Genomic DNA, 72089 nt, shown 5'->3' with positions numbered 1-72089 from the left:
ACCTACCGCTTTGGGATGCTGCAACAAGTCTCGTAAATTCATCGGCATAAATTTGCATTCTATTACTCGGTCTCGCCATTGCATTGTACACAAGCACTACATACGGGTGTTTATTGGATGAAGTAAACTTTTGTCTTTTATCTGTAGAACATTGGTTTTTTTATTGAGCAGGTGTTTGCGGCAGCTCGACCACCTAATAACAATGTAACAGTGCAGCTCGGTATCGGTAGTTTAGTTGTGCCGTATGGATTGAACTAAATCAAGTTACAGTTTTGCAAACGAATGTTTCAATTACGTAGCGAAATTTACACACATATGTTGTTGAGTATGTGGATTTATACTAGTTATATAGGGTCAGTAGCCTATTTTCGCCATGTTTCTATTATAACCCATTTGATGCCGTTGGTTAGAGTAGTGTATGCCATCTTTGTTGAACACATTGAGTCAGTTTCACGGCTGTTCGGCCATCTATGCAAGCTGTCCTTCAATGTCAGCTTCTTTCACCGAACAGCCTAGATAAGCCGTGTAGTGTCGGTAGTGGTTGTTTCAACCGGCTAAGAATTAGGGTGATGAGCCCATTATCGCTATGTTTCTATTATCACGCTACCCATTTGAAGTCGTTGGTTAGAGCAGTGTCTGCCATCTTTGTTTAACGCATTGAGTCAAATGGTAGCGCAACAATAGGGGCACTCGATTCGAGTTTTCGTTGCGCTCAAACACGAGAATTTCACTGTTTTCAGCGCATGTATGTTATTATCTTGGTACTTAACAACGAAGCTAAGCTATTGATGCCAATTTGTACGCATTCCATTGTTTGTAGGCCGAGTAATTAATGAATCAGCGAAGCGCCCTCCTTAGTATGGTGAAAATAGGCACTTCACCCTACACTACGGACTACCTGTTCCAGTGGTAAAAATCCACCAAACAGGGAACCCCAATTCCATAGTGTCATGAGACCCGTGCTATGGGTAAAATTGTTGAGGGGGTTTAAAACATTCTCAATGGCGAACGGAGCCTGAAAAGAGTTGGGCGAACTCCCCAGTATGCTGCATTACGCAGCGGAACGTTCACTCTACGCACCGAAGTTTTTTTAACCGATGATCCGCTTAATTTTGCCGAATTTTGTTGGCTGGGGGTTTGCTGAGACTCTAGGCTGATGGTAGTTCGGTGAAGTTTTGTTGATATAAGATTTTATGGTCACCGCAACATATTTATTTCATGGACTTGTTGACTTTTCTCGGTGAAAATGAACTTCATTTTCACCGAGAAAAGTCAACAAGTCCATGAAATAGAAGTTTTGTTGAGTTTCGAATACCAAATTTTGATGTGTGCAGATGAACTTGCCCAGAGGTCGTGTGGTATCCGGCCAAGAATTGAACCACTGGGGTCCTCCTCCCATGTCGTAGGAGGCGACTGAAAGTAGGAGACCCTAAGTCAAGGTGTAGTTCCCTGCCGAGGACTTGATGACTGGAGGGTCTAAAATATGCCAGTCGCGCACGGAGCATTTTGGGTTTTGCCCTTACTGTGTTATGCGAATCTCTGACACAGTGGACCATTATTTTCTTCGCAAATCGTGGGAATCAAATGATCGTGTCCCATTTCAACCTGATTTGGCTCGCTATATGCGTTAACATCCCAACTCGCTTGGTGTCCTCTAGTTGTTGTGCAATTTATGTTGGAAATGAAATGTACAGTTCTCCAATCAACAATGGTTTGAATAGCACAAATCAATCTCCAGCATAAACGTACAACAACTATGAACTTATCTCGACTCATGTAGGAAGGTAAAGTTTCCATAGCATTGGTTCCAGAACCGTATTTCCATAAAGGAAACTTCTATTTTGGAAAGTTACTTAACACTGCCTTCATTGCTTACAACAAGACAGGTATGACTAACCCACGTGAAATGCCTCGTGCTTGCATTCTTGCAAATAAGGCTATTGACGCGTGTCTCATATCGGAGCTCACAACTCGCGATATCTGTGTTGTTACAGTTACACTGATTGTCGGAAACGTAGACAATATATATATATATATATATATATATATATATATATATATATATATATATATATATATATATATATATATATATATATATATATATATATATATATATATATATATATATATATATATATATATATATATATATATATATATATATATATATATATATATATATATATATATATATATATATATATATATATATATATATATATATATATATATATATATATATATATATATATATATATATATATATATATATATATATATATATATATATATATATATATATATATATATATATATATATATATATATATACGCATATATATATTGTTCAGTATATCTACCGCATAACGAATCATCTCCTTCTGATGATTTCAAAAGCGTTGTATCATATTGTAGCAGAAATGGGCTTCCGCTCATTATCGGCAGTGATGCGAATGCTCATCACATCATTTGGGGCAGCTCAGACATCAATCTGAGAGACTCTGAACTGATGGAGTACATAAGTAGTACAAATCTCCATATTGTATGAGCTGGGAAATTGGCAGGTTCCAAATGAAACTGAACCGTCTCTATCCGATCATAAATATATATTTTTCGATCATTTTGATATCGCCTTCAATGTGGTAACATATCGTAATCCTAAATCTACAAACTGGGATCTCTTTTTGGAAAACTTGGCGACCAAATTTCATGGAGATTTTCCAACAATTAGTCAACTAGACGACTTAGACGCCGTGAATACGACAAACTCATTCATATTAGCATCCTACGAAGAAGCTTCTCCACTTCGTATTGTTAAATCGACTAGGGGAACCCCTTGGTGGAGGGCTGAGCTTGAAAGAATGAAGAAAGTTATGAGAAGAGCATGGAACCGGCGTCAGCGTGATGACTCCAGGGCTTTCAGGTCAGCTCGTAGTGCATATAAGAAATGTCTTCAATCTGCAGAACGGGCTGCCTGGCAAAACCTATACACTAATGTCTCTAGTCTGAACGAGGCTAGCATGTTAAATAACATTCTCTCCAAATCGAATGATTTTTAGATGAACTCCTTAAAAACCAGAAATGGTGTTTATGTGACGGACGAAAACGATGTTCTTAATTGTCTCTTCGACACACATTTTCCAGGTTTCCGGAGTTGAACAATGTTCACAGATCTCATTCTGGTGATTCGGACTCGTGGACGTTAGCACGCTCATTGGTTTCCACTGAATCGGTTAAGTGGGCAGTTGACAGCTTTTCTCCATACAAATCACCCGGAAAAGATGGAATACTTCCCGTGCTACTGCAAAAGGGATTTGATATTCTCAAACATGTCTTGAAAAAGATTTTGCTTTCCAGTCTTGCTACCGGGTACATCCCGAAAGCATGGCGAGAAATAACTGTTAGATTTATTCCCAAAGGAGGGCGCTCAAGCTATGAAGAAGCCAAGAGTTTTAGGCCTATCAGCTTAAGTTCTTTTCTTCTGGAAGCTTTGGAACGGATAATCGATCATCACATCAGGAACGTTAGTTTAATTGAATATCTACTGCACAAAATGCAACATGCATATCAGTGTGGAAAATCCACGATCACTCTGCTTCACGATGTTGTTTACAACATTGACAAAGCCTTCTCGCTCAAGCTATCTAGCTTGGGTGTATTCCTAGATATTGAGGGTGCTTTTGACAATGTGTCCTTCCAGTCTATTCTGGAAGCGACGCGCGGTCATGGGATACCTGTATGTATCTCGGGTTGGATAAACGCAATGCTTAGTAACCGCATACTTTGCTCGTCACTGCGACAGACTGAGATACGGAAGTTGATCATTTGCGGTTGTCCTCAGGGCGGCGTTCTGTCACCTTTGTTATGGAACTTGGTAGCTGACGGCTTGTTGAAGAAACTCAATGAGCTTGGATTTCCAACCTACGGATTTGCTGACGATTACCAAATACTAATTGCTGGATTTTGGAGCATCGGAACAATCTTTGACTTAGAGTTCGGATCGGAGAGCCGAAGGCGTCGGACGTAGTTGTGCATAGCTCTTCGCACGGTTTTTTCATTTATGTTGTGGTGTTGCTGCTGTTCGGTGTGTGCATTGAAACGGTTAATTATGTGTTTATCAACCTTGAGATGCTGCTGTTGTGCCAGTGGTCATTGAATGACACAAGGAAAAAAGAGTGTTTGCTTGCGGAGGAGCAAGCAAATGGACGCAGCGTTTTGGTTTGCGGCAACAGAGTTGCAACCCGACTCGAGCGGCTGCGGGCGTGAAAGAGACAGCGCTATATGGATGACTTCTCTTATCTGGTGAGCACGTTCCATGGTTGTCTGTGTTTTTACTTTTTATTGGAGCAATACATTGGATGTGTTGTCGTGTGAGGCTCAAATTTTTCATTAAATTATGGGTTTCCAGACGGATGGCGCGGGACGTGTATCATGCGAGTTTTAGGCAGGGTGGTGTGCGGTGATGAGTGGGTTTCTCTCGTTTAGTCTGGCATACTTGCTTTTTCTTTTTCGGTGTTCTAGTGTTTGACTTTGCAGGTCTGTTTCAAATGAATATCGAGATCCGCGTTCTTTACAGGGTGTCTCAAAATAGGCGTCAATACACGGTAAAAAAACTTTACCCATTTTATGTATTCAAATTGCCCATTTTCGGAAGTTATTCGAGCTGTCAAAAAATGGGTACTTTTTTGTTTTTAACAATGAGTAGTTTTTATCCATACCACAACTACTCGATGAGGTAATGTCAATGGGTATATTGATCTTGATAATGGGTGAAAAATCCTTAAGCATTATTTCAAGCGAGTTAACCTGCAAACTAAGGATCGTAGTGGAACCTGCAAATTATCGCCCTGCATCGGAGTCCGTGGCGGAAACGGAACATTTCGGCAATGCTCAGAAAACAACGTCTGTTTAGACTACTGACGATGTTGAGAATATGCGCCAGTTCGGCATTTTTAGAGCAGCCAAAAGATCCAGCCATCAACAATATATCCGGTTGGCAGTTTTATTTTGTTAAGTAGTTTTAGAATAGGATTTCTATCTAGATTCCTATACTTTTATAAGGAAACAATAATGTGAAATGAATGTTATTTTATGTTTTTTTAATTCAGAAATAATTCTATTGACAGTATTTTTCATTCTGGCGTGAATTTCATGAATGGGTATTTTTTACGCATTTTGTTGTAACAGTTCTGCGAAACTTGATTTTATCAGTGTAAGGCAAAATCGAAAATTTGCTAATGAATCAAGCGAATTTAATTATTACCTTTCTTTAATCATTTAAATACTTGATATCAATTCAGTAATTCAACTTTAGGCAAACCATTTTTAGAACTATTGTTGCACGATTATCTCCCGGACTATTTAGATCGCTATCTTTGACAGTGACGAACATTTATTACGTAATTTTCTTATATTAAAAGTTTCCGTGGGACGAAGTATAGTACCGAAATTAAAGCATTTACCTTACGTCTCACTAGAAAATCAAACAAGGTTTAAACTATTGAAATCAGCAATGTGGTGTCAAAATAATACGCTCAAAAATGATTCGGTTTGATTTCCCCATGATAACCACCCTGCTGAAAAAATGGAAAATTAAATATAAAACTTGTAACATCCATTCTGAGTCACCCTGTTTAAATACAAACAAGCCGATTAGTACGAAAGCTTAGTTAGACAGCATAATCGCGTTGATACAGGTTCGTGCCACTAGTTTTCTCTTTCTCTCCACTCGCCGTCATCTGAGTTGACACGTTTTAGTTGGTACGTATGGATATTCCATCGGTGTACACACAAGCAGAAGTGCACTGAGAGACAGATGTATGCAGAGTTTACATGTTCTGGATTCTCATCTCTTTTATTCTGAAGTGATTTTGTTAATTTTCTGTGGTATGTTTTGGTATGCGTTCGATGGGAAGACGGAAAGCGTGTGTTTGACGTACGGTATTCGTTGCGGCGTGGGAGGGGGAGGTATATGAGGGCGATGCCTGGGCGAAGTTCTCCGTAAGGAGCGTGAGCGATGCGTTGAGCGCGGTTCACACGATGCATCGGGCTTCCGTCACGGGTGCGGGGCGTCAGAATTGGTTGCGTGCAGTCGGCGTTGGATAGAAGCGTTCACAAACAACATCAACGGCACGGGACTTTTTGACGTGCGGCACGTGTGAGCGGGCGCAGGGAAAGGATATTAAACTTTTCTTGACGGAACGGTGAAGTTCCGTTGACGTTAACTGACGTTGAGGCTGATGTGTCGTCTGAATCGTCCTTTATACGCTTGCTCATTCTCCGCTGCCCATATGTTCGCGGACTCTGTTGTTTAGGCCGATGGCATGCGGATGCGTGAATGTGAATGCTCCCGAACTGTCTCCATGGAGTGTGCGTGTAGAATGCGTAATCTTGTCATAATAAAGCGGAGCGATGCGTCGGCGAACGCAGCAAAACACTAAGTAAAATGTTCTGCCGCCTTCGCACAGTCTTCAAGATTCACTTCAGTGTGTCATCGGCTTTAGAGAGGTGGTGCGATCGATATGTTCGTGTTATGCAGGTTAGCCAGATCAAATTTCTCAGTCATGGCAGCCAAAAGGTTATCGATTTTATATCCATTTTTATTGGTTTATTTTCCGTGCAATAAATCATGTTTATTGCGTTAATTGCTTTCATTATGTAGATAACTTTCATATACTTAGTAATACAGCGAAGACCCCTTTAATGTACTTTAGGTTGACAAAATGAGGACAATAATAAAAGGAAAAGTCGATACGTGATCCTATTTGAAAGTTAAGCGGCCGTTGTGCGTCTAACATTTTGTCGATATTCGAAAAAATTAACAAGGGTATTTAACTTTTAATGAAAAAAAGTTGGATTGACGATGTGAATTCAAGTGAAATTGATGGGAGATCCATCAATTCATCAAGCCGTCAATATAAAGAAAGCTTTACGGAATCAATATTTTCATGCGACCCTCAGGCTGTTAGTGTGTGTATGTGATGATGGGTAGGTTGATTATTGTCAGTATTTCTGGTCGTTCATGGCTTGCTTCAGACTGAATATTACTAGCAACTAATTAAGTGTATTCGCACGAGGCGTTTGTCATTACTGAACAGAAACGGCAGGTGTGAAGCGATTAATGATATAAATGCATTACAATACTAGTGATGTAGGAGCTCGTTTCAATTAACATAATCAAATATTTTAGTTTTCTTTCAAATACAACTGCACAAAATCGTGTTTCGAAGTTAGTTTTTCATATTTTTCGATAAATATTTTAGTTTTTGTATTGTTGTATTGTCTATCTCGAGATAATTCAGCATTTCGTCAAGTTATTGATATAGGGAAACATTGGAGTGAGACCGAAACAAAAACAAACGTCTAAACGTTTTTTCACTATATGCTGTCGCTTGTACACAAACTTCTAATTTTTATATATCCATATCATAATATAACTTATTTTATTTTAATATACAGTAATGTTTCGATTATATTAAAACTACCAACGGAAACTTCGCTTCGCGTACGCTAATTTTGCTTTGGTCTAGCAAACTCGTGACTCGTGATTCGCGACGTTTGTGCATAATCTACTGATAACCCTCTTTTAATAACATTGAGATCGACAGAGTTTTACCCGCTACCAAAGAATACACCCCGCGTCAGGTGAAAGTGATTATAAACGCTTTGCTGCGATCTCTTCGAGTATAGTATTTTGATTAGATCCCCAGGGGACCGTTCATAAATTACGTAACGCGTTTGGGGGGGGGGGGCGACTGGCGGCACGAGAAGTTGTGACATGTTGTGACATACGGGGGAGGGGGAGTAAGCTAGATCGGTACGTAACATGTTTTGCTGAACAAAAAAAATTTTTTTCGAAGAATTGTTACGTAATAGGAAATTCACTTGACTTCACTTGCTCGGAAAGATGTGCAACTCGACAAGGTTAAAATGCAGCTTCAGTGCACCTTTTAGCTCGTTCACAGTCCTGATATCATCCTGGTCTATACACATAATCACTGTCTACGGGCTTAAGGCTTTAACTTCTGCCCTTTCACCCAGTGATGTGATAATAATCTCTTGTATAGTTGAGCTGTTAATCGTGGGGTCCTCCTTCAACTCGAGTATATGTATATAATTGTGTAATACACAATGTGTATATGTGGGTATGTATGTATACATGTATGGACAATGCGTATATGTATGTAGGTATTTGTATATGTATGTGTGTATGAATGCATGTGTATATTTTTTATGTGTGCATGTGTGTATTTATGTATGTATATATGTGTATGTGTATATGTGTGTATATGTACATATAAATGTTCAAAAAATGGTTGCATTATACACGGGATTGTTTTGTAGTGCACACATATAATCTATTAATGTGAAAAACTGGGTAGAAGTCAGATCTTCCTCCAATTACAGCTCCTTGGAGATCTCCAATGAAACAACTTACACAAGTCCAACAGGCAGTGACACCAGACTAAAAGAAACGGAAACGCTGAGGAAAACACGGAGTCTATCGGTTCTTTTTTATTATTTCCCCTTTTCTTTCTTAAATAAGCAGGAATTCAAGAAATATGGATGAGAGTCAAAGGAGACATAAAGGGGAGGTAGGAATGAAGGTAGAAAACTGCAAAAATGGTAAGTTTTCTAGTACACATGTGTTATGTTATATATATACAAATTGAACCAATATACTAAATACGCGTCGATTTCCTGCTTAAATGGAATCGAAAGTTTTACTGTAATGTTGTAATCCAATTGATACAAACATTACAGTAAGGCGGGGCTAGTTGATGGAACGATGACCTCGGAACATGTCTGGCACTGTACACGAAATGGGTCATCGGAAAGTCAATTGAGCTAACACCTTCCTAAATCCGTGAACCAAGTTATTTGCATGAATGTTTAAAGACATGCAAACATCTTTTTTCTGTAAATCACTACCAGCTAGTGGGAGATAGGAAGGTTAACACACACACACACACACACACATCGGAACAATCTTTGACTTAATGCAACAGGCATTAAAAGCTGCCGAACAGTGGTGTCGACAAGTGAAATTATCAGTCAACCCAAGCAGAACTTCAATGGTTCTTTTCACGAAGAAGCGAACAACAACCCGCGTTCGTCCCTTGCAGTTCTTTGATTTTGAGCTACTGTGTGCAGATCAAGTCAAATACGTTGGAGTTATATTGGATTCCAAACTGAATTGGTCTGCTCTCGTTGAGTTCAGAGTCAAGAAAGCGTGCATGGCCTTCGGGCAGTGCAGACGAACTTTTGGAAAGACCTGGGGTATCAAACCTAAATACATCTATTGGATTTACACGACAATTGTACGTCCAATACTGTCATACGGATGCCTTGTGTGATGGCAGAAGGGAGAGGTGGTGACAGTCCAGTAAAAGCTAAACCATCTGCAAAGAATGGCGCTCATGGCGTTGACTGGTGCTTTCAGCACGACTCCGACTGCTGCTCTTGAGGCACTTCTAAATACAAACCATTACACATGCACCTCAAACAAGAAGCACTATCATGTGCATACAGACTGCAGGTTACTGGGCTTTGGAACAGTAATCATGTTGATCTTGCTACCAGTCATACACGATTGTGTCACAAATGGTTACATAAGGTGAAGATATTCTTGCTCCTAGCGATATTACACTCACATGTAGTTTTCCTTACAGGACATTCCAGAGGTTATCTGGCTTTATGGAAAGACAACAACAAACGCAAGTGGTCTGTTACACTGACGGTTCTCTGATGGAGGGACGTGCTGGTGCTGGTGTCTACTGTCGCGAAATGAGATTGGAACAATCTCACTCACTAGGTAGATACTGCACTGTATCCCAAGCAGAAATGTTTGCAATTATGTGCGGGGTACAATCGGCCCTTCAACTGAGTTTGTCCGGCAGAGTTATAAACTTCTGCTTCGATAGTCAGGCTGCAATCAAGGCCCTTAGCTCAGACAAATCCCGGTCCAAGCTAGTGATCGCGTGCCGAACCCAAATCTTCAGTGGAATATTAGAGGAATTAATGTTTATGAAAAGTTTGATGAGTTGATTTACTTCGTAAATGAATGTAAACTAGGTATTGATGTTATTGTTATCGGTGAGACTTGGGTTAAGAAGGATAACTGTTGTGTTTATAATATCCCTGGCTATCGTCCCTTTTTCTCTTGCCGTAGTAACTCGACAGGAGGTTTAGAAGTGTGTGTAAGAAGTTAGTAAGTAGAAAATTGGTTATCTAATGCTACCCCGGCTAAACCATACTTCATAGCGGGTGATGTGAACGTTCCAATCAATCTTCACAATAATAACATAATAGTTAGATACAAACAGTTATTAGAATCATATAATTATGTTTGCACAAATACTTTCGCAACACGGCCAACTAGAAATAATATTTTAGAATTTAGAATTTCATTTGCCTCATAGATTTTGCTTCACAATTGCATAATTACACGGTTTTTAGCGATATTAGCGATCATCTTCCTATTATTTCGTCTCTCCCTATTTGTAAAGGAAAGAAACAACAAGAGTTAAGAATGATCATTGTCGATCGTGCTAGGCTGCAAAACCAATTCTCCAGATTCTTGAACAATTTTCAAACTACTGATGATGTTGAAGCTACCTTAAATACTCTCATTACAACCTATAACAACCTACTGGTTGACTGCACCCAAAACTGTTAAAATGTTAATGTTAAAAAAGAAAATTGTCCATGGTGGTGGTTGATACAAATAAAAAATAATTACCTTGATAAAGTTAAACGTAATCCTAATGATGCGCAAGCTGCTGAAATGTTGAAACACGTTTCAAATAAAGTTAAAACCGCCAAAAAGCGATGCAAATGTGAATATTATGAGAATATACTAAAAACTTCTAGTCATTTAAACGTGTGGAAAAAATGAATGAAGTTTTTGGTCGTAAAAAAACAAGTGAACCAATAAAATTAAAAAATGATGGTTGCATTATCGACTCTGATCTACATGTTGCTGAAGTATTTAATAGCTTTTTCGCCACGATCGGGAACAATCTAGCTGAAAAACTTCCAAAAAGCAAATTTGATTTTCTGAAGCCAGTTAAGTCTGTTGGCAGTTCTATTTTTCTGAAGCCTGCTATTGTTAGTGAAGTTGGAATCCTCATTAGTCAGCTTGATGTTAAAAAAAGTAGGGGTCATGATAACATATCAGCAGATCTAATGAAAGCCAATATAGGACCGCTCTCTGTGATTATTACTAAACTCTTCAATCGCATAATAGTTACGGGGTCATATCATAAAGTTTTGAAAATTGCTAAAGTTACGCCCATATTCAAATCCGGTGATTCTTACAACCCTTCAAATTATCACCCAATTTCAACATTGTCGATGGTGAATAAAATTTTAGAAAAGCTTTTAACATATCGGCTTGTTAGCTTTTTGCGTGCGAACGATGTTCTTTATAAATTCCAATATGGTTTCCGGGAAGGTTGTGGAACGGCGACTGCTATTACTGAACTCACTGATGAGCTAATCCGTGAAATTGATCAAAAAAAGGTCGTGGGGGCTTATTTATCGACCTTAAGAAAGCATTCGATACAATAAACCACAGAATCTTATTAAAAAAGCTCGACCGATATGGGATAAGAGGTGTTGCCAATAAATTGATTAGAAGTTATCTAGCAGATCGAAAGCAATTTGTGGTAATAAATGGTGCCCGCAGCACTCTACGACCGATTGACATAGGAGTTCCACAAGGGAGTAACATAGGTCCTCTGCTGTTCTTGATTTTCATCAATGACTTAGGTAATTTGAAACTGCATGGGACTTCTAGACTTTTTGTTGATGACACAGCATTATTCTATCCCCATTCCAATGTTCAGCCAATCATCAAATACATTGAATCCGATCTAGCGAGCCTCATCGAATATTTTAACGGCAATAACCTCTCACTGAATCTGACAAAAACAAAATATATGATATTCCACTGGCCACGGGAAAAAATTTGCCGCATTCCGATCCATTCGTCGGAACACTACTGATTGAAAAAGTTCCATCATTCCAATACTTAGGACTTCGTTTAGACTCATGCCTTTTATGGGACATACACATTCAACATGTTGCCAACAAAATCTCATCACTATGTGGTCTTATGAAAAGAGTACGTTGTTTTGTTCCCAAAGATGCACTATTGCAATTCTATTATGCATGCATTCACTCAATCATTCAATATTTGATTGTCGTCTGGGGTCACGCTGCCAAATCGAAACTGAAAAGGATTCAAATATTGCAAAATAGATGTATCAAAGTAATCTTTAATTTGCCTCCCTTATTTTCAACGGTTTTGTTATATACCAGTTTACGCCACAGAATTATCCCCGTTGTTGGTTTACGAGATACTCAAACTATTATTTATGTACATAATATTTTAAACAACCCAAAATTTCATCACAACATTGTATTCTCAGCTAGAGAAACCCTTCGGAATACTAGAAGCGCAAACGAGCTACTGAGAAGCAGTGCATGCACAAACTTAGGTTTAACGCGCATCTCAATCCACGGAGCTTCCAAATTTAACACACTTCCTATTGCCTTGAAAACCGTAACAAATTACATCCTCTTTAAAAGCAAGTTTAAGCAACATATGATACGAAACGTAAACGAATATATCTTGTAAGTGTGTCAACCATCTAAGTGTGTAGGTTTTTCGGGCTCCTGCTAGTTTTTTCCTACTTTTTATTCTTTTAATATTATTTAGCCTATTCTAATTTTCGTATTTGCTCGTAACCACAAACGTTATAACTTAGTTATAAATTTAGCATTTAGAATTCAAATAAGCTTTGTGAATCCCTTCAATGGAACTTGATTCCACTGGGATTTCACTTTGTTCATTTTTGCTCTAGTTTATATCTCCGCGTTTTTCTGTTTTGTTTTTATTATTGTTGTGTCCATTACCACGGGACTCTCTGTGCGAGTTTCTTTGTATGTGGGATAGTGGAGGGTATAATAAAAAAAATCGAAGAACTAAGCATTGTCAATACTATCTACCTTGTCTGGGTGCTCGGACATTCTGGTATTACTGGAAATGAATGGGCTGACGAATTGGCCAGTGCAGGTTCAGCGATCGACTTCGTTGGTCCTGAGCCCGCGCAGCCAATTTCGACAAGTTGGATAAGGGAAAAAATACGGTCCTGAGCTTTGTCCGAGCATCGCAATTATTGGAGAAATCTACAAACGTGTCGCCAAACAAAGGCGTTTCCAGAACAACCGTGCCCAGTGATTTCGAAAAATCTCCTACATTTTTCGAAGCTCCACTGCGGCATGCTGACCAGGGCTTTGCGATTTCGAGTTTTCGGCTGTCCTTATATAGACGAAACCATGTTTGGACGACTGAAACTCAGAGACATACTAAAGTTTCTTATCCAATGTGGTAAAGAGTTTTAGGCTTATTCGCAGGCAAGTTGAACTACTTGTAAGTTTAACTTACCTGTTGTTTATTTTTGTTTTTGTGCTGTTATCTTTCCCACCCTTCCAATTCTACTTCCCCACACCTCCTTATCCTTTCCTTCCGCTCAGGAAATGATGAAAACACACGGCAAGGCACAAATTCCCGACTATGTACTGGGAACGTGCCATTTAAGCCAATATATTCTGATTCCTGATTCCGGAAGTTAAATTTACATAATTTTGAACTTTTAGTTGAAATAACCTATTCTGTAGTTTGCCTTATTTTTCTGTGTATCACCTTTTTTTACTAGGACAATAGCCGAATTAGTTCAACGTGCTGCATCGCTTGTTTCTGTTGCTCGTTGGCGCGTTTTAGGTTGCGATTCTAGTCCTGATACAGGAATTAACTAGCCGCAACACGGATCAAGATAAAAAGTTTTATTACAGTAATTCTGCTCAACATGTTCACATTGTATCTTTTCCGTTGAAAAGTTAGTGCTGGCGTCCTCTATCCGATGGAATGTTTAACGGAAGTTTCTCAGCCAAATATGTCGTACTTATACACACAAATGTTTCCGAATATACTGTTCAGAATAACAACCAGTTTTTAGCAAAATAAAAAGATGGGTGGGTAATGTCTGCGACATAACCGGAGAGATGTAGAATACATAAGGAACACGTTCTTCAAATATGTTGATACTCATTAGAATTTTCGGACAAAAGGTGATTTGGGCGAGGAATATTTCAAATTATTCTTTACAAAAATGATGGTGGTCCTGAAAAGGACCAGTTTTGTTGGCGTTGTTGGCCTTGGTGAGGGAGATGGCTAACGATGAAATTAATTGTTAGCATGAGGAAGTCGCGTAGTACTGGCCAATGGAAGAACAGATAATAATTGATTCCTGAAAATCAATTTTTCTTTATTCATGTAAATTATACATACTTACAAATCTAACAGAAGATTCCTGATCATATTTCTGAATCATTAGTGCGAACATTGTGTAATTTGGTTAAGTACAATGAAAGTTACAAACTTTCCAAACTCGACCTTCTGTTCCTTCAGAAATATTGAAATGGGGTGTCTATATTAAACCGTTAGTCGTGGTCACAATAAAAAAAGATGGGTGGGTAATGTCTGTCACATAACCGGAGCGTCGTGATTTCAATTCGAGACGTTAATTTAAATCTAATAATATTCAACAGAATCACGTTTGAATGGGAAATTTCCAAATAATTCTCTATGGTAATAATGGTGGTTCTGAAAAGAACCTTTGGTATCGGCGTTGGTGTTGATGGTGATGCGCTGGATCGTTGGATATTTTTGGCATGATAGTTACGTGCCTGGCGAACTGTTTTGTAGCCTCGAACAAAACGACAAGACTGGCTTCTTCGGGTCCCATTACGGCTGAACTTTATAAGCTTAGCTCGACTTTGAAATCTTGCACAATCTCACGAATCAGACACTAGTAGGGCCATTTTGTTTGCTACTAGCACGGAGCTGCACAAAAAACCATTTAATGCAGTTAGTTCACGGGGGCTGCCAAAAAGCTTGAATATAAGCATGCGACTTCAACGTTTCTCTTAAACACATGCAACAACACATTCGTTTTGGTAATACTGATAATAACAGTAGAAAGGAATGGAAAAGCAGTGCACGAAACGAGCGAGAGGATAATTTAAATTTTTGTTCCATGTGCAAGCTACTTCTTTCCACACAACGTATTATGTTGCTTGTTGAAAATTTGCTACACACCTTAAAATGAAAGTTTCAGTTTAACTCTCAGTAGAACACAATTGATTGGTCCTGAAAAGAACCGTTGCTTTTATTGTAATTTACGCCCACTCCCACAAACCGACCAAGTAGGCATCACTGGCTTCATTACGGCTGAGTTTTGTAAGCGTAGCTCGACTTTGAAGTAATACACAACCTTACGAACCAGACGCTGGAATGTTAGCCAGCGGATTAGTTGCTCCGTTGCCCTTTAGTTGGGGCGAAATACTAGCACGGCGACAGTTCCTGATCGGTAGTTGGTTGCGATGGGCCACCAGTAGCTGGGGCACTTTTGCGGACCGTCATCATCGCCAACTTCTTTCCTCCGGTGGACTGGCTGCTTGCTAGTGCTTGAACAAATACGAATGATGAGAAAAACCGACCGACCAATATTCATATATGAAAACACGAGAAAGCGCTACTATCGCTCGTTTTCGTGCCATTCCTGTGCCTTTCCTTTCCGTTCGGCTACCAATACTAGCATAACCAAAACGAATATTCTGTCTTTCCATCGCCTTTAATCTAGTGGCCAGTGCTAGCAAACTTGCATGTTCAGTTTTTCAATAACAACATTTTCAATATTTTCAAAGAATGTTGCAGATTTGAAAAGAAGGAAGGAGAAGATTTTCACAAATTTAAATTCTTTTGTCTTATTTGTTAGCGCTGATAAAGGCTATTTAGTTTGCTACTAGCAAGGAGCTGCACAAACAAATCGATTTATGCAGTTAATCAACGGAGGCTGCCAAAAAGTTCGAATAAAAGCATGCGACTAGTGTACTTTGCATATTCTATATTTTATCAATACTAGAGAGGATCAATAAAATAATTCAAATTGTTATAGCAACATGCAATTGTGGCAACACTGGCCATGAGATGGTGGGAGAACGCGCACATTCGTTTTAGTTATGATTGTAGTAGCAGCAGAAAGGAATGGAAAAGCAGTGCACGAAAACGAGCGAGAGAGGATAATTTAAATTCTCTTTCTTTCTTTCCACACATCGTATTTCTTATATAGCTTTCTGAAAATTATTTGTTATACACCATAAAATGTAAATTTCAGTTTAACTCTTATTAGAACACAATTAATTGGTCCTGTAAAGAACCGTTTATTGTTTTATTGCGGGAGCATAATTCAGACGCACTCCCCGCGGACACGGTGAGCCCGTTTAACTCTTATTAGAACACAGATTAGTTTCTCTGTTGCCCTTTAGTTGGGGCGAAATTCTTGCAGGGCGACAGTTCCTGATCGGGTTGCGATGAGTCACCAGTAGCTGGGGCACTTTTTCCGACCGTCGTCATCGCCAACTTCTTTCCTTCGGTGGACTGGCTGCTTGCTAGTGCTTGAACGAATACGAATGATGAGAAAAACCGACCGACCAATATTCATATATGAACACACGAGAAAGCGCTACTATCGCTCTCGCTCGTTTTCGTGCCATTCCTGTGCCTTTCCTTTCCGTTCGGCTACTAATACTAGCATAACCAAAACGAATATTCTGTCTTTCCATCGCCTTCAATCTAGTGGCCAGTGCTAGCAAACTTGCATGTTCAGTTTTTCAATAACAACATTCAAACAATATTTTCAAAGAATGCTGCAGATTTGAAAAGAAGGAAAAGATTTTCACAAATTTAAATTCTTTCGTGTTATTTGTTAGCGCTGATAAAGGCTATTTAGTTTGCTACTAGCAAGGAGCTGCCCAAACAAATCGATTTATGCAGTTAATCAACGGAGGCTGCCAAAAAGTTCGAATAAAAGCATGCGACTAGTGTACTTTGCACGTTCTATATTTTATCAATACTATAGAGGATCAATAAAATAATTCAAATTGTAATAGCTACATGCAATTGTGGCAACACTGGCCAATTGCTGGCTGGAGGAACACGCACATTCGTTTTAGTTATGATGGTAGTAGCAGCAGAAAGGAAAGGAAAAGCAGTGCACGAAAACGAGCGAGAGAGGATAATTTAAATTCTCTTTCTTTCTTTCCACACATCGTATTTTTTATATAGCTTTCTGAAAATTATTTGTTATACACCATAAAATGTAAATTTCAGTTTAACTCTTATTACAACACAATTAATTGGTCCTGTAAAGAACCGTTTATTGTTTTATTGCGGGAGCATAATTCAGACGCACTCCCCGCGGACACGGTGAGCCACAAAGCACTATTTTGCATCCTCGAACAAACCGACCAAGTAGGCATCGTTGGCTTCTCGGGGCATCATTACGACTGAGCTTTGTAAGCGTGGCTCGATTTTGCAGTCCTGCACAATCTCACGACCCAGACGCTGGAACGATAGCCTACTCTGTTGCCCTTTAGTTGGGGCGAAATTCTAGCAGGTCGACAGTTCCTGATCGGGTTGCGATGAGTCACCAGTAGCTGGGGCACTTTTTCCGCCGTCGTCATTGCCAACTGCTTTCCTTCGGTGGACTGGCTGCTTGCTAGTGCTTGAACGAATACGAATGATGAGAAAAACCGACCGACAGATATTTATATAATCGCGCTAATATGCACTACTATCGCTTTCTCCCTCGTTCTCGTGCCGTGCATGAGCCTTTCCTTTCCGTCCGGCTTCTAATGGCCTAACCAAAGGAATATGCCGTCTTTCCCCCACCAAGTGCTCTCGTCAAGCAACCCAATGCGAATAACCATACGAACAAACATGTAATGGACCTATATATAAACTTTTCATTATTTTATTGTTCGGTTGGTCTACCATAACGACGGCTCTGTGCGGGATGGGCTGAAAATTTTCACTTTTCCGAGTCGTTTTCGAAAGATTTTTCAAAACACATTTTTTTGTTATTAGTACATGTTATACATACTTCAAATTTTAATACAGCATAGAGGAACATATTTGCAACAAATTGGCCTAAAAATCAAATCATTCTGTTAAGTATGATAAAAGTTATTAACGTTCAAAATCTGACGCGGCGCCGCAGCCGATATTTTGAAACGGGACCCCTATATTGAAAGCTTAAATGTATTCTACATTAAAATCTCGTACAAACTTCGGTGATCCGGTAGCTAAACTTGATCGAATTTGCTCAAAATGAGACCTGATTCTTTTGGTGGGACCAGAGTTAAAAATAATCGAAGCTCTTTTTTGACGCCTGAAAATGAACCTGATGCGACTCGCGGTGAATAGAAAAAAAAATCATTCAAATGTCCATGTTATTCAGGGCAGGAAATATTCGAACCGAACCTATGTTCGAATAAAAGAGATTATAACTACTAGAGGTCGCATGTCGCTGTTAACACTGAAAATTTATCATCTCGCTCTTACATATGCTAGGCCTATTAGTTTGACACATATTGCCCCGGGTATACATCTGTCAAAGTAATGGGATACAATATGCTAGAGCGAGACCCCATGTTTCAGTTCGTCTCCATAGACAGTAGCGCTTTGCTCCCTCTAGTAGTTATAATCTCTTTTGTTCGAATACTTTCAAAGCGCGAAGCTTTGCGTTACTGGTTCGTATACACAAGCTTCGCATCACAATCGCTACCATCGTCATTGCGGACATTTGGGCGATACTTCTGCATGCGGCGAGGACAAATGAAGCTTCTTGGTCATTTCATTGATGTTCGGAAAGATATGTAAAAGCTTTTGCGTAGTTTTTGACGAACACGAGCTAAGCTCTTGGTTCGTGTGATCGATATTTTTGAAACATTTACATGGAGCTTCGAAACGATGTTCGCGAACACAGAAAAAAAGATTACCTCGAAGTATTTCAGAATCACGAACACCGAAAGATTATATCAATTTAGCATCGCGAGGGCCATCGCTAACATGTTCGCCGGCCGATATTAGCTTTGTTTATTCAAATACCTACCTACTAGTTATGCAAAAAAAAAAGTATATTCTAGACAGAGGCCTTGTATTAAGGGTGGAATAGGTGAAAAATAATTGTGACAATGTGTAGCTTATGGATGCTGGGGTTAACTGAACAGTGACGTAACAAGTTTATTTAAGATACCCTACTGATATATTACCAGTAGGGTTAAAATCAAGATTTCGTGACAGGGCGGGGATAAATTTTCAAATGAAATAAATTAGGGCTAGAAAATGAAGCTAAACACAATGTACACGTCGTATTGAGTGGGTCGCTTATCTTAGTCATGTTCCTATAGTCACCCACCAGTTATGTCAGTTTCTTGAGGATAAAGATATCGATATCCATTCAAAGGAAAAAATCGATTATGATAAGAGCAGCTAGGCGCAGTTGCCCTTGAAGATGGCTGGAGAGATATCCGATCCGCCATAGGTAGCACCGCAGCCACTGCACTAGGCACGGTGGGCCCGGACCGAAGAAGCGACTGGTACGACGGCGAATGCGAGCAGTTAGTCGAAGAGAAGAATGCACCATGGGCGAGAATGCTGCAACACCGCACGAGGACGAACGAGGCGCGATATAAACAGGCACGGAACAGGCAGAACTCGGTTTTCCGGACCAAAAAGCGCCAGCAGGAAGACCGAGATCGCGAAGCGATGGAGCAGCTGTACCGCGCTAAAGACACACGGAAATTCTACGAGAAGTTGAACCGCTCGCACAGGGACCACGTACCACAGGCCGACATGTGCAGAGATACAAACTGGAATCTTCTCACGGACCAGTGTGAGGTGATCCAGCGGTGGCGGCAGCACTACGAAGAACACCTGAACGGCGATGCAGCAGACGATGGCACGGTAACGCAAACCAAATACCAAGCGAGCTACTAAAACACGGTGGCGAGCCACTGGCTAAAGCGCAGCTCTGGGTGATTACCAAGATTTGGGAGGAGGAGATTTTACCGGAGGAGTGGCTGGAAGGTGTCGTGTGTTCTAATGTTCAAAAAGCTGGATTGCTGTAATTACCGAGCAATCACCCTGCTGAACGCCACCTAAAAGGTACTCTCCCAAATGCTATGCCGTCGACTATCACCAATTGCAAGAGAGTTCGTGGGGCAGCACCAGGCGGGTTTCATGAGCGAACGATCTACCACGGACCAGGTGTTCGCTCTTCGTCAAGTACTGCAGAAATGCCGCGAGTACAATGTGCCCACACATCATTTGTTCATCGACTTCAAAGCCGCATACGACACTATCGATCGAGATCAGCTATGGCAGATTATGCACGAGTACGGATTCCCGGACAAACTGACGCGATTAGTGAAGGCGACGATGGATCGGGTGATGTGCGTAGTACGTGTCTCAGGGACGCTCTCGAGTCCCTTCGAATTACGCAGAGGGTTACGGCAAGGTGATGGTCTCTCGTGTCTGTTATTCAACATCGCGCTGGAAGGTGTAATAAGAAGAGCAGGGATCGACATGAGTGGTACGATTTTCACAAAGTCCGTTCAGCTACTTGGCTTCGCCGATGACGTTGATATTATTGCACGACACTTTGAGAAGATGGAGGAAGCCTACATCAGACTGAAAAGAGAAGCCAAGCGCGTCGGACTTGCCATCAACACGTTGAAGACAAAGTACATGATAGGAAGAGGTTCACGAGAAGAGAATGAGAACCGCCCGCTTCGAGTTTGCATCGGTGGCGACGAAATCGAGGTGGTTGAAGAGTTCGTGTACTTGGGCTCACTGGTGACCGCCGACAATGATACCAGCAGAGAGATTCGTAGACGCATCGTGGCAGGAAATCGTGCTTACTTTGGCCTCCGCAAGACACTTCGGTCGAACAGTGTTCGCCGTCGTACGAAGTTGACCATCTACAAGACGCTGATTAGACCGGTAGTTCTCTACGGGCACGAGACCTGGACCATGCTCGTGGAGGACCAACGCGCACTTGGTGTCTTCGAACGGAAAGTGCTGCGTACCATCTACGGTGGAGTGCAGATGGAAGACGGCACATGGAGACGGCGAATGAACCATGAGTTGCATCAGCTGTTGGGGAGCCGCCCATCTGTCATACCGCGAAAATCGGACGACTACGGTGGGCCGGGCACGTAGCCAGAATGTCGGACAATAGCCCGGTGAAAACGGTTCTCAATTGCAATCCGACCGGTACAAGAAGACGTGGCGCGCAGCGAGCACGATGGATCGACCAGGTGGAAGACGATTTGCGGACCCTTCGCAGACTGCGTGGCTGGCGACGCGCGGCCATGGACCGAGTGGAATGGAGGAATCTTTTGTATACGGCACAGGCCACTTCGGACTTAATCTGTTAATAAATAAAAATAAATTATGTGTATGATGAATCCTACAAATAAATAGGGAATGTCAATAAACTCGACTATTTCCGATTCATATTTGGCAGTTCTGGTCGTTTTGTAAATCTTGTTTTCGACTAACAGTAAAACCATTTTGATTCAGAAGTATGTTTTAGAAGGGCGCATGTTTTTTCGTGCACTTATTTAAAAAAAAAGTCATTTCACCAAAAAAAAAATTTTCACGCCGAAACCCTTACCCCCTTAAACATACTTTATACATCTTCACCTAAACTGCTTGGCAGGGAAAATATACTCCATTGAAGAAGAAAAGACGAGTTTGCAATTAAAGTAGCTAGTAAACATAATTGTATTCCGAAAAAAAAGAATTTGAATTTCACTACCACTATGCTCATTCAAACTCGTGGCTCATAAATTGGAAAGGTATGCGACACACCTAATCCCCAAATCTTAAATCATAATCTTAAAATAATCCATTTTATTTATACTCAAAATAAGATTTACAGTTTATGATTTTAAGACAGATAGTCACGTAGCGAACATGTTCGCGGTGGCCTCATGATGCTGATGCTTGAAGCGATATAAAACTTCGATGTTCGCGATTCTCAAATAAACGAGGCATTCGCTTTATATGTGTTCACCGAATATCGCTTCGAAACTCTGTGCAATGTTCCAAAAACGCAAAAACCAAGAGCCAAGAGCTTACCTCGTTTTCAACGATTTGTGCTTCTAAGGCAGGGATGCCACTATTTTTCGAAGAAAATCTGGCACTTCAACTAAAAATGTCTGGCAAAATCTGTCACTTGCCAGCGACCTCAAAGTCATCGAAATTTGGCATACATTTTTTACATCCATAGAACGTGTATTAATGGAATATTACCACGATTTCCAAAATTTGTGTGTTACATCTTCTATAATTTAAAATCTGATAGAATAAGAGATTTGACTGTTTGCTGGAAGCCTAAAAAACTCTGGCTGTTCCAGATAAATCTGGCATAATGGTAACCTCACTGTAGTGTAACGTGAAATTCAGAATATCTGGAAAAATCTGGCAAAATTTAAAAAATCTGGCGAAATGTCTGGCTTAAACGCATATCTGTTCAGTTAAGAAAAATCTGGAAGATTCCAGATAAATCTGGAACATTGGCAACGCTGTTCTAAGGTTAATATGAACTTTTTCGAACATTGTAAAAAGCGAACTAGTTGCGAAGATCGCTTCGTCGATGCAGCGATAAGTTTTACCCCTAAATGTTCGCAGCGATTGTGTGAAACTCATCGATTGCATGTGGTATGCTTGAGAGGGTGCTTCGTGAAGCTTCGAACAGCAATCAATTCATTTTGCGAACTTTTCCTGCCCTGATGTTATTCATTCAGTTGAATATCGTCGCTTCGTGTAAGGGATGATCCATAAATGACGTAGCATTTTTTGAGTGATTTTTAACACCCCCCTCCCCCATCGTAGCATTTCGTCACAAAATCCTACATACCCCCCTGATAATTACGTAGCTTGACGGTAACCCTCACCCCCTCGTTGTCCCCGTAAAAAATTAAAAAAAATCAAAAACGATGTTAGTTAGATGAAACGGGTAAGATTGTCATGACATGAGGTCAACCCCTATTCCCCTTTAGAAAAGCTACGTAGCATGACATGACCCCCTACCCCCCTGTCGTCACACATCATCACAAAATACAAAACTCCCCCCTGCTACATAATGCTACGTCATTTATGGATGGTCCCTAATAATTCTTAACGAACGAGACGAATGAAAATCTGCATGGATGAATGGGCGGTTTGTTCGTTTGACGTTTTCAGCTGCGTCACAGAATATTGAAAATGAATGCGGCTGAAATTGATCAATTTTCATTCAATGAATTTGAATATTTTTAATTCTGTGTGGAACCAGAAATCGATGCACAGGGGTGGGATGATTAGAGTTGTAAAAATTCATCTTGTTTCTCTGAGCAGGTTTGTGTGCAATCCCTTATTTTCTCATTAACGTTACACAATACCGGAAAGTAATTTTATGACTTTTGTTAAACTTCAATTTGTATAGGAAATTATTTTATTTGATTATATGCTTAGTTAATATTACATGAATGTCTAACATAACCAAAAAGTATAGTTTAATAATCAATGTGGTTGTTTATACAGTTGTTTATACACAACAAAAGCAGGACAAAATGTAATAACTTGGATTGCCTTTTAATAAACAAACAAACAATCATCCTACATAGCTCATGTGACTGCATATACAGGCATCTCCCCACAAGCTTGCCAATGGATGCCAAACAAATCGATATCGCAAGCTTTTGCAATCCCTTCCTGAAGCTTTCATCCAAAACTATCAAGCATCTTCGCTACTGAAAGCTAGGTGTCACCATCCAGCAACCGGAACTTCTATCCTTTTATCCTTGGTCCCACTCAGCATCCGCTCCCTCTCACAGATTTACATGTTTGAGAAGAGAACACAGGAGAAAGTGCCTTTTAAACTCCCAGCTTACTCATCCAGGACCAGAATTAATCTCTCCAGCTGCTGCTGCTGCTGATGCTACTATTTCCACCCATTTCCCACCGATACCGTTTTGCCCCGGTGGGGGGTGGGTTGGCATTCTTCGGAAACTCGGCTTTGCTGGCGTTCGATGCTGAATAAAGGGGTAAAAATGCAGTTGCTTCCGGGATTAAAAGAGATGGTTCCTTATCACCGTACCGTGAAAGCGCTGCATTGCAAAACCTGATGATTTTTTTTCTTCTTCTATCAATACGGAGAAGTTTTTTATTCCACCAGTCGGAAAATTAATTTTATCTTGCGTTGGATTCAAATTTAAATTGGATGTTGGAAGTAGGGTTCGTCGCGGTGCGGATGTGGGCGGTAAATGGATAGTCCGCACCGCAACCGCAAAAAAATAATAAAACCGCACCGCTTACCGCAACCGCACTGCATTTACCGCACCGCACCGCGCGGTAATGCGGTAAATGCGGTAAAATTCTGTATTTTTGAAAAATGCGTTGAAAAAAAAATTATTTTTTTGAATAACCAAATATAATAAAATATTACTCTTATTTACACGTACATTGACTTTGACGGACTCCTCAGAATGTAACATTTATTAAAAAATTAAAAAAGTTGACACTTTGCAAGTTTTATTAATAAAATTCCGTACATTTTGAGATAAATACTTTCGAAACCAGGTAAATCTTAGCATAGCACTGAAGTCATATGAAATGTAGCTGTACTTAGGGTTGTGGTACCGGTAATACCAGTACCGAAAATCCCGGGAATACCGACCCATTTTTGGTACCGTAATACCGGTACTGAAGAAAAGCCAGTACTGGTATTTTCGGTACCATACAATTTTTTTATGAAAAATATGTGGATTCTCTAGGGGGACATGTTTCAAAATATCGGTCTGCAAGATGACTTTTAATTATATTAATTACCTTCTATAAGTTAAACATTACTAGCTCCCGTTATACTGAACGGAATGTTTAAATTCTTTATATTGTTATTATTAAATTTTAACGATCTTGTACTAAATTTCATAATATTCACATCTAGCGTAAGAGACGTAAAAATTTGCTATGATTTTTTTTTATTAGCGACATTCTGATTGGTTTCCATTTTTTACTGGGTGGCACGTAATAAGACTATGGTCTAAATCATGTCTTTGGTTTTCTCTTAAACCTTTATTTATAAAATAATGAACAGCGATTTAGCAGCTAACAATTTTGGACTTGGTGAGCTACTCCAAATGGCGCGATTTGTGATTATTAGTGATAGGAAAATTCAGCAAAACTCCATAGTTTACAGGAAAGCAAAGAGCCTTGGTATGCAGGTCGAAACCAATTTACAGCAAATCAAGAGAGGAAAAGCGAGCAACCTGCTCGGATTTACTGCCATTCTCGCTTTGATTTACTGTTATTAATAGTGTTTCTTACTTTTACCATCTGTTAAAGTCGATAAAAGTCGCACCGCTTAGCAGTTATTGATTTCATAGTGGCCTAGATTTCGAAATAAAAGAAGGTGCCGCATACGAAAAATATTTTCTGCTGAAATGAGTCATGACATTCCGAATCAATTAAAAACAATAAACATGTTTTTTGATCAGCACAAATCAATCATCTGAGAATAAGGTCATCAGTTTCAGCATTCAATTTCATTTTGAAGCTCTTTTCGAATTTAAAAAATGGCTTCAGTACCGTAGTACCGGTTCTCGACAAAAAGGGTCGGTACTGCGAACCCTACATGTACTTCATCATTATACATACAAAAACGTTCTTCCGCAGCAATCAATAGGAAAACTTTTAAGTTCTCCAAATTAGTCAAAAGTTCTCCAATTTAATCAAAATTCACAGTTGAGAAAATGTCATCGTAAACGATTCATAATTCCACGATTGTCAAGAGGAATCGGGAGAAATGATACATTTTTAAATTGGATTTGATAGTGCAATTCAATTGTTTTTCAATGATTGTATTGTGCATTTTATATATTTGAAAAGGTTCGCTTGTAAATTTTTAAAAGTGTTCAAAATATAACGTAAAAATACTGATGCCAAATTATATTGGGCACAGCTTATAGATTTTATTTCTTAGTAACAGATTGTTTTATCATATTAGAATAAACAAAATGTAAAAAATCAAGTAGCGATAGGTCGAATACAGATTATATTCGGATTTATTTTCCAATCATTGTCAAGTCTATGGAAATTAGAGCAATCAAATGTTTATTATGTTTCCCTATTGTAAGGTAATAAGTTTCGTCGTTCTTAAATGGTAAAAGTCAAAGTTTTAATTCACTTTTTAATGCAGACTGCAGACTTATCAATTATTTTTTTAAGTGCGGTTGCGGTAATACCGCGCGGTAAATGCTCATTTCCCGCACCGCATCCGCAAGAAAAAGTGTCTTACCGCACCGCAGATTTTGCGGTGCGGGTGCGGTAAATACCGCGCGGTTGCGGTAAATACCGCAACCGCGACGAACCCTAGTTGGAAGCGTGTGTTTGATTCCTCACGTGGAAGTTTCGTTGGGGCATGGTGTGTCGCTCCTTCACATTTCTTCTGAAACAGCTCATTATCGAATCCAGGTTTCCTAATTGGGTTTAAGGAAAATATCCTATCACAATGAAATTTAAATCATGTTCAGTAAAAATGCCCCAGTGGCGGATCCAGGGACAGGTTGCAGTAAGGTTTTTTTTATAGTATCGTATAAAAGAAATTTGTTAATAATATTTTAGGATTTAAGGGTCAAACAGAACTCTCCGTCACTGATGCAGCGTTAGGTCTAAGTTTCTAAGCTATCGTGACTGCATCCCCTATCTCGCTACAGAAAGCAATCCACAGGACATTTACATGGTACCTGACAACAAAAATCTGTCATGCAGTTTTCGAACCCATACTAGGAGGGTTCTTGGTACTCGTAAGATCGATGCACTTGCCCTGTAATAACAATAGTTACGAGTTTTTATAGTGTACTACAAAAGTTCTAAGAATATTTTTAAGTGAAACGACTGCCAAAAATCCTATTTCGCGAATCAGTGACTACAACAATGTTTTTGAAAAACCGCATTCGAGACGACCTGTTTCGATGGGGTTTGCTTTTCAATCGATTACGAATTCTAGTTATGTCACTATTGATTGCACAATTACCATGCCATTTCAGTAAAATAATTCCCAAGACAACTAATTAAATTAAGAATTATTGTGACTACAATCGATTTTCAACTATGTACCATGTGCCAACAGATATTAACTATTTCCATCTATCTATACATCTAATCAAAGTGCATTGAAATCAAATGGATGACCGTCCCTTCATTGCTTCACACTATGGCAAGGACTGTCCGTTGCACAATCGGTCTCACCACCCATGGGATGTTTAGCACATGGTTGGGGGCATTTCCTACACGCAATGGAATGAAACGAGATAATAATGCAAACATTCATAAGTACCCAGTCCTGCATCGGTCTTGTCACATCGGTGCGTGGCAGGACGCCAGGACGACTTTGTGCGAAAAGTCCAACATTATGGACATTGCTCGGGGGTTATCGAAGTAAGATGAATACAAGATGAACACATATTTGACTTTGAGGGGTAGGCAGCAGCAAGCCGCCGGAAGTAGTATTTTCCCTTGTGCTCGTTCTTCTTTGACGCTTATTGAGTCCGGAGTGGGGAGAGGGGGGGGGCGGTCTGTTTTAGCATGCCGATGATAGTGCTTGGAATGTTATAAGCATATCTCAAATATTAGACATTTCTATGTAATTTTCCGCTCGTCGCCTGCTTTCGGTGCTATTTAGATGTTTAAGGGGGAAAGCAGAAAATGTGCGAACTCATAGTCGGAACGTAGTGACAGTAGGTTAACGATGACTCAAGGATACGGAATACAATTAAAATGCTTCAATACGTGTGTTATTAGCGCCGCCTGAGCAGATCAAAGATTTCAGATATAGGATATCAAGAACGACTGGACAGATACGAAATAGACTCACTGCCAAAGGTTACTCTGACAATGACTTTTTTCAGGCAATTACGCAAAATCCCTTAATTCGCCCTTTTAATGTTTAAAATTTTTCATTCATTATCCGGTAAAAAGCAAATAGTACAAAAGAGCGTACTATCGAGTTATTTTATTGAGATGCTTGTAAATGATGGTTTTAATATAACCCAACTCAATGAAAATAATTTTATTGACTTGACTTTTATTTCTCGAAAACCAATATTAAAATTTATTTAATAAACAATGTTCTCTTTCTTTTCAGATTCCATCTACACGAAACACAACCCGAGGGTACTCCAACCAAGAAAAGTCGAGCGCTAAAAAGTTCACCTAGGAACTCACCAGCAGTACCACCACCATCACCAACAACAACAACAGCAACAGTAGTGGGGCTATGAAACCCTACACCACCCACTTGACGGGCTATTAGCCCCACCGAATGCAACCGTTTCCATTCGGATCCCCCATGTCAGCTGCCAGCAGGACTCCCGTAATCGCTCGCGTTCCAGCAGCGCCTGCAGCGTGGAATCGAAACCATGATGATTATCAAAAAGCTAGAATTTATGCGAAAATTAATGAGCATTAAAGCAAAATTGAAGCATCAATAGCATAGTGAAACACAGTGTGTTGTTTTTGAACGGAGTCACAGTGAGGTATTCGGCAATAGGCAGCTTAGCCGGAGCTCTGCGGTTCAGCTGAAAGTTCAAAGTAATGAGAGTAATTAAACATAATCATCCATTGCACGTTGCTGGCGATGAAGGATGAGGAATGAACCCGGTTCCCTGTCGTCTGCGCCAACACGAGTGGGTGTACGTTAGAAATCAGTGTCGATTCGGATTAAGAAGAACAAAAACTCAGCACAAGAGTAGAGTGTAATCTGTAATTGGAAAGTGGTGGTTGTGAATTTTAGAATAAGTTTATGTGAGAGTGTGCAGTTTGTCGCTGATAAGTCCAGCTGATCGGATTAGAAATTGTGTAAAATAATTGTGAGCCGGTTTGTGTGCTCTACGTTTTCGTGTGACTCCGTGCAGTGTATGATGAATCCTTCCAACGATGACCTACCGAAATATATGTACTCAGCAGCAGCAGCATCATCATCATCAGCATCACTATTCTCACTGTCCGAGCCAGCGTCGAGGTCTTCCTTTGCCCAGGATGGTGGTAGCAGCATTGGACTGTTCTCTAATGGCAGCAGTTCGGCGCTGGCATCAGCGGCGGCTAAGGCGGCCTCAACGGCTGCGACCGGATCTGCCCCGACGAAGATTTTCGACATCGATTCAACCGGTGCCCTCGGTACCGCTGCCGGCCGGGGGATTGGTGTCCCGGGTGACCCATCGGGGGATCACATGATTTTCCGTGGGTATAGCACCGGAATGCCATCGCTCAATCCGCTAGACATTGCCGGAACGGAGGCCGTCCTAGGTGATGGCGTGGCCGCCAGCGGAGAATGGATGGACGTCGTGCTGCTGGTGCTGAAGGCATCGTTGATGATGTTCATTATCGTGGCTGCCATATTTGGTAACTTACTCGTAATTATATCAGTTAAGCGACATAGGAAGTTAAGGTAAGTTTTGACTGTTGGCTTTCAGATTGGTCTGTGGCATGCTTGAATTGGGTGTTTTTTTATTAGAGTGTGTCTCATAAAAATGCATTGAGAATTTATTAGTCCATCCCAGCTTCAACAGAAAATTAAAGCTTCTATAACATTAGTTGGGGGCTGTCGAGAGTCGCGCCAGATCCCAGGCTAAAATTACTGAATAGGGTTTTGTTACACCCAAAATATTACAGCCAAATTTCTATTACTTTTTTTTGGTAAAGATTCTATTATATTTCGATAATAGACCGTGCAATTGCACATTTTAGTAACAAACCGCTATTACTGAAAGATAAGAAACAGTGCAATGACGAATTTAGGAAGCTGTATAGGTATGTGCTTCCCCTCTAACCAGTTTTTCAGTATGCGTCGTATTCGGCTCTGTTCGAATATCAGGAAAGTTGCTTGTTTCCCGTACCTGATTATCCATATTTTTATAACTCATAGAACCAGTTCTCGTAATATCGATTAACCGGTTCCGATTCAGATCCAAACCAAATACAAAGCACAAGCCCTGACCAGACCCTGAATTTGCAAGCTTAAATTAGAACAAACAGTGTTCATCACAATCCAATCCCACTTATCCAATTGGTATTGGTAACCAAAAAATCATACGCGGTTTAACTGTGTGTATTAGGGTGGGGCAAAATGATCGTTTTTTCAGCACAGCACTTTTTTGGTTCCTTTTGGGGTCCCAAACAACTGTGCAAAATTTGGGGTCGATTGGTGTTGACCCGGCGTAGCGCATTGCGTTTGAAATTTGTATGGAGATTAGTATGGGAAAACCTGTATTTTTGCATTTTTAATTCTACAGACTACAATTCTTCCTTTAGTATACAAACAAATAAATAAAAGTGTAGTCCAGGATATGCTGAACAACTTTGCCGAAGAAAGTATGGTGTTAGAATGTCTCTAAGCCATGTTATAGCTGTTCAAAGTTCGATACATCGAATTAAATGCCAAAAATCATTTTTATTGCCAACACTGCCGGTGTACCAATGGTATTTCATATAGCATTCCAAAATAACATTATATATTTTAGTTTTACCACATTGATATGTTTGGATGAATTATTCAAAAGTCTTAGCTCAATTTCATGAGCGTAGGTAGTTGAGCAATGGGGTGTAGTGAGGGGGGATGGGGGGAGAGGCTTTAATATGTAGAAATTCGAACTGAAATGTTGTCGAGTTGGAATGTTCAGATGAATTATTTCAAAACAATTACACAATGTCCTACGCATAATAGTAACGATGAAATAAAACATACTGTATCTCTTTGCCTTGCCTTTTATCAATAGAAGTTACGTTACAGACTGAATCAACTGATGTCGAGTTGATATGTCAGAGGATTGCATTGATTATATTTCAGTTTAATAGGCACTATGATTTGATGGGATGCTCATTTCGATGCTGTTCGATCACCTGAAACAAAAATTGTTGTAGGGATCTGGTGGATTTCATGTTGAAATCCAGAAATTAGCTTCACGCCTCGTGATCGAACAGCATAGAAATGAGCATGCTATCAAATCATAATGCGTATTAAACTGAAATATAATCCTCTGACATATCAAATCGGCATCAGTTGATTCAGTCTGCAACGTAACTTCTATTCATAAAAGTCAAGGCAAAGGGATACAGTATGTTTTATTTCATCGTTACTATTATGCGTAGTACATTGGGTAATTGTTTTGAAATAATTCATCTGAACATTCCAACTCGACAACATTTCAGTTCGAATTTCTACATATTAAAGTCCCCCCCCCACCTCACTACGCCCCATTGCTCAACTACCTACACTCATGAAATTGAGCTAAGGCTTTTGAATAATTCATCCAAACATATCAATGTGGTAAAACTAAAATATATAATGTTATTTTGATATGCTATATTAAAAACCATTGGTACACCGGCAGTGTTGGCAATAAAAATGATTTTTGGCATTTAATTCGATGTATCGAACTTTGAACAGCTATAACTTGGCTTAAAGACATTCTAACACCATACATCCTTTGACTAAGTTGTTCAGCATATTCTGGACTATACTTCTATCTATTTTTTGGCACACTACAGGAAGAATTGTAGTCTGTAGAATGCAAAAATGTAGGTTTTCCCATACTAATCTCCATACAAATTTCAATCGCAATGCGCTACGCCGGGTCAACACCAATCGACCCCAAATTTTGCACAGTTGTTTGGGACCCCAAAAGGAACCAAAAAAAATTATAGGGTTGTGTACAGGACACGACCACGGTGACATTAAAAATGTAGCTTTTTTCAAGAGCGTGCAAATGAATTTTATCTATCACACATATCGACTCACGTTCTTGTTCACTCGCCTGGTTTCATATGTTACAATTTGCTATATACCCTCCCCATCAAAACATAATTTATTGAAGGTCTTTTAACGGTAATCTATTAATTAATCAAGTATCTCACTAGGTGATTGGTATTATTTGGCTGATCCATCTAGTAAAAATAGGCTGGTATGTCCAGAAAATATATTCAAAAGAAAAGTTCCATATTGATAGCTGTGATGATGATTTCCAATTAAATTTTCAATAATGTACTAATGAACTTAAGTAAACAATCTTAAGTTTAAGTATTTCTTGATCGATTAGTGGTGGAAAAAATGAAATTATTTGATAAATTACATTGCCATGCAACGTTCGCACTACCAGTTAAAACGGGTTTTATGCTATCTTGGTGACATTTTTCTTGTTGCCAACTATTAAAACGTGTTATAACTCTGTAGTGTAAACATTGTATTATTAAACCAATTCTGCATCGTTTTATGTTATATAGGTGTTTTATGTGGTAATAGGACTGACATAATTATATCTTCAGTACAGCGGTTTGTTTCATAATTTAAAACAGATTTATTTTAAAATTTAAATTAGTATACCTAACCGTTCTATTTGTTGTATACTTTAAAACGCAATTAGAACTGTGTTTTAAATACATAGGGTAGGACAGATATTCTGACTGGATAAACTGGGAAAACAATTTTAAGTCCAGTAACGCTTAAGACATGGCTTGAATTTGAATCGAAAAAGAACACCCGCTTAAACTGCTGCTGGGACGGTAAGTTCTGTTTTAAAATTTTCCGTTGTGTGCAGTACGAAACAAAAGTGTTTGAAACCAGAAAACAAAAAGTTCTGCTGGGAATGTGATTGTTTCCGATGCAATTACACTCAGATTTTTCACGCGGGGGATACAGGCCGTGTAAATGAAAACCGCGTAAATTTAAAAAAAAACGCGTTAATGAAAACCGCGTAAATTTCAAAATCCGTGTAAAAAAACCTGAGTGTACTCTCCTATATAAAATACTACGCTGCTGAACAGTGCAATAACTACAGAAGCACGTTGTCAGATGCCTTACTGATAAAAAACATATAACCGAAATATGAAACATGAAAACCAATAGGCTTTTTACCCTACGCAGCTACAAAGCGCCGTAAACATGGATAGTTACAACGCACACGCATGCATAAAAATAAATATATTTTTTCCAAACGCAACACTCTTAAGCAGCCTAAGCAGCACACACCGTATTGAATTAAATCCAAACCACCCCGCCCACCCGCTTTGCAAATCATTCTGTGACACTGTGCTGGTACCCGAAAAATCCGCACACGGCTCCCGCTGCCGAAAATGCATAGCGTCTACCGCTTATTGTAGTGCCCAGACGCTGCAGCCATGATCTTACCCGTTCGACATAAGAACAAAAACTAATTCAAACGGGTACGCGTCACCTCTATTTATAAACTAACCGTATATGGTTTAGTCACTTAGGTGCGAGTGTGTGCAAATGCCAACGTTACCGAAAATCGATAGCGCTTATTGCATCGCCCGGAGACGATGTTGCTCGTCTGGGATAAGAGCAACAACTGATTTGAACGGACATGCGTTGCTTCTATTTATGACTTTTCGTGTTTCATTGAGCAACTAAGCTGCCCTCTCTTGACGGCTGTGTCTGAGAAATCTGCCTCACAAATGGTAATTTTCCCGTTTTTCGTGAACTTTGTAATTTTACCAATTTCCAAAAGTCTACTTTTATTGGAGAGATATTAAATTATGACCAATGTTTAAGTTAGGTGTTTCTGAATCGGTTGGTGTATGAATGATTAAAATCCATCTATTAATATCGGAGTTATAAGCGTGCAAACCTTACATAGTTTCGTTACATGGGAGATAGTTTAGATTTTAGAATGACACCTAGTCCCAGATAGTGGAGTAAGACATTTTTAATGTCAAAAGTGCTGTGCTCGGTTGATGTGGCTATGATTACATTTTTCCATATAACAATGCCCCACCCTAGTGTGTATGCTAATGCCATCACTGTCGAAAATCCATAGCCTACCACACATTGTATCGTCCGGACGTTTTTGCCATGATGTTGCTCGCTTAGCATGCGAGCAACTAATGATTGAAACGAACACGCGGTATCTCTATTTATAACCTCACTGTGTTTGCTTGAGTCGCTTAGCTAGCTCCCTATTGACGGCTCTGTCAGGTAAAGACTGACTCATATGTGGGAGTTTTCGCGTTTTCCGAAATCCATTCATTTTTACGGGTTTTGTACTATTGATACGATATCTCAATAAGAGATTCGACAAAAGTTTACAGAAAACATTTTCTTCGAATTTGGATATAAAGTGACATCAATTCTGCAACATTCTTTATTTCCTGACTAGCGCTTATATTTGTGGAGAAAATTATTTTTTTTTGTGAATATAAACTACGGTTTCTGCTATGTTACCAGCAAACCGTTTTTCTATCGATTCAACATTCATTTATTCATAGATTTAGAAACATTGTTTGCAGTCCAACGAGAACCGATTCATGATGTACTACTTCTTGATCCTGATATGATTATCGTAATTTTAAATGAGCTCACAAAATCCAAACAGCCTTAAAAGTTTCTCTTGGACTCAGGCCCGATGAGAGGGGGGGGTTAACAAGGGCAATTGCCCTGGGGCCCGGGTCCTAATTGGGGGCCCGCATTTTTATCTGAAAATAAAATTGGATGGACTTACGATGGGCTACAAATTCTGGTACTCACAGAATAACAATAAAAATAGTAATTGTATTTTTTTGTTTTCACTAACCTTATTAAATGGTTAAACTATGAAAACGGAAAAAATTCAAATTTTGACGTTTGGCAAAACTAACGTGCTTATGAAAATTGTCTACTTTATGTACATGGTAAAAAAGCGAGTTTTTATTGCTTGAATCGAGGGAATACACTAAAAATATTAAAAAGCCAACCAAAAGTGTTTTCGATGAAAGCAATAGAGCATCAAACAGGAATGCAAGTGCACGAACGAGCATATCTGTCCTCTTCTGCAATCACTTCTTTGCTGATGGTTGTTGGCTTGGAGACACTGGGCGCAATTGCTGTTGAGTGAATTGTTGTTCCTGTCAATTACGCAGATATTGGTTTTGTAGCCGTTTGTGTTTCGCTGCTTATAATTACAGTAGTAGGCACTGCTTTTACACAAGGTTTTCCGTGGTGCAATGTTTTTTGCAGAATTTGTACATTGAAATCTGGCCTGGGTGCGTGATCAGAGTTGTCTGATTAAATGTCCCATTTTCGATTGATCTGCATAAAATGGTTATGTTTGAAGGAATTGCTTAGTTTGTAAACATTCCCAGCATAGGAAATGAGCTAGAAACACCTCGGAAAATGTTCCTCGAAGCTATGAAATCCTCTTCTCCGTAGCTTGTCATAAATTTTGTAATCACATGGCAGGAGTGCGCGGAGAGAAATCATGTACGCGCACCTCTCTAGAGTCGTTGTCTATATATACAGGGTGTTTGGTTCATGGTTAAGAACCTCTCGGGGGGTGATAGACTGTCATATTTAGAGAAAAAAATTGTTCTACACATACCATCAAATCTCAACCGTTACAGAGTTATTGAACTTTATGTGTAAAAAACTTATTTGTCTTAAAATTCCTTTAACTCAAAAAGTATACTTTGTATTTCAAATATTTTAGGTCCATTGGGAAGGTGAAAAAATTTCGCATTGAGTGATGCCCTCACATGTTTCAGCTAATAAGCTTAAGTAGCCTTTTCAATTCAGTGAAAATTAAACAATTTTAATCGATTTTTCGTTCTTTTCTTGAAAATCCTAATAGTTAACCTCATCATTTTAATAATCCAGATTGTTAGTCTTGAAGAGCTGCATAATTCGTTTTTTGACATGATACACTTACCTTTTCTTGTTTTCATGAGTTTGGGTTATTCAACTTGGATATTTTTACCTCATTTTCACCAATACCAGCTCTAATTGAAAAATTATGGCACTTATTGTACTTTTTTTCCTTTTTATTCGAAAGCCAGAAAAATTTTACAGAGAAAAATGTATTAATACCTTTCAGTTAAGTGAATTTAGTATTCTTTTAGAAGTAAATTAGTTTAAAGATAGTGCTATTATTAGCATTTTCGTTAATTTTCTTAAAATAGTAAATAATAAACATCACCATTATTAACATGGAAATAATGCATCTCAGCAAGTTCTACAGTTCTTTCTTTGACTCCATACAATTATCTCTTTTGGTTTCGACGCAAAATCGTTTTTATCACATCATTTCATATGCAAAAATAACGATTTCGAACCCACTACATTTGTGGCGAGGTCATGCTGTGTTAACTATTAAATAGCAGCAAAATGAAAAGAGATATATACAAAGTGTCAAATAAAAAGTTATAGAGAACATTAAGGGGCATCAAATGAACAATAGTAATGATAAATTTTGTTGATTAATAATTAGAATAATTAAAAAACTCTCCAAAAAACACAAATTTTGAGTTATTTCGTTAGAAAAAAAATCATTTAGTACACTTAACTAAAAGATATTTGTACATACACTGATAGGACATTTTCTCAGCTTTCCAATGAAATCTTGTAAATAACGATATAAAGCATATTTTTCAGATTAGAGCCTTTTAAGCACTTGCAAGTCGGTTACAGGAAAAGTATAGTAATGAAATTACAAAGAAATGAGAAGAGATAGGAATATGCCGTCCAAGAACAAATTATGAATCGTCCTAAAACCCAACTTTTGGATAGTGGATATTACTATAATCATACTTCATTATTTCGAAAAAATTAGCAAAAACCTCCTCAAAAACACTAACTTTTAACTACTTTACAGCTAAAAGGTAATTAAAACTAATTAACTAAAAGATATGAGAACACCATTGAATAGGAAATTTTCTCACCTTTCGAATGGAACTAAAAGATTTAAAATACAAAGTATACTTTTAAAGTTAGACGTATTTTAAGACAAATAAGTTTTTTACACAAAAAGTTCAATAACTCTGTATCGCTGGAGATTTGATGGTATGTGTAGAACAATTTTTTTCTCCAAATATGACAGTCTATCACCTTCCGAGAGGTTCTTAACCATGAACCAAACACCCTGTATGTTGTTCCGCGAAGCAAATGACAGTGTTTGGTTAATATTGCGATGGTACATTTGCAGGGTGTTAGCTTCTGCCAGATTGGTCACTATCTGCACTTCTGGCAATTGTTTCACTTCTCGAGTAGTTGATCTTGCAGGACATTTACAAAAATTAATACAAAAACAATTCGTCTGCAGTGGGGCTAGTTTCTGCGTATGTCTATAGCGGAACGATTTTTAGCTTCAACTCAGTGCGAAATGAGATGGTAGGCTGATTTTAATTAGCAGTTAATTTAAATGGATAATCTTTGTATTTTTGTATTTTTATCGCACCTTAAAGTAACTTTTCCCCTAATATGCATTGTGTGAGATAGAATAGTAATTTTAGGTTTTGTCAAAGATGCTTGAGATACTATAAGGACCCAATTGTTGTGTGCGAAATGGAGAAAGCAATTCAGTTCAATTCAGCTACCAGCACCCGTATTCGGTTGCCCGCTGTACATGCAGTTGTTTAATTTGCGTCTGATTTTTCATTACTGCGTTTTGCAATACTACATATTCTCACAGCGTATTAAAATCAACTTCTACAGTATATACGTCATATCGTTTTTCCACAAAAAACCTGCATAAAATTCACGATTAGCAAACTTTCTCGGGTTTTCTTGGATTCAATATGAGATCAACTTATGTGAACATAAAATCTTTTTATATTTTGAAACGAGAATTTCGAGCTGCGTCTGCTACCTTCACATCTTGCTTACAGCAAAAGCTACAGATTACTCAACCGAACAAATGTGAACAAAAATAAGTGACAATTACAAGTAGAAAGTGGCACTATTGTTTACTTTTCGAGATGCCCCTTGAAATCATCTGTTTATCTGAGTAGTAAAAGAATTAACAAATGTACAAATGAAGCTAAGGATGGTTTACACCGTATAATTTCACCCTGTTAGACATATCGTACTGATTATGTTTCAGACTACTAATCAAGAAGAAATGTTTTTTTGCAAAACGAAATATATCGTTTATTGTGGTAACATGAAGTCAGTACCTCTTTATATATAAAGGCGATGATACAATCGAAGTACGAATACACGAGTTAGCTCCGTATCCCTCTGATAACGTTGTTAACCATTGTGTACACTTTTAACAGACCGCAATCATGTGCCCGAACATTGAAAAACTCGTAACCATGGCCATTTTAGCTGATTCAAATACCACGGAATAAGAAGCTGTCGAAATTCACCTGTCTGGCACGCTATCTGTAGATGTGGCAATATGAGTCAACCAGAGACTAATACAGAAGATAGACTTAGAGGTTTTCCATGGCTCAAGAGGTATTAACTCATCTCCAACATTGGTAGTTATTTTCAGAAAAGAAATTTCTCCAAGTAGACGAACTTTATTGTGTTCAACAAGTCATGTAGTTGAACTTCTATTGCACTATCTTCGATACAGATAGAAATAATGTATTTTTTCGTTGTCGTGTTTACGGTTATTTGTAGCAACTACACTGCTGGCCAATAAAATAGGTGTGTGATAGACTATTTTGTTTTTCTCTCAATTACACATACAAAGTTACAGCAGTCTCAATCACACCTACCGCACACACAAGCCTTGGTATCTTTCAAGTTACTAGTGGGGTGCAATTGCAATCTTTGTCAAGATGCAAAACAAGACTGCCGCAGGCTTTTTCGTGTGGTCAATATAATAGGTGTGTGAAATATATTAAGAGGCTTTTATTTTTTATTTTTAAGCGCTGAAATAAAACAATTTTAACAGTTTTAAAGGTTTACAGAATCTGTTATTCTAGTTGGACACAAATTATGCGAATTTTGAGTACTCTAATTTTACAGTACATTGAAATACTTTGTATAATACCAATTAACGTCTATTTAACAATGAGTATCTTTGCAGAATTAGTTTAAACAAACATTTGAATGAAAAACATTGACATCAATAACTTAATGTGGGTGAACATGCAGATTATCGAAGTCACCCCGGGATACGAAAACGGACATCAATTTGAAATCATTTTTGGAAAAAATAGCTGTAAGCGGACAATTTTAGGTACAACCATCCAATCTTGTTCTCCATACATCAGTACACAGTTTAAAAATATTAAACTTGAAAAAAATGTGTTGCGTCTAAAAATATGTAATGATTACTTCGAAAAGTGATCAATGTCACCCCGGTTTACGGTACGTCAGTGGTCACACTTTAACTATCAGAATCAATGCACAGCATCGCTAAAGGTTGGACGGGTAGGAAAGCTTTAGAAATCGACCACTGCTGTGTTAATATTCCACAGTCATAAGTTGTTTGTTTCTGGAATTCGTTCATTTCAGGAAAAGCGCTATAAGACACCGATCAACAGAAACAGCAACAGTTCCAACATCGTTTGATTTGAACAGTTGAATGTATACAATTCCTCTAATCAAGATTTAAATAAGTAGGTTTAGAAGGGTTTGTCAGTAATACCAGCCTTGGCGCCCGACGCGGCTCTCGACGGCCCTGCTTGGACTATTTCAGTTCAGAATATTGTTCATGAATACATTCCTGCCTCGCGAGCTGGATCCTGGTTCATAATATAGTGGTCACGATACACGTGAAATATTTCACAAAGCCATGAAATTGGTTTTTACTTTCATGGTATAGTTCATATTACATCATTCAATTTGTGTATGGTTCTAAAATTTTCACGAGAATAATTTCACTAAACTTAGAATATTACTCATGTTTGCTGCGTGACTTGATCTTGATATACAATATAAGTCAAGAAAATCACGCATTTAAAGGATATCTCGAATAATTTTCACTTCCCAGATACTATTCATAGTTGTAGCACCTCAGACCACGGAGGTAATAATTTCACGTGAACAACATTCGGAATTCAATTCTTGGATTTAATATGGCTTCTTGAACTGTTTCCTGGTCGTAGTACATAGATCAAGATCTTAAATTTGTACTCATGAAATAGTTCACAAAACCATGACACCACTGACCGATTTCGTCTTCATGATCTAGATCATATATGAAATATGTCTATTTGTGTACGCTTGTTATATTGGCACGCGTCTATTCATTTCTCGTGTACTGGTTTATGGTTTCTGATTTGTTTGCTTAATGGTGCTTAACAATTTCACAAAACTCAGTATGTTTAGTTCTTTTGTGATCGTGAATGACTTCAGAAATTTGGAAAATATCCTAATCATTTTCACTTTTATGCTTCTCTGCCTTTATTTTTAAACTAATCCATTATTTCAATTAATCAACCTTCTTTTGGCATTGGTCGATTATAATCAGCAACTTTGTGAAAAACAATTTATCAGCACAGATACTCAGACTGGATAAACTGGGGAGAATAATTTTGAGTTCAGTAACGCTTAAGACATGACCAGGCATGAATTTTAAACTAAAAAAACACCTGCTCAAGCCGGAAACTGTAATTTCTAGTTTTGAAATTTTCAGTTTTATGTTATGGATCAGTCAAAATTATTAATCTAAAACTGAACTACACCAGAGCGTGTCCTTAGATCGTTAACTGACTCGAAAATATCTTTCCTAATCTAACGAGCCTAAGTGTATGTGCAGAATACTCTTTTAGTATTCAAAACACATTGCTAAACGTGTTTCGAATGAAACAGCAAAGAGAACGGCAGCATACAGCAGTTTTAATGTACAAAACAAAACTGTTCGTAAAAATAAATCTAAACCCTCTGATGGGAATGTGATTGTTTCCGCTTCCACTGCTAAACTCCTATATTAAACACTGCGCTGCTGAATACACCCTATGGAATCTGATTGACATAAAATAAGAATGCTTGCAAACCAGCGATGACAACAAAAACTAACCAGTGCTGGCAGATGGTATTACCCTTGAGTTGATTACCAAGAATCAAAACAACTTTTTGAAACAAGCTGAAACTGCTCTAACATAGCTCAAACTTTCTCACCAACTGAAAATTCTACCTAAGAAACAAGTTGTCAGATACCTCAGTGATAAAAACCGCATATTCGAAAAAAGAAACATGAGTGCCAATAGGCTCATCACCCACAAACCACCGAATCATGTGTTACCCAACCCACACAAGCAGAAAAATAAATTCTAGAGAAAATTTTCAATAGGACGTAAGTAACATTGAGAGCCTCTCTTTGTTTACTCTCTCTTTCATTTATTACGACGTCATTACAACACTTTGCACTAATTTTCCAATACATATCGATAGCCGTCGGGTTTTACTAGAATATTATGCAAAGAGTAGAGTAGTAAATGTTGAAATAGCCGAGTAATGAACAGAAGAGAAAGACCCCAAAGAGAATCTCTCATTGTTACTTACGTCCTTTTCTAAATTTTCTCTAGAATTAATTTATCCCAACGCAATTCACAAACAACACACATACGTCGTACCGTGCAGTGCTGAACTCAACCCCAAAAACTTGGCAAATCAAAAACATGTAAACCCCACTCCCACACGGGCCAATTGTGTGCGTGTCAATGCCATTACTTCTGAAACTCCATCCCACTGAGCCGAAAATTGTTTATTAATTTGACACCACCTGCATCTGGTATACTCAACCTTCACAAAACGATGCATAACGAAGGGCTGCTTTTTGGAACAACTTGTTTACTCATTCAGCCCTTCGTTATGCAAATTTGTAACATTATGACAGATTGGCTAAGCGCGGTGTTTCACGAAGCTCGGGCGGTTGTTCCTTTCGATCAGGAAAGGCCGCGTAGAATTTTGGGGAAATGCGCTAATAGCGTGTGGGTAGAATGAACGTGTTGTGGTGGTAAAATGAACATGATGTCCTGTATGTATGCATTGTGCAATTTTGATTTACTTTTTTCGATCAATGCTGATGTCCAGCGGGGTATGAACATTGCATACACAATTGATATTTTGTGGGTAAAAAAATCTTGTCACGTAAAACATAAATTTTCTTGTCGTAATATTAACCGATTTTTAATCTAGTGGCATCTAAGCACATCTACAAACTTGGGGTTATCCGTGGCTGTCAAAATTTCTAGGATCTGTATCACTAAGGCAAAACTGATAGCGAAATTCATAAGATTTATCTTATGATGAATAGAAAAGTAACAAAACTATGTTTTCATAAGATTAATATGAAAAACATACGACTTGTATCATTACCTTAACATTTTATAAGTTATTGCATATGCCAGTCGTTCGAATTTCATACGAGCATCTTATGATTCTCATAAACATAAGAGAAATGTATAGTATTGTCTTTTGATAATTGAAAGATGCCTTATGGAACATGAAATCATAGCAAACCAATTTGACCAAATAAATACCGTTTCAAAACATAATCTTATGATTTACATACGTGCTACTTGTGGCTAAAAAGTATACGATATTCCTATGAAATTCGCTGTATTTTTTGCCTGAGTGTAGGAGAGCAGTGAAGATATAGCAATTAGAAGTTTGAAGCGTTCCGACTAATTTTGAGGCTTGGTACTTTGAGTGTTAAGCTAGTTCATATTGCCTCCACTACAACCTGTTCATTTTACCCTCTTAGACAATTATTTTTTAACAGCCGTGCCGATCGAGTCATTTTCTCACGATGCCTGCTTATTGCGGCGAAATATCTGTAATAGGTGGAATTACTGTGATGTAACCCCATTTTCAGAAGAAAGTTAAAGTTTAAGTTTATCATATTTATATCATATTTGTTACTATGGATTTTCGGCTTATTTTTGAGTGACGCGAGTGGTGACAGTTTGTGAAGGTCGAATTCCGGCAAATGAAAAAATATCTTTTCCTCGCATTACGGGCCGTCGATTCCCGATGCAGGAACAATAGAAGTGCGCAGAAAACATCTAGAAACACAGTGTATATTCTAGGAATGGTGAAAAATGTTTTTTCAGAGAAAAAAATTCAATCCGAAAAGTGAAAAAAGATACGGCAATAAGAAAAATTAGCATATTCAAATAATTGGCGTTTCACCAGCGACTAGCAACTACCAGGTGTCGCCCCAAAATGCTTCGCCCGAAAAATAGGTGGCAAACCAGCCACTCCAGCTCAGCTAATTTCGTCCGCGTCCCTTGTCACCTATGTTTTATTGGGTGTTTCATAGGCGGTGCTATCTTTGGAAATGTGCCGCCTTGGATATTCAACTGTTTTTTTTTACTTTCTTATTTTATTTCGTATGAGGAGAGGTTTTGATTCTTTAATATTCGGGAACATTCTATGTTTCTTTAGGATTTGTTTTACCAACGGGGGAACTGATCCAAAGAGCATTCAATGTGCTTAGGGAAAACACATGGCCTTTTTTGAGTAGAATGATGACTTCAATCATGTATAAGGTTTGAGAATTGACAATTCGCGAGAGGAATCGGGGACCGGTAAGCAATTACCTTCAGTTATGTCAGCACGAAGAATAAGTGTTTTGCTGTTCATTCAGCTTTCAATTCTATCTCATGCCTCCACGCGAGTCTAAGTTTATTAATGGCATTTGGTCCTTAGACCGGCGACGACTGGGTGCTATCAGCCTTCTGCCAATAGTAGCAGAATGAGAGGGTGCGAACAGATCTAGCGGAGAAAACAATACCGTCCAAATGAATAGTTGTTGGGATATCAGCTCCAATAAGACTTTAATTTGACTAGTATCGATGATCGCGGGTCAATACGTACTGAGAATTCGCCGCGTCTGTTTTAATGAATCTAATTTCAAGTTCCGTTATTGGTGGCAAGCCCGTGCATCAGGTTAACGGAGCCTCTGTATTTCCCTTTAATGTTCGATATAATCGTTCGTATACGTGTATTTCGCAAACAATCCGATATTAGAAATAGGAAATACTTTCGTTGACTTATAACATCTCGAGCTATCATAACTCTTTGTGTGTATAACGTGTTATCACTCGGTAGTTTGCAACCCAAAAAATATATTGTGGAGAAGATATAGCGAAATTAGTCTAAATAAATAGTGATCCGGCCTATTATGCAGATAAGATTAGCTTTTCTAGGCAACACTCCCACGATCGGCTGTGTGGAGTTGAAATTGCTTTTGTTTAGAAAACATAGGATACTCTCGGTAGCCGGCTACCCAGTGTTTAAAAAGAACCAAAAACTAAACAAGATCTTCTTTTTCGAGCGATCGTGTTCTCGAAAACTTACTAAACTACTACCTAATGAACTATGTACAGGTCGCATCGCTTGCATGGAGCGAATCCTAGAACACCAACTTCGCGACACCTATGGAAGAGTGTGATGAACCTTCTGTATAAGATTCCTCATTTTATTCAAACGATCACCGGGTAAAATCAGCACCGACACGAAAGAAACCACGAAAAAAATCGTCGCGTGATTGAATATTATTAAGAAATATAAGCAGTGCTCCTTATAGCCGGCTTTCCGGAGTTCAAGTTGCTTATTTTGCTAATCGTATTAATATAACAAATGATAAATTTCCCACATTCTTGGCAGCCGGCTGCCCAGAGCAATTATTACATGATAACGCTACTGGCACACTTACTAACAACTCTCCCATTCCCGTGATACATGTGGAGATGCAGAGGATTCCTCGGTCTTTAGTAGCAACATGTATCGGACTAACATTCCTTCCTTTCCCAGAAGATCTGCATTCGGACGTGGCCGGCGTCGGTATTGATCAGCATGCAGGGATCAGAATAGATTGTACAATGTGGCTCATCATGTTATTCCCAAGCATGTTGTTCCAATGAACATTTTGCAACCTAATTTGGTTCTGGTCGATAACGGAGTAGCAACTACGGGCGATCTCTTATGCTTATGCTTTATATCATATTTGTTACTATGTTTTTTTAATTGCCGCAAGGTTCTACTGTATCGATTTTGTTGGCTATTTTCGGCAAATTTGAGACTAAGAGAAACGAAAGCAATGAAATTGACAGACGGATAGGTATTCTAGAGCGAATCAGTTATAAACTTAGAACGGAAAACTAGAACTAGACAGGCTCATATGGGCATGATCGAAAGGAAATGTGAAGAATTCTTTGCCTTCTGCAGAGTAGGAGTTGGGCATTGCACCCAAGTCTACCGCATGGTCTATGGTAGAACATAACTCATCATCATGTTTTACCGCCGACGCTGGCAAAAAATTCTTCACAAATCCTCGCCTAGAACGACCATGCGATCATTCTTCTCCCTTTTCAGCTTATGTTAAAATATTTTGAGCTGATAGTCCACATAAATAAGTACCATATACCAACTATTTTATTAATCGTTTAAAAATGCATGCTTATGCTTGAATTTATTCCGGAGGAAACGGGTATACATGGGTTTTCATATTTTTATGGGACATACTGTAGTGTTTATTTCAAGGATCATTCTTCCAGTTGGTAATATTACAATCAGTACATTTAATTCAATTAGAGTTTGTTATAATTTTTATGAACAAATTATGCAAATTTTAGATTTTCTCGCCGTGAAATATTTTAAAGCATTGATCCCAACTTCGCTTTCATTCGCTTTCTTTGCAGAGTTATAACAAATTACTTTGTGGTATCGCTCGCCATGGCTGACATCATGGTGGCGATGATGGCCATGACATTTAATTTCAGTGTACAAATTACAGGAAGGTGAGTACAATTCTTCGCCACTGAAATTAAACTTCACTGCGAATGGAAAAACGTAGATAACAGACGCTTAGGTTACAATGAAATTTATTCAAACATCCGGTAACTGCTTTCAGTTCACACAGTCGGGGTTAGAACCTGGCCCGGTTAAACTAATTGGAAATTGCTTCGGAATCATAAATGGATTCTGTGCGGATTCCGACTCAAATGCAACAACCGATTCCGAAACCGTTTGAGTCGGAAACGGTAGTTGCATTGGAGCTGGAGTTCATAAAGAATTCATAGTGAATTCTGAACCGGTTCCGTAGTAGGTTTTACCATGAGGCGAGGATGTGGAGTCGTCTCAATTGAATTAGCAGCTGTTTACACTTATTTCTAGCACGAGCATAATCGTCTGTTATCTGTGAAAAATATTAATTTAAATATTCCTTTGATAAGCAACAATCGCGTTTCCATCGTGCACTCAGACCCGCACTCGTCATTTTCTTTCTCTGTATTTATACCTGTATTTAAATTGCATCTGAATATCCCTTTTGTTTGTTTCCATGATAAATCCCCTCCGCTCCGATGCCCCCGCCATTATCTCAACGGACTATCCATCACTATCGTGACCATCGACGGATGCCAAACTGTGTGGCTCACGCTGACCGCCATCCCTGTGCCGGCGGATGAATGCAATAAAATATGAATGCCGGACCTGGACACCGATGGTTGCCGCAATGATGCAAAATGACGGTCCAGTTGGAAGTTCGGATCTTTCATGTGTGACGTGTGGAACAGCCTGGACGTGTACTTCTCGACCGCCAGTATACTGCACCTGTGCTGTATTTCAGTTGATAGGTAGGGGGTGGATTTAATAATCTATATTCTATGTATTGTGGGCGAGGATTACTCTAGTTCCGTGAAAATAAATTCAAACGAATATTTGGGAAAGATATCAGCTGTCAGATCAAAAACAAACATTCGTTTATTTTTTTTTTTTTCAGCTAAACCGCTAACGAATGGGTGAAATCCGATTATGAAACTGGGTTGATCTTTGTTAGATTAGAGTTTGTTTTATAATTTAGTTTAATGAATTCGGCAAATCTGCCATTTTTTTTTTCGCAAATCTGGCGTGCGAAAAAGGAAAATAAATATATCGTCCTTTGTCTTTTTCCGCATGTATGTACATGAAATAATATTCGTTTCAATTTTTTTTATATTTTACTTTTCCATTAATGACGCCAATTGCAGGATGCCATTTCATTTACATATTTATATTCATATTCGTTCTCTTTATACTTGCACAGGTATTATGCAATAGTGAAACCACTTAAGTATCCGATAAGCATGACAAAACGAGTCGTAGCCATAATGTTACTCAATACCTGGATATCACCAGCACTGTTGTCATTCGTACCAATATTCGCCGGTAAGTATCAAAATAGTATCAATCAAATTTTTTAATTTAAATATGATCATTGGTTTCCTGGTGACGATGGATAATTTCCGAATGTGCAAATTGAAAGTTGCAGTTTGCATTCGATTTAACAACTGAACACTCAGGCAAAAATATAACGAATTTCATAAGAATATCGTATATTTTTTAGCCACAAGTAGCTCGCATGTAAATTACAGGATTATCCTATGAAACGGCATTTAATTTGTCAAATCGGTTGGCTATGATTTCATGTTCCATAAGGCATACATTTCCCTTATGTTTATGAGAATAATAAGATGCACGTATGAAATTCAAACGACTGGCATACACAATATCTTATAAAATGTTAAGATAATCATTAAAGTCGTATATTTTTCATATTATTCTTAAGAAAACATAGTTTTGTTACTTTTCTATGCATTATAAGCACAGACTAACAGACATAACACTCAAAAACAAAACTTCGTCCGCTTTAACGGTCATTTCAAATATATGTGTAGTTGGGACTGTGGCCACATTTGAAATTATGGCGCCACTGACATAGGAACAAGCATATGGGGGATAGACCACTAGCGAAAAATTGTTCCCAAACCTGAGGGGTAACCCACCAGTAAATGAGTGTTTGGGACCGTGAATTAAAGTTGGAGCTAGCGTTCTGGGAAAATTGTCGGATCGATGTTTTATGAGGGAATTTCCTTATAGTGTTATGTCTGCTAGTCTGTGTTATAAGGTAAATCTTATGATTTTCGCTATGTGTTTTGCCTAAATGAATGAGTAGTAACTATTACAGTTTAATTCTATAGAGCATTTGGAACTTATCGACTGACTAATTGTATTAATATTAAAAAGATATGTTGCTGTTTAGTTGGCATACAATGGATTAATGTTACACTCAGGCAAAAAATGCAGCGAATTTCATAGGAATATCGTATAATTTTTAGCCACAAGTAGCACGTATGGAAATCATAAGATTATCTTATGAAACGGCATATATTTTGTCAAAACGGTTTGCTATGATTTCATGTTCCATAAGGCATCTTTGTTTTATTATAAGACAATATTATACATTTCTCTTATGTTTATGAGAATCATAAGATGCTCGTATGAAATTCAAGCAACTGGCATATGCAATATCGCCTAAAATGTTAAGATAAACATAAAAATCGTATGTTTTTCATCTTAATCTTATGAAAACATAGTTTTATTATTTTTCTATGCATCATAAGATAAATCTGATGAATTTCGCTCTAAGTTTTGCGTGAGTGTAGGATTCGCAGAGTGCAGCAATTCTTCGGCTATTTTCGACATCCCCTCTCTTGTAATCCGGGCAGACTAAATTCGACTTTCACCACAGCGGTAAACGTGCATTACATAGCGACAATTCCAATAGCTGCCAAAATGGCACAGAACTTGTGCAACTTGATTCCGTCCAGAATGTCTTACCCTGAGACTATTTTATTTAATTAGCAAACGGCACCCCAAAAAAGCTCAAACTGCAAAGCCAATCTAAACTACCTCCAGTCATGCAATGTCACCATGTGCCGTGTGATATTTTCTCCCATTATTCAACCTACAAAGGGACCAACCCTACCACGTCCGCCTGGATTCCATCACCCTCTTTAGGGTATTTCCTCGTGTAGCACAGGTAAATCGTTACGTGCCCTCTGAACGAAACCTTTGATTTGCCACACAATCACAAGGACAGGGCGAACATTAACATAAAAGCGCCTAGCTTCGGCGTCCGCTATACTAAAGAGACTTCTCTGTATATGGGGGACCAATCCAAAGGGGACACAACCTTTCGCCTGAAAGCGTAAAGGTCAATGAAAATATCTACACGGGGTATGGACTGTGACTGCCGGAGAAGCCGCAGAGCCGAACCCCAGGATTTATTTGCGTTGAGATGATCGTAAACACCGAAATACGCCAGCGTCGACAACGGACAGAGTTGTAAAACTCACAGCTGCTGTTCCGTCCCGTGAACTGCTTCGTCAGACAGCAATAGATTCGAGGAGGAAAGGAGGAGAGAGCTAACGCTCCCCTCCGGAGCGGTTAAGTGTTGTGTGTTTTCCCCCAAATGGTGATTAAATTGTAAATCCTCTTCACCGGGGTCAGTTGTTTGGCCTCTCATTTGACCGGGCTGAATGCTTTTCCCTTAGTGCGGGTGTTTAATTGGTGGGTTTTGACAATAATTGGCTCCGCCCTGTTGAATAATGCAGCTGATTTTTATTCTGGTTAAATAGGAATCATAAAATGATTATCAGAGTTTGGTGCTGATGTATTGTGCGATTTTACTGAGGGTTTACGAAAACCTTCATTTGTTAACAACCAATATACAACAGTAACTACAGTGTCGTACAAAACAATATGACCACCCTTTACAAAACGCAATCGAATATTGAGTTAGAACCTCTGCATGAAAATAATGGTCTGCAAGACCTGTGATTCGACAAATTGGATCATCTACCTGCCAAGAGGATAAACCCTCTTCCATTTTTTAAATGTATTGTGACTAACATTGAGAATAGACCTTTCTCGTCAAAAATGTTTATATGCTAGGATGCTTCCTTTTTTATCCCCGATTCGTTACTGCATATTGCCGCGATGATTTGGTACCTCTAACTATTGAAGAAAATCAAAAATAGTGCGAGCTGCTTTTTTAACCCCATATTCTGAATAACTATCTTGCCATGTTTCCCCGTATTTTTACACCATTTGGATGGATTTCCTGTGGGGAATACTAAAAGGATGCCAGATCTGCATATATATTAGTAAATCTGCAGATTTTGCATTTTCGCTGCAGATCTTTTGCAGATTACAAATATTTAGCAGAACAAAGCCCATGCCATCTAATTTACACCAGCCTTCAACGTTTTTGATCATTTAAAATATCAACATACTACATTTCTATGTTAAATTTATTGAAGATTTTTGTGACAATCTGCAGACTTTTATATTTGTACTGCAGGCTATTGTTTAAATAGACCTGGAATCACTGGTGCTGAAATGATTCATTGAGTTCTACAAGATGACGACACGAATGAACTAATGATGAATGAAGTTCATGTTTGACAACCCGGTCAAAAAATGCGGACGAACATGGTCAGGCGATTAAAACAGTTTGACGTTTAACTCAACTCGCCTGTGCTAATTGCCCTATAGTTACTATATTCATAGTTAGGCGGAGACACTGAGCGGAGCCAATTGAACATGTCAAATACCGGAGCCAATCGAGCATGCCGTCACATAACATGTTCTCTTCGGATGTATATGGAAAAGGTATTGTGATTATGGTCATAACTATTTTACTCTTATCTTGTGTTATCGAGTGTAGAGAAACGAAAAGAACCAATTTTTTTCTGTAACAAGAAGAGATATTCGCACAAGTATGAAATCATATCAACAGACCTTCGAAATGGTTTCTCTATTCGTGCATGTAAAGTTCTTACTTACGACGACAATGAAATTATTAAGCTAGAGCTTGAACATTTACATGGGATGCCAGTGTTTTTTTTTCCTGAAATAAGAGCTGCCAGTTTTCCGGCTTTTGTGTCCGCCTAACTCTTAATATAGTAACTCTAAATTGCCCCTAGTACCAAATGCAATTTGCGAATGCGATTTAAAGGCAATTACAACACTTAGACAAAGGGCCCATATTATTGGCTCGAATCAAAACTCGTCGAAATGTCAATTGACGATAGGTTCATCCGGGGTGTTCATTTGTGTTTACATTTTGCTAACGTTGCCAATTTTATTTTGTGTCCACCACCAAATGTGGCTACGCCACATCGCTTTTGCGCGTGCTGTCTAGGGATAGCCCCTATGTTTGAGTAAGCCGGGCAAACGAGTGGATCACAGGTTCGCTTGATTCCGACGGCGGGTTGGTGGTCACCTCGCCCGGCGGATTCCTAGGCCTCGTTTATGCGGCTAAGCCGCATCGAAATGGTACTCCATAAATATTCTAACTAGAATCGGTTGTGTCACCGGAGCCAGAATACGAATTAGAACCAGCCAGCATTCTGGCTGAGCTTAACTGGGAAGTTTAGTAAAATTTAATCTGGAAATAAAAATTTTCTGGCAACGCTCCAGCACCCCGTTGATTTCTAACGATTTCACCACCTGGGCGCTAGGTTGACGATATGAAATGAACTTTGTTTACTTTCGACAAGTTTTGATTCGAGCTAATAACATCCAGCCCAGACAAATTTTCTGGCGGCTGAAAAGGACTTGGTTGTTTTTGCGTTTTTCAAACATGGCGGTTCATGTTTAGCTTAAGCTTAAAATAGTTTTTTTTAAACGATTGGCGTGTTCTCGCTTGTGTTTTGTTTGTCTAGTGCACTTCATTTAGCCAACGAATGTAGGAAATTGTGGAATCGTGTGTAAATATAGTGGAACAAGATATCTGACCTCAGTGGCGTAGCCAGGGGGGGGGGGGGGCTTTGGGGGTTAAACCCCCCCCCCCCCAAACCAAAATTAATTGGATTGAAAAAAAAATTTATACTGACGAATTTAATTTAATATTCCACAAAATATTTTTGGAAAAATATTCTCTGATCACTACATTGAGAACTGTGTTTAAAGCGTCACTTTTAAACTTTTGGAAAATTGTGGAAAGGGGATCTTGTAACTTATTTCTTAGCCAAAATCCCATAGTTGTCAAATTACTTCAATGTAAAATAAAATAACTGTCTGAATTATTATGAGCTCATTTTTGGAAAGATGCTTCAAAATATAGATTTGAGACAGTTTTTCGAATGGGAATCTAAATTTGAATAGGTTGATTGCATATAAAACATAAGCTTATTTACCGAAAACTTGCATACATTTCAACATTTGCTGAAAATGTATTTTTTTTAGATTGTGTAGAGTTTAGACAACAATTCAATATGGTTAACAACAAGAATAACATTTCAGAAACTAGTTGAAAGCTGATGTAATTTTGTTTCTAGCAGGTCAGGATCGGTTTTATGAACATTGGATTTTTATTGTATTATCAACTATATGAATAGCCTCTTAGCAGGATGCAATGAATGGCGTACTAAAATTTTGTGTGCTACGTACTGCAAGTTGTGAGGTTGACTAATGAAGAAAAGTAAAATTATTGCTCTATAAATTTTTAACGGTCACGATCACATTCATTCGAAACTGCCAAATTTCGATGTTAAGTAACATTGAAGAATTTCAAAACGAAAAACTGTTCATCTGCTGATAGAATAATTTTGACGGTTAATCCTCCTAGAATTACTCTTCAAGCAAATTTGGGTCTAGACTTAATGTCTCCAGCAAAGTGTTCGAAAGTGCTATTTCAAACAACTTTGTCAAAGACATTAATATCACACATATTCAGAGTATCGAATTATAGTAGTAGAAAACCTTTACAACAAGCTATTCTGAAATTACTGTATTTGATAAATCTCTTCTGCGGTAATTAAATAATAAATTCACATTGCGTTCAAGGTGCCTTTGAACTTAAAAAAAATAAGGGAACTGGATTTAAAACAAATAATTCCCAGATATTAAAAGGACTCAAAAACACAAAGAGTGATTCCATTTTCAGGAGCTAGCATCAATTCGGCGCTAGCTTAGTCCGCCCACCAAGTTAGTGTCGGATTCTGATGAGATGAAGTCGAAACGCAAGTTTCAGTTCCATCCATCCATAATTTAGTTATAGGTTTTGTGTTCTCAACTCGCAATGATTGTTTCAAACAATTTTATCCGTAGCGCAGAAAAAAATAGTTTTCACCTAAATTTTTCTTCACTAAGGAGAAATATAGCATGCACAGTCCATTTAAATCCCTATATGTTGAATTCATGTAGCCTTCATATTTTCAACAAAATTGTTTGAAATGACATTATCAAAAACTTTGCTGAAGGCACCATCTCTCTTAATATTTGTGAAAAATTAATTCACCACAATTACCTCTATGAGAATTAATCACTAAAATTTCTATATCAAAGCAGGCGCTGTTTTATGTTGATAACTTCCCGAAGTTGCCAAACCTTCAAAGTCTAGGATTATTATATTAGGTGATCTTGAACGTTGAAAATTTTTTAGATCATTTATCCCACTTTAAAAGATCGCAATTTTTGACTTCGTTGACATATTATACAAGAAAATAATCTATAGAGGTTTGAAAATTGTTCCATGTTGATCCTTCTTGTTTGTGGACTGGAATGACGTCTGTTAGACTACTTATGTTTTTGAGTTTTCAATAATTTATCAAACTCATATTAAATTTTAAGATTTTTTCAAAAAATTTGCGATTTTCATCAAAACCCCCTCCAAACCAAATTTCTGGCTACGCCACTGTCTGACCTAAACTCTTAATAAAAGTCAGATTGTGGTGAGTTTTGGTGTGCAATGCCAATTTCACTATTGATTCTTCCTATAGTTTGGTGGTGATTACCTAGTGTAGTGATTAGTTTATGTGAGTAGATAATGAATCCAAAAATAAGTAATATTTGTAATTTTCATATTAGGTAATTACGGGCGATTAAATGGCGCGTTCCCTGGGTGATTTGGGGGCGATTTAAGGGCGGGTAGAGCGGCAAAAAATGACGGCGGTAAATCGCCCAAATGTTGCATTTGAAATAGCCCCCTAATTGCCAGCAATTTGCTGGCGAATTGAAGGGCAATTGGTGCATCCGAGTGGGCAAATAGCCTCCCGTTAGCCAGTAACTTGCCCTTTTTGACTGGGAATACTCGGTGGTTTGTTTACTTCGTCAGTTTCGTAAGTGCGGGTGCTCATCAATTACATTAGAACTCACGTAACTCCCATGTAAACAAACCACCGAGTATTGTCAAACGATGTTCATCCGGCTCATTTTGTGGGGCTATGTCGGTTGATGTAAAACCTAATTCATATACCTGTCAAAACGTAGAACATTGTATGAAAATGTATAACCTCATTTTTCTGACAGTTCAGAGAGCTTTGTTTACTATGGTCACTTTAAAAACGCCCTGCTATTTAATCTTGTAGCTCTCGGGAAGTCAGTCCTGGCACTCTTCTCGACTATTCCTGGCACTATATCGCTGACGTCGCACTTATTACGGTGATCCAACTTGGCGAGAACGGCAGTGACTTCGCCGAAATTGTTCACTCGACAAGCAGTAAGTGCAAGGACTCTGCTACTTATGCCTGATCCCCTCGTTGAAACCTTCGTCCTGCCGGAGTGTTGGCCTCGTCCGATTCCGGAGCGTATTGCTGAACCAAAGCAATCTGGCTACTGGCGCTGCTTCCTTCGAAGCGGAATCGTTGAATATTCCCGTTTGGCGAATGTCCAACGGCGTGGCCGATGGCAAGCCGATTGCAGCAACACCACCAGCCGTAGCTGACATTTTAGCCTTTAATCCAAGTCCCTGCCATTGACACAGCGACAGACGAGTGCGGTGTAGACTGGACTATCGGTTGACTCGGTGTCGGACGGGGCGAAACAGCTGCAACTGGAGCGGACCTAGAATGGGGTGCAAAAAAAACAAATGAAATTGATCGCAACAACGATAAAATAATCTAAATTCTACTCAAACATTTGAAAAGTGTTTAACCACTGAGAACTGACATAAAAGTAAAGTTTTCAACTTGTGTAAGAAATAAAACTGTCGCTTTGAAATGACAACAGCGAGTAGTAACTTGTCACCGGTCGACGCTTCGATCGGCCAGCAATCGCTATACGGGACTTGTGTGCAAACTTGAATACAATGGTGATTCACGCATGCAAACCTGTATGCGATGGTGATTTTCAACGTATTTTAACTTAAATGTTTACACAGGTTTTTCGGGAAAGTTTGTTCTAGCTTATAATTCTTTAAAATTTAAAATATTCTACATCATGAAATGGAAATTATTTTTGTGCACAGTTTGGAATCTACGTGATAGGCTATCTCTATAAAAATTGAGTGTAAATAAGTATTTTTACACTTTACAGAATATCCAGTAAATCGATTGGTCAAATAATGTTTTCATTCAACTCTTCGCTAATCGATACGTTTTTGTTCTTTTCCACAGGTTGGTACACCACGGACAAGCACAAGGAGGACGTGCTTAACAATCCGGACAGCTGTTTGTTCATCGTGAACAAACCGTACGCTGTCATCTCCAGTTCCATCTCGTTCTTCATCCCCTGCACCATCATGGTGTTCACCTACTTCCAGATATTCCGCGAGGCCAACCGGCAGGAGAAGCAGTTGGCACTGCGCCAAGGTACTGCCATGTTAATGCACCAGCACAACACGGGTGGTGGTGGCGGCGGCAGCGGCAGTGGTGGCGGCACGAACGGAGAAGCTCTCAGTGGATCTGGTTCGTCCAAAACGCTGACCATGCACGAAGTGGACGCCGAGCAGACGCCCACCAAAGATCGACATCTGATCAAAATGAAACGAGAACATAAGGCTGCACGAACGCTCGGGATCATCATGGGGACCTTCATCCTCTGTTGGCTTCCGTTTTTTCTATGGTTGATTTGAAACTCAACGCTTCGAAGGCGGTTCAATTCGATTACTCATATTGATTTCCATTTTAGGTACATCATAACGTCGCTTTGCGATTCCTGTCCCAACCCGGACATTGTGGTTGTTCTAGTCTTCTGGGTCGGTTACTTCAACTCGACCTTGAACCCGTTGATCTACGCCTATTTCAATCGGGACTTCCGGGAAGCATTCAAGAACACGCTGGACTGTATGTTCTGCGCCTGGTGGCGCCGGGAAACATCCCCGCTGGATATCAACGTGCGGCGATCCAGTCTACGGTACGACTGCCGGGCGAAGAGTGTCTATTCGGAAAGTTACCTTCGGCCGTCGCAGAACGATCGCTTCCACAGTGAAGTCGGCGAAAGTCTCTAATACCTTCTTCCAACCCACAGCCCACCCATACAGATGAAGTGATAGCGTACCTTGTTTGCGAAATGTGTGTTGAAAGGGAGAGAGGAAGGTAAGCGGAGAGAAACTAGCATAACAATCTACCGAGGGTTAAAGTTGACTAACGAAAACTTGTGCAATACGAAGATAATTAGAATTAATTTATTTCAAGCAATTGTTTTGAATGCTAGTTAAAGTGGATCTAGTGCTGCCAGAACTAGGTTTGATGAGTTGCTGCCATTTTGGTCTGTATAAGACATTCGTGTGAGGTTAGAAACTATTTCATTTATCAGGTTGGAGTCAGTATTTTAGATCACACACACATCAAATTAGATTCTGTTAGAAAATTGTGTTTGTTTAGTAGGTAATCCTAAACTGACAGCACTGGAGCAAACACAGAATAATTGCGCTGCGAACGCTCGTGATATATAATAAAAACGGAAAGATAGAACACAGTAGTGATTTAGGTTAAATAAAATTAAAACAAACTTTCACGAGAAGAAATTTCGGGATAGAAACGCCACCCCGCTTCTCATGTGATGGGAAAACGGACGTCTGAAAGACAGCTAGTGTACAGTAGGATGAAGTTAATTTATTTACGTTCATGCTTTTGGATTTGTTTTGTCATTTTCCCCCCTGGTTTTGGTTGCTTTCCAGCACTACCCCCGCCCCGCTGGATCCCGGAAAGGGAAGATTGCAGAAAACAGTTGCAACGGAATGAAATTTCTCGTTTCGCATTTTCATTTGGCGAGACCCGCAGTGGACACAGTGCAACCAACCAACTCGGTTTTTCCCATTTGACAGAGTAAATAACTGTCCGGTTCGTACAGTCGAGTCAAGTTCGAGATGGTTCTCAAGATAGAGAGGACGGAATTGGTACCGTAGAAAAAAGTTTCTACCAAAAACAAGTAACTCTGGCAATTAATTACTGGTTGCAGAAAATGGGAAATGAGTGATTTCTTAGAACTTTTTGTTGTCTTCCGGACAAAAAGGGTACAGGGATAGTATGCTTCTCGTCTGGAAGTGAGTCGAAACCATGAGGGATTTAATTGCTGGTGCGAGATTGCCACTAAATGATGAGGAGTGAATTTAATGACCTTTTTCGCTTTTAGTGCAAAATTTATCTGCTACTGCAATAACGGTGGACTTCGTTTGGTATTAAGGTCGGTTAATTAAATATCATTGCAACATAAAAATAACGATGGGACACACTATCTGCAATCAGTTACATACTCAAATAGGAGTCATAATTATAATCACGTTTAAAATCGAGCATTTATATAATTTGCCAAGCGGAATCGATACCATGCAACGCTGGGACATGCATCGTGATTTTGACTGACGCACGTGCAATCGAGCAAACGGAAAGCCTAGGGTGATGAGCCTATTCGCGCCATGTTTCTATTATCACCCTACCCATTTGAAGCCGTTGGTTAGAGCAGTGTCTGCCATCTTTGTTCAGCGCATTGAGTCAAATGGTAGTGCAACAATAGGGCCACTCGATTCGAGTTTTCATTGCGCTCAAACACGAGAATGTTACTGTTTTCAACGCATTTGTGTTATTATATTGGTTCTTAACAACGAAGCAAAGCGGTTGATGTCAATTTTTACGCATTCCATTGATTGTAAGGCAAGAAATTACCGAATTAGTGAGGCACCTTGCTTAGTATGGTGAAAATAGGCTCATCACCCTATAATACCCCCATATGCGCATAGGGTTTGATATGGGTGTTTGAAATGGGTTCAACCCATGATTACAGCATCACCACAGTCCGGTAGATTCCATATAAAATACCATATGTTGCTGTTTTTATGGCTAATTTATGGTGTCTTGATGGTTGTGAATTTTGGCACGGAACGTGTTTAAGGTCTTTTCAAGGGGCTATGTTGTGTTTGAACCCATGAGTATTTGCTCGGGTAGTTGAACTCAAGAGCATGGAGACCAGGTATAGAGTTCTATGCAAATCATTTCACACACACTAATCCAGCTGTCATATATGAAATTGTCAGCCGATTTAAACGTTTGAAATAGCTCGCCTAAAGTATTTATAATGGTGTTGAAATGCTCCATGTCGCTGTAAAACTTATTCCGGAGACGTACAATACCGGTTGGTCAGGTTCCAGCACGAAAATAATCCGATCGAAAAGTTAATTTCAATTTGTTTTACTCCGCCTATGGCAGGTGGAGGAAAACAAATCGTTGAACGCACTAATACAGTTACAGATTGTAAAGTAGTCTATATTTTTCAAATGTTATCACGAATAAAACTGGAGATAATTTAAAATAGGACGTAAGTAAAATTGAGAGCCTCCCTTCGTTTACTTTCTCTTTAGATTATTACGTCATTGCACTAATTCTCCAGTACATATCGAAAGCCGAGGGTTTTCACTAGAATATTATGTAAAGTAGTAGTAGAGTAGTAAATGTTGAAACGACCGAGTAATGAACAGTAGAGAATGACCCCATTGTTCTCATCTCTCATTGTTACTTACGCTCTATTCTAAAATTTTTCTAGAAATGTCCATTTGTCTTCAACGACCAGGATTCTGAATCGGTTTTCGATTTTGAGGCAGAATTCTGTCAGAAATCAGTCAAGACATCCGAAAAAATTTGGCTTCTCAATTAAAAACCCGTCTTTACAGCCGTCTTCACATCTGGCATCGCTGCTCGAGAGACTGCCCTTCCAATGATCATTCCTGGGGATAGACCGCTTCCAACATCAAATCTTGTATTTATTGGCAAACTTTGAAGGCTTCTGCTTCCTTACTTCCTCCGGAACATCAAACTTGCGCTGGGCGGTGAAGAACAGTAGCCCCGGAAGCAGTCCGCCTTGATGTATGTCTCATCATCTATGATGAGACAATGAGGTTTCCTCAGCATCTGGGCCGTGACTTATTTTGCCGTTCGTTGCGATTTGGAGCCTTCTGCACTTTTTACGTATGCAGATTGCAGTCCCTGCCGGTCCTTGGCTCTGTGAACGAAAGACTTAGACAGTTTCAACTTGTTGGCCACATTCCTGACCGAAGCATTGGGATTCCGCTTAATCGCTTTCACTGCACGCTTGTGGTCCTGATCACTAATAGAACATCCATTCTGACCGCATTTCTCCTTCCGTTTGATGCTCAGAGTTTGATAGTAAAGTTTAATCACACGACTTACCGTTGACTGCACGATCCCAAGTTGTTTTCCGATGTCCCGATAAAAGAGTAGAGCATTTTCCCGTGGCTCGCACAAAATCCACTCGCGACGTTGCTTTTCCAGTGACACCATTTTTTCATCTTTCGCAAAGTTGACAGCGATAAAAATACAGTATAAGCAATACACTCTAAACTACTTCTACCCAAATTTGCAAGAGAAAATACCTAATAGGTTATTTTCTACAGAGTTTTTTCCGTACTGCAATCTGATGTGGGACACCCTTTATTGTTCAAATATGCACACACCTTAGGCAGATTACCTTGAATCTGTTCTGTTTTTTGTCAAATCTGTCACTTTTCGTCTTCTTATCCGTGCACGCTCTTCTTTCCTTTGAGGCAGACCCGCGGTTGAACTGAATCGGATGACGTTTCCACACGAACTTGACGATTCAGCATTTGCTCTTTCTGTTTAGATCACACTACCACATACTAAATAGTCTAGTTCACTCTGAAGAAATTCGGCATCGGTTGAATCCCGTGTCTGTCAAAAAGTCTTCCTACCGACAGTGAAGGAAAGACATAGTTTTATATAATTTGACGTCACTAAAATAGAGGGGAAATATGGCTGAACCGAGAAGGCTTCCTTGCGGGATGTCGGACATAGTGAGAAATGCTTCAATGCTCTTTTCAAATTGCTTTCCATCGAGATAGGCAGAAAACCTATCTAGCTTGGTTATTGCGATATCATGGTTGACGTCGTCGCGGGAAGGTCCATATGAATAACATCAGTTTGCAGTCCGTCGGCGAATCCGTCGAGTAAACAGAAGCAGGTTGGTCGTTGTCAATTATTTTGGCATAAACCGTGTTGGTCAACTGCGATGTATGATGCTTGCAGTAAAATAGAATGGTGGAGTCTTAATCGACCAGCTCTAACAGTTTTGATACAGTATTCAGCCACGAAATTTGCCGATAATGATCGATGTTCATTGTTCAATTTGTATCACTTTTTGTGTACTTGAAACATGTCGCTCGACTTCCAACAGGAAAGTAATATTCCAGTAACAAGAGCTAGTTTGAAGACTCGTCGGAGTGGTTCAAGAGGCCCGCTGATACCCTTCTAGCCATAATCGTGCCTTCAGCTTGGAATTCACTGATCTCACCCTACCCTAACTGAGAGTTTCCTGGCGACGGAATTTCTCTTGGTACAATTCCCCAGCTTAGTTACGATACACTCGGATAGTCCCCGGTGGCGAATTTACCCGACTGTGAATTTCCCGGCGGTGGATTTCCCTCGATACCGATGCTCGTTTTCGTGAACCACTTAGCTTCCCACTTCATCGAGCTAGCTGCTAAGTACCGAAGTCTGTCCAGCGTATCCGAGTGGAGCGTATCTTCCGGTTCACTGGCGCCTCAACGAGCCGCCGCTAGCTGTTCGACTACTTCTTCTGGTCCTCGGTGGTGGATTTAGCCTACTCACAAGTCTCCCGGCAGGTGTTCCAGATCGGTTCAGCGGTTCCAGGTGGAGCATGCCGTACAATATACCGGCGCCTCGACGACCCACAACCGGCGCATTGGCGCGAACTACTCGTGCTAGTCCCCGGTAGTGGATCTAACTTACTCCACGGCGACCGCTAAGGTCCACTTATTCGAATTATGAACATTGGTTAAAAGTTCGTTGATCTCTGCTCCATTTCCATTGACGTTCCACTATGTTCTGCGTGACTACTCAACGGACGGTATTCCACGTCCTTTCTTCTTTACCCATCTCTTCTACGACATTCACTGCGCTAAGGAACGCCATCTCGCTGTTGCACTTAGGGTCGGCAATACTATTCACCGAGGTCCTACTACTACTTTCGCTAATTCGTGTTTGCAGTTTGTTGCCAATTGTTATCTTGGCTATCCCCTCTTCCACGGGCAAACCGGTACAATACCGTGGTTGGTTCGGTGGTTCCGGGTGGAGCGTGACTTTCGGTACACTGGCGCCATGACGATCGCAACTCATTTAGTCCCCGGACTATGAGTGAATTGCGTCGACGGAGAGCTCCCCGTCGGTGGACCTTCTCCCGAAATCGATTTTGCTACTGCTGTGCAATCTTCCGCACAGACAGTGGCCAGGAAGCATCCATGCTCGGACAAAACCTGCGCCAAATGGAAGTTCCCTCTCCATGCTTCCATGTACACGCTTTGTGTGTACACGCAGACACATTTGGGATGAGTCAGTGAGGTCACCTTCCGTTCACCGCGTTGTTCCACATTTGCTGCGACTTAGCTAATAAGTTCGTTCTAACCACCGGCCAGGAAACATCTCTTACTGCATCTTGCTCCTCCGTTGCTCGGCACGATCTTTGCCAGTTTAATAATCAAATTGATTAACGATAAAGATTTCTTGCAGTTAAAATAAACCGTAACTGAACAACAGGAATTGCAAATAGCTCTGGGGTACAAATGTACCCCACAAAACCGATCTAGCGTTAAACATTTGAAATAGCTTGCCAAGAGTATTTACAATGGTGTTGAAATGATCTTTGTTGGTGGAAAACTAATTCCGGAGATTACCATACCAGTTGGTTAGGTTCAGTGGCGTAGTAGCGAAGCAGGGGGGGGGGGGGAGCTTTGAGGAGAACACTCCCTCCCTCCCTCAAAATATTTTGAAGAAATTTGAAAAAATGAATATGTTCACATTCTGTAGTCCTTGGCTGATGGCGAACATAGACTGGAGAGTGTGCGAGAAGTATCCCCAAAGAGACCACCAGGCGATTCACTACCGCATCGGCCAATGGAACCCTGCTGCAGCACGGAGAAAGTCGACCGGTAAGCTAAAGTGGAAGACGAAAGTCTTTAACAAAAATCTCTTTGTTGAGTCACTTCGGCGAAGAATCAAGTACGATGATGCGGCTGATCTAATAAGAAGGATTGTGACGGCTTGTGACGTTACAATGCCACGAAAACTGGAGCCATGCGGTAGACTACCTGGTCACCGACATCGTACGACGAAGAAGAAGGAGCTAACATAGCCGTTTGGCGAGCGACTAACCTCATCGTGGTTAGTCGGTTGATGTGAGTACAATCAAAATCCCCGGTCCTGATGGAATACCAACCGTGGCGCTGAAAGCTACGATCCTGGCATATCCGGACATGTTCAGGATGCTACTGCAGAAGTCTTTAGATGATGGCGATTTCCCCGAAATGCGGAAGGTACACCAGGCCATCCAGCCTCGTATAGGCCAATGCCGCAGCGCTGTACAGAAGAATGAGCCAGATTTTGAAGAGCTACTTCCAGAGTAGAGTACTGTTGTACGAGACGAACAAAGGGCAGAAGGCAATGCGAGCCGCAGCGGGTGTTCCTCAGTGCTCCATTCTCTGTCCAACTCTTTGGAACGGGATGTACGATGGGGCCTTAACACTGCGGCTGCCCGGGAAAGTTAAAATCGTGGGTTTTGGGGACGACGTGTCACTAACGGTGATGAGTGAGACATTTGAAGAAATGGAGGTGTCTGTGACGAAGACAATAGATGCGGGGTAAAGCTGCAAATAGCTCACCACAAGACGGGTGTGTTGTTGGTTAGCAACTGCAAAGCGGTTCAGCGGATACAGATCACCGTCGACGAGCATGCGATTGCATCGAAGCGTGCTCTGAAGCAATTGGAAGTGATAATCGACGACTGGTTGAGCTAAACAACCACGTGGATTACACCTGTGAAATATCGGTCTATTATCTAGTGTTTCGTCATCGATACTGCGATATGGGGTTCCTGCCTGTGGTGTGGCGTTGAAAACCAAGCGGAACCTCGAAAAGCTGAACAGGACGTTCCGGCTGATGGTCGTGCGAGTTGCGTTTACGTACCGGAAGCAGTATGCGTTATCGTCGAGATGATCCTCATCTGCATCACCCTTGCGGAGGATATCAAGTGGTACAATCAATCAAAAGTCAGAAACGTGAGGAAGGTGATGAGAATCGATTAGATGGTGACGTGGCAGCAGGAATGGGACAATGGGGGAAAGGAAAGTGGACTCACCGGCTCATCCAAACCTGTCGGCGTGGGTCAATAGAAAGCACGGAGAGATTACCTTCCACCTGAAACAGCTCCTACCGAGCCACGGCTGCTTCATGAAGTATCTTCATCGGTTCGGGTACGCAACGTCACCATTGTGCCCGGAGTGTGAGAACGTTGAGGAGACATCGGAGCATGTGGTCTTCGAATGTCCGAGGTTTGAAGTGACGTTCAGGGAGCTACTTGAAACGGGAGGCCCAGACATCAACCCGGATAATGTAGCCTACAGAATTACAAGCGATGCAAAGACGTGGAACGCAGTAAACAAAGTTGTGATGTAGATCATGATCGTCTTACAGCGAAAACGGCGTGATGAATATCGAGCAACGGTTTGGGGGATCCCTGCCAGGGAGCTCTCCGCAGGAATAAGCTAGATCTATCGCCGAGCACTAATCGAGTAGACTGCAACAGAGCACCAAGTACGAGTCGTCGAAACGCCAGCGAACCGGACGCCACGCTCCATCCAGAATCGCCAGACCGACCAGGGCACTCCAACGGTTATTCCGATAGAAATATAGCGAAAACCAAAGAAGAATCGGTATCGGGAGAACTTCTTTCGCCAGGGAGCTCTCCGTCAGCGTAAGCCAGATTCACCGCTGGGGACTAGACTGAGTAGACCGCGACGAGACACCACCGGTCGCGGGTCATCGGGACACCAGTGAACCGGACGCCCTACTTCACCGGAATCGCCAAACTGACCTCGGTACCTAGCTGATTGGCTCGCTTTCAAACTTCTCTCGCCGGAAACTCTTCGTCGGAGTAGGCTAGATCCATCGTCGGGGACTAGATCGAGTAGTTCGCGAACAAGTCGGAAGCTCAACGAGGAAGTGGTATTAAATGGCACAAGGGAACTGAAGTGCTCAGTAAATTGGACAGACTGAAATTTGCCGCTCAGAGTGTTCTCGTATTTTATATCGTTGATGAAGAACAGTTTTCCAGATTTGCTACGAGTGCAAATGTCGTTTATGAATTAAATAAAAATGAGAGGCCCTAGGTGGTTTCCTTGGGGGACTCCGATTAACATATCGAGCAAGCTAGAATGTATTGAACCAATTCCAACGAAAGCACTCCGACTAGACAGGTATGACTACAACCATCCAGTTAACCACGGAGGAAATCCTAGTCTTTACAGTCAGAAGAGCAATGTTGTGAGGTACTTTATCGAATGCTTTTGAGAAGTCTAAATATATTGCATCGGTTTGTTGACGCTTCTCAAAAGAGGGGACCAAGATGCTAGTGAACATCATCAAATTTGAAGTTGTAGAACGTTGCTTCACAAATCCATGTTGACATTCGTCGGTGAAAAGTTGATTAAAAACTTCAGTGTAAAATGGCTGATACATAATGTAACTTTTTCATTTGAGCTCTCTCTCCTTCTATGACGCCATAATGTTCATTATTCAATTGCTTCGAGTGGCATTTGGCTGTCATAATAAACACAGCTCCAGCGCAAACTAATTTCATACGATAAACAGACGAATAAACACTGTTGTTTCCTTCCTGAATGGTTTTCAAATAAAATCCAACTCTACTTCCTAATTCTAATATGAAAACACGAGATGAACTCGTGTTGTGAAAATAAACAGCAAATCTGAGTGCAGCTGCCGATTTCGTTCGCATCATCGTTTACAACTTCGACCAAATATTTGTGTTAATTTCCGTTACGTACATAGTCTGTTCGACAAATAGTTGTTCACTCACTATTCCGAAGCCGGGCACCAGCCACCGTCATTGCCAAGTGACCCAGTTCGATTCGGTTAACTAGTCGTCAATGTGAAATATCGGCCCGAAAAATAATTAATAATCAAAACTTCAGCCGACGCAAAATTTCACCCCCACCTCCCCTTCGAATGCATCTCAGCCAAACGTCTACCCGTCCTCCTTCCAACCATCCCGCCAAGCTCGTCCAATTTGATACACTTGCTTGCCCAGCTCGCTTTGATGCCTTTTAATTAGTCGGCCAACTTTCGGTACGCTAATTCCACGACATCGTTACCGATTTTCCTTGACATCTACGAAAGCCCTTCTCTCATTTGCTTTCCTTCTTTCCTCGGACCACGCCTGTACGGATTGGGTGCGAGCAACAGCGCGTACCGAGACGTGTCATTTGCTGTTTTGGGTCCGGTTTAGGTCACACGCTAATTTTATGATCACCACCCTACGTAACGACACGTACACTTTGATGCTGGGATCGCGCTAAAGTGTACACGGAAAAATAAAACAACCTACAGAATAAGTTCTTTTAACTTACTTTTCAGTTGTGTGTCGCTCTTTCGCACTTATTAGTTCTGTCAAAAACAAAATGAGAGATTCGACTCAGTCGAGGTCTTCCGTGGAGGGAGGTATTTTTGAATTGTTTGGGGTATACTCAAAATTAGGTAAATTCAACTTAACCCATTCATGCCCATGTTGTTTGTGGACAACAACGATTTTAAACAGCTATAACTTCTGATTGAGGCAAAATTTGCTCACAAAAACAAGTAAGGCTAATAAATGTGACAATTGGCTTTCATTTAAGTATTAACAGTTACAAGGATCGGCTCTAGAACTGAAGTTATTGCAATTAGTCTGATTGAACTCCGATGGAGCAGTGCTGCCAGGGACAGTTTACGTTGACGACGGAAAATTAATTTTCCATACAACTTCGTTATGTTGCAATATAAGTGAAAACTGGCAAAACTTATAAATTTAGAGTGCCTTTGGCTATGTTTTCCACGGAGTTGGACTATTGTAAATATTCTAGGAGAATTGTAATGAGCATTGGAAGGTAAAAATTGAACAGCTTCTAGCACAGGAAGCACCTGCCTTTATGAAAAAAGGTTTTTCGAGTTTCTTGACCCCACCGTTTTCAAGAAAAAATAGTTTTGAAACCCTACATGCACTAGAAAAAAGATGGGCATGAAAGGGTTAAATTTGAGTATGAAAAACCTATCAATTAGTTGTACTTTTTGCCATGGTTAAATGGAAACTACCTTCAACACGATATACCTAATTTTACCTTCCTCCACGATACCGCGAGATTGACTCAAAAGAACTCAATTTTAGGTAGTTTTTCGTTTGCGTGTAATGAGGGAAAACACAGTGAAAACCGGCGAAAAATTCATCTTATTTTCATCTCTCTCTATCTCCTAGCTGCTATAACCAGCCACAGCCTGTCTGTACAAGTAACGAGCGATTTATTACCCCTCTTTACGCTTGTTTAACGACAAGCACCTCACGGTTCGACACCCGCTTCCATCACCGCGGTGGCGGCAGTGTAATAAATTGCCGCACCACTACTGAACGAGTACATGTAATTCGGTTCACTGTCCAATGTTCACTATAGCGTACATCCACTACAAAGACGAAGTCGTTAGAAGCATTTCTCTAGCAAAAGCTGAGGATGGAAAGAGTTTGGTCGTTGTGATGAATCGATTGTCTTCCGCCACCCTTCGCCCGCGTTCCACCGGCCGAATAAATCATACTCAAGTTTAGTCTAGAGATGCTTTCAGGCTGATCCATGCTAATTGGGAAACTGCTCACTGGGTGCACAGTTGCAGAGATCCATTTAATGAAGCACTCAATTTAAGGTGAGACTTGTCGTCGATTGGCGGATTCTTCCAGCTCTCATTCGGTTTTAACTGAGGATGTTACAAACTAATCAGCACTTTTAAGGCGCTAGGAGTATTTTGAAATTATCAATTAGAAATTGGTTTGCGTGCACAAATGATTTCAAGTGTTTTTTAATTTGAATGTGGACTTGGACATTTCATTGGATCCACTATGTTTAAAATTAACTTCCACTTAATATTCAAAGTGGATTACCGTGCGACTCCATCGTTTTCAAATATTCAAGAACCGTGCGATTCCTCGTAATAGCACATACATTTGAAAGGTTAATATTATTTCGGAGAATCCTTTATCGAAAGAAACAACTTCTTTTAGTATAGGAAAACGCATACACACGTGCTGCATTTTCGTAACTCACAAGCTGCTTTACTTTTAGATCATCATCGATATAATTAGCGCTCAAAAAGTATGTTTTGATGGTCCATTGCCAGAATCAATTTTATGGTAAGAAGCGTCATCTTGCATTAATTTAGAACTTACCAGCCAGGCCCACACACGATGCTCATCATCGCGTTGAACGATACTTGTAGGTACATATAATTATTTGCCAACGACGAACGAGCGCTTCACTTAGCTTCGAATCACCCTATTAAAAATTCGTGCAGATGATATTCGTTCCGCTTGTCCGCTTCGTTGCGTCGTCATCCTTAATCACACCGGAGAACCAAAATTAGGCCTGTACTAAGCTTATCCTCCCCCCTCGCCTGTCCTCCTTACTGCCGCTCGGTTGGAGTTTATGAGCTGGAACGGGATAGTGAACTACTTCCGGGGACTGCTCCCGTCCAAGGGCGGATTTAGGGGATCTGTAACTCCTTCCCTCCGAACTTTTTCTAATTTTTGATTGATTTTCGTCAAATGAGGTTAGTATTTATAACGCATTAAACAATCTTCATTTAAAAATCAAAATTTCAGACAAATCCCCCCTAAATTTGTCTGAATCCGTCCCTACTCCCTGTGATACATGTTCACTAATTTACTTCTATACGTATTACACCATCTAATAGCAAATTACCGCAAAAGTTGAGCAGAAGAAAAATTGGACTGGTAACAAGTTAAATATGGCGTGTCGCGCTGCGAGGAAAATTAATTATTTCCACTGCCAGAACTGGCGGCGCTGGAGAGAATCGATGTCTCTAAGAAAGATGTATCCGGTAATTAAAAATTTTGTTTCTATGTTGACATTGCGACGGTTATTTGAACTATCAATTGAATCGTTTTCAGCACATTTATATCTTCTCGTGGCACACGGAAAACTGATTTATCACAACTTAAACCAAAAAAGTAGTTAATTTTTTGAATTCGACTGGTTCACATTCTGGCGAACAGAGTTTTTGTTGAAAACAATAATCTAAAGCTGTTGTTTTGATGCTGTTAGTCCACGAACGTCTCAGCCGAAGGACGACACTTGAAACGCTTACCCGGGTTAAAGCTTAAAACGGTTTTTTGAGTTTTTAAGGTTTGCTTCAGCCTAGACACAATTGCAGTTACACAACCGTCCCTAGCTCAAGGTGTAGTTCCGTACCGAGGACTTGCTGCAGGGTCTAAAATATGCCAGTCGCGCACGGAGCATTTCGGGTTTTGCCCTTACTGTGTTATGCGAATCTCTGACACAGTGGACCGTTATTTTCTTCGCAAATCACGGGAATTTAATTATGATCGTGTTTTATTCAAACCTGATATGGGTCGCTACGGGCATTTGCATCCCAAATTGCTGTCCTCTTTTTTTGTGCAATATGAGTAGAAAATAACTAACTCTAAACAACAATGGTTATAATAGCACAAATCAATCTTCAGCATAAACTTACAAGAACTATGAATCTATCCCGATGCAGGAAGGTAAAGCTTCTATGGCATTGGTTCAAAAATCGTTAGGAAACTTAAGCGTTATGTGTCCAACAAAAAAAACGCCTTTAACAGGCCAACGAGGGTACCCGGGTACCCAAAAATTGAAATGCTCATAACTATGGCTTCCTTTAACCGATTTGGATACTTTTGGATGTTTTGGATTCAGGCACTCGTTCACTTTTTGATTCTGTAAAAATTAAACCAGATGAATACATATGATTCTTGGTAATCCCGATTTTCCGGAGTAATGCTCCAGTACTAGTGCATGATTTGTAAATTTTAATAATGCCCTTGCAATATGAGTATCAAAACTCTTCAAATTGTCTCGGAAGTCTATTATTTATTGTTACGGAACCCTTTGACAATTTGAAAAATGGAATTGGAATGGAATAGCCACTCACGGCCTCACGAGAACCTGCTCCGGATTGTCTGTTCCGGGGTCAAATCACAGAATGGTTACAAAACCACGAGACAGCCTACTGATGCAATTCCAACAATTTTGATACCCATATTGCTACACTCACGCAAAACTTAGAGCGAAATTCATCAGATTTATCTTATGATGCATAGAAAAATAATAAAACTATGTTTTCATAAGATTAAGATGAAAAACATACGATTTTTATGTTTATCTTAACATTTTAGGCGATATTGCATATGCCAGTTGCTTGAATTTCATATGAGCATCTTATGATTCTCATAAACATAAGAGAAATGTATAATATTGTCTTACACTCAGGCAAAAAATGCAGCGAATTTCATAGGAATATCGTATAATTTTTAGCCACAAGTAGCACGTATGGAAATCATAAGATTATCTTATGAAACGGCATATATTTTGTCAAAACGGTTTGCTATGATTTCATGTTCCATAAGGCATCTTTGTTTTATTATAAGACAATATTATACATTTCTCTTATGTTTATGAGAATCATAAGATGCTCGTATGAAATTCAAGCAACTGGCATATGCAATATCGCCTAAAATGTTAAGATAAACATAAAAATCGTATGTTTTTCATCTTAATCTTATGAAAACATAGTTTTATTATTTTTCTATGCATCATAAGATAAATCTGATGAATTTCGCTCTAAGTTTTGCGTGAGTGTATAATAAAACAAAGATGCCTTATGGAACATGAAATCATAGCAAACCGTTTTGACAAAATATATGCCGTTTCATAAGATAATCTTATGATTTCCATACGTGCTACTTGTGGCTAAAAATTATACGATATTCGTATGAAATTCGCTGTATTTTTTGCCTGAGTGTAGTATTCCATTGAAATTCACATATAGTATCCCAGCACTGGAACAAGGTTCCCGGAAATCCGGATTCCAGGGAAACGAATGAGGTAACCCGGTTCATTTTTACCAAGTCTAAAAGTGGATGAGTTCCTGAATCCAAAACACCCAAAAGTATCAAAATCGGTTGGAAATTATCTTAGTTACCGTAAACCGGGATGACTTTGATCATCGGGGTGGCTTTGATCACTCGAAACTTTTTTCGTAGATCGCTTATTAAACCAGAATAGTCTACCGAATCATTTTAATTTGAAATGATTTTTACTCTAAATTTATAAAATACTGATTAGTTATACTTTTTGAGTATATTGTTCGGTTTTTGGGTACAAAAACTACAAAACACCGAAATTTGACTTTCTCTTATTTTTACGAAGCTTCGAAAAGTGTATATTTTTATTAAAACAAATAAATCTCAGATTTGAGCAAGAGAAATGAATTATAATAAATTATTTTCTTTTAGATTGTGATGTGCCAAATTTAGTTTCAAGAGTTTGTTTATTTTAAATACATTTTTTGTGAAACTAGTTGGCAATTATTTCAAATTATTTTAAGCTAAAATTCGCAACATTTTTTTATTGTTCAATATTCCAACGTGTTAAAATGGATGAAACATTGATAAAGCGCTGAAATAAAACCATTTTTGCAGTTTTAAAGGTTTTCAGAATATTTTATTCTAGTTGGGCATAAATTATACGAATTTTGGTTACTCGAATTGTACAGTACATTGAAATACTTCTTATAATACCAATTAATATCTATTTAACAATGAGTTTCTTTCCAGAATTAGTTTAACCAAACATTTGAACGAAAAACCTTGACATCAACAGCTTAATGTGGGTGAACATGTTGGTTATCAAAGTCACCCCGGAATACGAAAACTGACTTCAACTTCAAATTATTTTTGGCGAAATAGCTGTAAGCGGACAATTTTAGGTAAAGCCATCCAATCTTGTTCTCCATACATCAGTACATGGTTTAAAAATATTAAACTTGAAAAAAATGTGTTGCGTCTAAAAATATGTAATAATTACTTCGAAAAGTGATCAATATCATCCCGGTTTACGGTATTGGCATTTCAGTTTTGTGGGTACCCACGTTGGCCAGTTACGTAATTAAAAAAATTCAGGAGCCCTTCCTCACTCCCCCTTACTATATCAACAATATTATTAACCCAAAAGCTTGACTTAGTGAAGTTCTAAGATGTCACAAAGTTTCAATTTCCAACTATGGATAAAACATGGGAATTTCATTTATTGAAACCTAAAAAGGTACCTGAGTACCGCGTCGGACACATAACGGTTAAATATGGGAAACTTAGTAGCGCATTTCCCCAAAATTTCACGCGGCCTTTACCGATTGAAAGGAACGGCCGCGTTCCATGAAACACCGTTCGTAGCCCAACAGTCATAATATTGCGATTTTGCATAACGAAGGGCTGAATGATGACACATGTTGTTCCAGAAACAGCCCTGCGTTATGCAACGCTTTGTGCAGGGTGATTATACCAGTTGCAAGTGGTGCCAAATTCACCACGCTCAGTATATTTCCAATATTTTTAGATTACAGAATTGATAAAATTGGTTAAATGAGTTAAACTAACTCAAATCCTGTTTTAAAAATTGTCCTTGCGTATAAACCAAAATGTGAGGCTAATTACTACCGCTACATTACTTAATTTCAAGCGCAAATAGCAAATACAAGTGCTAGTAACACCAAAAACTTACTGGGAACCTTACAGCGGCAGTTTTTTCGGCATTTAATTAGCAAGGGACTGGAAGGTGAAGTATATTTTTCAATATTTAGAGCCATAGTACTCAAGGGAGAGCAAGGTGTTGAAAGGAGAAAGTTTAGAAAAGCGTGGAAAGATCATATATGCAATCTTAGAGCTCACCGGCGACTTAACCTTTTGTCTGCTACCGTAGGAGTCAGGGTCTTTTGGCATTAGAAATGCGAATCACCTGAGTCTACGGCATGTCCGAACAAGCGTAAAGTAACTTGTTACTTCATGCTGTCGGAACCGACAAAAAGTTAAGTCACGGTAAACTTCCACACTAAGCATTTGCGACGTTGAAACTCATTGCATGAGCCAGGTGAGCTCTAAGCTTGCATATATGATCCTTCCACGCTTTTCTAAACTTTCTCCTTTCAACACCTTGCTCTCCCTTTAATACTATGGCTCTAAATATTGAAAAATATACTTCACCTTCCAGTCCCTTGCTAATTAAATGCCGAAAAAACTGTTGACTTACAGCGGCATTTGGGAAGCAGTTGGTGCGGCGTGTACGTTTCAGTAAATGTCAATACGCTGCCTTCATTGTTTACAACAAGGCAGGTATAACTAATCCACGTGAAATGCCCTGTGGAATGATCCAAAAAAGACGTAGCATTGTATGGGGGAGGGGGAGTTTTGTATTTTGTGATGATGTGTGACGAC

General features: G+C 39.5%; 1 protein-coding gene across 2 annotated transcripts; it reads left to right on the top strand.

The window, feature by feature from the left end:
- The first annotated feature begins 28619 nt into the window (after positions 1-28619).
- Positions 28620-69327, top strand: LOC131696182 (octopamine receptor beta-2R-like). Of its 2 annotated transcripts, XM_058984725.1 has the most exons (7): positions 28620-29411; positions 45335-45433; positions 46172-46270; positions 46720-46841; positions 54857-55304; positions 55371-55595; positions 55710-69327. In XM_058984725.1, exons 1-7 carry the CDS (start codon positions 28882-28884, stop codon positions 55729-55731), a joined length of 1545 nt encoding a protein of 514 aa, XP_058840708.1. In that variant the 5' UTR covers positions 28620-28881; the 3' UTR covers positions 55732-69327. The 2 variants fall into 2 exon arrangements, with proteins under 2 accessions (XP_058840708.1, XP_058840707.1); XM_058984724.1 differs by having other exon boundaries at positions 55371-69327.
- Positions 69328-72089: the final 2762 nt, after the last annotated feature.

The sequence above is a fragment of the Topomyia yanbarensis genome, unplaced genomic scaffold, assembly GCF_030247195.1.
Source record: "Topomyia yanbarensis strain Yona2022 unplaced genomic scaffold, ASM3024719v1 HiC_scaffold_86, whole genome shotgun sequence".
Classification (NCBI taxonomy): Eukaryota; Metazoa; Arthropoda; class Insecta; order Diptera; family Culicidae; genus Topomyia; species Topomyia yanbarensis.
Note: the sequence above shows the minus strand (reverse complement) of the source record. Positions and strands in the feature narration are given on the sequence as shown.

What these genes read in the sequence shown, in the direction of transcription:
- LOC131696182 (XM_058984724.1), top strand. Translation starts at nt 28,882, where the DNA reads ATGATGAATCCTTCCAACGATGACCTACCGAAATATATGTACTCAGCA. An exon ending in AAGCGACATAGGAAGTTAAG is followed by an intron (nt 29,412 to 45,334) that starts GTAAGTTTTGAC and finishes CTTTCTTTGCAG; the next exon opens with AGTTATAACAAATTACTTTG. An exon ending in TGCTGTATTTCAGTTGATAG is followed by an intron (nt 46,271 to 46,719) that starts GTAGGGGGTGGA and finishes ATACTTGCACAG; the next exon opens with GTATTATGCAATAGTGAAAC.